General features: G+C 52.5%; 4 protein-coding genes across 10 annotated transcripts; 1 reads left to right on the top strand and 3 right to left on the bottom strand.

Annotated features, from left to right (window-relative positions):
• Window positions 1-19884: 19884 nt before the first annotated feature.
• Window positions 19885-26236, bottom strand: HEXIM2 (HEXIM P-TEFb complex subunit 2). 5 transcript variants are annotated; one of them, XM_005896026.3, is made up of 3 exons: window positions 26149-26236; window positions 24149-24243; window positions 19885-20879 (listed from the first exon to the last, which is right to left on the bottom strand). In XM_005896026.3, the coding sequence occupies exons 2-3, from the start codon at window positions 24218-24220 to the stop codon at window positions 20085-20087; spliced, it is 867 nt and encodes a 288-aa protein (XP_005896088.1). In that variant the 5' UTR covers window positions 24221-24243; window positions 26149-26236; the 3' UTR covers window positions 19885-20084. The 5 variants fall into 5 exon arrangements, with proteins under 5 accessions (XP_005896088.1, XP_070246073.1, XP_070246074.1 ...); XM_070389972.1 differs by lacking the exon at window positions 26149-26236 and adding an exon at window positions 25264-25811 and having other exon boundaries at window positions 24149-24246; XM_070389973.1 differs by lacking the exon at window positions 26149-26236 and adding an exon at window positions 25264-25811.
• A 5788-nt stretch (window positions 26237-32024) lies between these two features.
• On the bottom strand, window positions 32025-34279 carry HEXIM1 (HEXIM P-TEFb complex subunit 1). Its single transcript, XM_005896028.3, has one exon. The coding sequence runs from the start codon at window positions 33562-33564 to the stop codon at window positions 32602-32604; it is 963 nt and encodes a 320-aa protein (XP_005896090.1). The 5' UTR covers window positions 33565-34279; the 3' UTR covers window positions 32025-32601.
• A 3620-nt stretch (window positions 34280-37899) lies between these two features.
• ACBD4 (acyl-CoA binding domain containing 4) lies at window positions 37900-45416 on the bottom strand. Of its 3 annotated transcripts, XM_005896029.3 has the most exons (12): window positions 45247-45416; window positions 44377-44766; window positions 44174-44272; window positions 43872-43991; window positions 43472-43592; window positions 43305-43389; window positions 42913-43033; window positions 42600-42686; window positions 42221-42291; window positions 42044-42119; window positions 41224-41363; window positions 37900-38636 (listed from the first exon to the last, which is right to left on the bottom strand). In XM_005896029.3, the coding sequence occupies exons 4-12, from the start codon at window positions 43957-43959 to the stop codon at window positions 38511-38513; spliced, it is 915 nt and encodes a 304-aa protein (XP_005896091.2). In that variant the 5' UTR covers window positions 43960-43991; window positions 44174-44272; window positions 44377-44766; window positions 45247-45416; the 3' UTR covers window positions 37900-38510. The 3 variants fall into 3 exon arrangements, with proteins under 3 accessions (XP_005896091.2, XP_070246070.1, XP_070246071.1); XM_070389969.1 differs by lacking the exon at window positions 45247-45416 and having other exon boundaries at window positions 37900-38633; window positions 44377-45096; XM_070389970.1 differs by lacking the exons at window positions 42600-42686; window positions 45247-45416 and having other exon boundaries at window positions 44377-45109.
• Window positions 45417-45969: 553 nt separating this feature from the next.
• On the top strand, window positions 45970-66909 carry PLCD3 (phospholipase C delta 3). The gene is made up of 16 exons (XM_070357329.1): window positions 45970-46229; window positions 57950-58111; window positions 58209-58437; window positions 58801-58930; window positions 59765-59993; window positions 60466-60667; window positions 60830-60973; window positions 61589-61625; window positions 61778-61930; window positions 63159-63302; window positions 63436-63586; window positions 64368-64484; window positions 65338-65504; window positions 65647-65782; window positions 65941-66090; window positions 66287-66909. The coding sequence occupies exons 1-16, from the start codon at window positions 46079-46081 to the stop codon at window positions 66370-66372; spliced, it is 2388 nt and encodes a 795-aa protein (XP_070213430.1). The 5' UTR covers window positions 45970-46078; the 3' UTR covers window positions 66373-66909.
• The last annotated feature ends 1587 nt before the right edge of the window (window positions 66910-68496 follow it).

Genomic DNA, 68496 nt, shown 5'->3' with positions numbered 1-68496 from the left:
AGGAGAGACAGAAGACGCGGCTTTGATGTAAGGGTGAAAAAAAGTTCATGTTTGGGGAGCAGGTGATGGGGAGATAATGAATCACAACAAGGACAAAGATGAGGGAAGAGTTACAGATTGGGAGAGAAGAGTTCCGTTTGGGATTCCTGGAATCTGAGGGGCATCCACGAGGCTGGTCCATACAAGGGTGTGGGCCCTGGGCCATTCCTGCCTTCCTACATTGCTGAAGAAGAAAGGGGCTGTAGAAGCCACACACAAGGAGGCGTGGCTTCCCCCAGGGGAGACTCATCTCCGGGTGAGAACTGGGGAGCTGTCTCCACTGGGGTGTGGTGAGGCTAGACAAAGACCAAGCCCTTTGGATTTCCCCGGATGAACCACAGGTGCAAGGCTGACTCCCAGAGCAGCCAGCAGGGCCAACCAGCACTTCATTATTTGTGGATGAGGAGGATGGGCGGAGACTGAGAAAGCAGAGCCTGGGAGGTTTCACAAAGGAGGGCCTGGGAGGAGGTCAAAAGGGTAAGGACTATGAAGACGACTGAGTTGGGCAATCAGGGTGTCCCTGATGACCTTCAAATAGAATAATGCTTTCAACAGATCACTGAACTTCAAGGGCAAGTTTGGCAGCAGGAGGGACAGAAAGGGAGAACAGAGAGTCAAAATCTAAGCCAGCCATCAGCAGACAGAAAACAGACGCATAATTAGTGATGCCATTCTTTTCTAAAAAATAATTTTATTTCTTTATTTTTGGTTGTGTTAGTCGAGGAAAGGAGGGACTACTCTTCGTTGTGGGGCTTAGGATTCTCATTGCGGTGGCTTCTCTTCCTGCAGTTCGTGGCCTCTAGAGCACAGGCTCAGTAATTGCGGTGAATGGGCTTAGTTGCTCCTCTGCATGTGGGATCCTCCTGGACCAAGGATTGAACCCATGTCTTCTGCATTAGGCAGATTCTTTACCACTGAGCCCCCAGGGAAACCTACTGGTCCCATTCTTAACTTGTGTTGAAAATCTGCTTCAACTTTTTACAGATATGGTGTTGTCCATAAGTTGTGTCCAGCTGCTTGTGACCCCATGGACTGTAGCCCGCCAGGCTTCTCTGTCCATAGGATTTCCTAGGCAAGAACACTGGAGTGAGTTGCCATTTCCTTTTCCAAGTGATCTTCCCAACCCAGGGATCGAACCCGCATCTCCTGTGTCGCCTGCATTGGTAGGCAGATTCTTTTACCACTGAGCCACCAAGGAAGCCCTTTTACAGATAATCCATGGGTTAATCCTTGGAGCTTCAGGTGTTCCATGAACTCCTTAAAGTGGAGAATCCCACCTCAAGAACATAAAATATTGCTTATGCGGTATTCCTTCCCAAGTTGTGTAGCCTGAATCTATTCATAAGACCCCAAATGAGGACACTCAATTAAAAGAAAAAAGGGAGTGGAGTCTACTCTGAAAAAATGTCATGAAAGATTAAAAAAAAAAAAAAAGATAAGGAATTGTTCCAGATTAAAGAAGCCTAAGAAACATGACAATTAAATGCAATCTGTGATCTTGGTTTCGATTGTACACTAGAGGGGGGAAAAAATGCTCGAAAAGACCCTATGGAATCAACTGGAAAAACTGAAATATGGATAGTAAATTAGATGAAAGTATTATCAATTTGAAATTTCCCAAAGTTGAAAAGAGTGTTTATGCAAGAGAATGTCCTTGTTCTTAGGAAATACCCACTAAAGTGTGTACAGGTAAATGGGGTAGGAGGGTTGCTACTCTCCATTCAAGGAATAAATAAGTAAATAAATATTAAACATATATTTGACAAAGAATAAGAGAGCAAATGGGACAAAATTTTAACATCTGGTGAATCTGTATAAGGGGTATATGGAGGATCTCTGCATCTTATTGGAACTCTTCTGTAAGCTTATAACTTTTTCCAAATAAAAAGTTTTAGAAAACAAAAGAACTCTACCCAAACCAGAGCCTTGAAGTTATGATCCTTCTTTTTCCCCCTGCGCTGGACTTGGGCTGGCCCAGGGCCGGCCCACAGAGGACCCTCGGCCGGCGTCCTGTGTGTGCAGGGCCGCACTGGGGCGGGGACGGCGACCCGAAGAGACGAGGCCCGCCGCTGGGGGACACGCCTCGGGCCCCGACATTTTCTGACCCGACAGCTGGGGCGCTCGGTTGCCAATCCAGCCAGGAGTGACTCACCCGCTGGGCTCCCAGGGCGGAGGGGGAGCTCCGCCCCGCAGGGAGGGCCCCGGACAGCAGGTGCCGCTGTTGAGCCGGCGCTGGCAGAACCCTTGCAGGGGCTCAGGCGGGACCTGGAGAGGGTCAGCCATGGGGTGTCTTCCAGAACGCAGCCCACTGGGGTCTGTAAGCAGCCTCGCACATCCTTGCTCCTCAAACACCCTTGCGCTTCCCACTCCCGGGCCCTCAGCGTCCCCGCACCCCCTCCCCCACCTTGGATGTCCCAAGGCAACTCCCTTGGATGACGCCTGATGGAGGAGGGGAGGGGATAAGCAGGAAGACGCTTCAGTCCTTGGCCCTGGTATCCGAGTAGCGAATTAATCCTCCCTTTTTCTCTGTTCCATCTCCCACTCCTCCTCCCCTCCCCCTTTCAATCCCCTCCTCTTAGAGCGGCCCCAGGGCTTTCAAAACTGACGCGAGCACCCCTCAGCCCACCCCCAGCTGCCCTGGGCCTTTCTCCAGGAGTTGTTTTTCCTAGACTCCAGCTCCTTCGGCTGGGTCCAGGGATCAGGGAGGGGATGGAGAGGGGGTGACCGGGTGCTGAGGGGGTGGGGAGATGCCAATGAGTTTATTTTTTCCTGTGTGGAAAGGAGTTGCTCTCACAGCCCTTCTGCGTGGAGGAGGTTGGGGTGAGGGTGGGGGCGTCTTTCCCTGCCTGGGAGGTGAAGCTGGCCCTTTACTCCAGCTCTTCCCTGGCCCACCCAGACTCGGGGTGAAAGGGGTTTAGAGAGGCCGTTTGGTCCATCCCTCTGGCTGCGGGAAGGACCACTTAATTTCGTGAAGTTCTCTGTCTCCTGGGGGGATGGGAGGAAAGGAGGGGAATACACACACACTTATAGCTGATTCGGGTTGTTGTACAGCAGAAGCTAACACCACATTGTAAAGCAATTGTCCTCCAATTAAAAATAATAAATAAAATTTTAAATAAATAAATTTGAGCTCTTAAAAAAAAGTTCTCTGAATCCTATGTGTTCACTAAGGCCTTCAACAGCCCTTCACTGAGCACCAGCTCTGTGCGAAGTACAAGGAGCCTTGTCTAATGCCAGCACTTTAAATCCTCACTAGGAAAAGAATCCTAACTAGGACCACTTGAGACCAGCACTATTACTGTAAGTTGGCTTGTCCAGGGATCCACCTCAATCCAGTGGTCCTCTTATTCTTCCTGACACTCTCGGTGATCAGCTTTGGGGTCACCCTTGCACCTCACAAGATGTCTCAGTTACTGTAGTTGTCTTCATGGCCCCCCTCCCCCAAGACACTGGGTTCCAGACCACTTGACTGAAGACAGTGAAACCTGAGGGCCGTGCTCTAGTCCTCACTATGTGGCCTTGAGGAAGTTCCTTCATTTACTTATTTACCTGTTTGTTTATTTGACTGAGCCGGGTCTTAGTCATGGTATGCAGGATCTTTAGTTGAGGTATGTGAACTCTTAGCTGCAGTATGTGGGATCTAGTTCCCTGACCAGGGATCGAACCTGGCACCCCAGCATTAGGAGCACAGAGTCTTAGCCACTGGACCACCAAAGAAAGTGAAAGTGAAAGAGTGAAAGTCACTCAGTCATGTCTGACTCTTTTCGACCCCATGGACTATACAGTCTGGAATTCTCCAGGCCAGAATACTGGAGTGGGTAGCCTTTCCCTTCTCCAGGGGATCTTCCCAACCCAGGAATCGAACCCAGGTCTCCCACATTGCAGATGGATTCTTTACCAACAGAGCCACAAGGGAAGTCCCTCCTTAATTTCTTCAAGTTTAGTTTTCTCACCTGCAAAACAGGGTTAATGGCAGCATACTCCTTATAAGACTGACATGATGTTAAAATAAGATGCATAGAAAATGTTTAGCACAGTAAATTTAGCTTAAAAAAAGGAAGGCCAGCCCCACCAGAAGGGCTAAAATTAAAAGAGCAGACATCAAGCGCTGGCCAAGGATGTGGAGCAAAGGGACTCATACTCACTTGCTAGGGGTGGAAAACCATTTAGCAATTATGCTAATTATATGCATGCAACATGACTCAGCAATTCTGATCTGAGATACATACAGAGGAATGTGTGTGCATGGGCACTAAAAGATTTGTAAAATAGTCTCCAGAGAAACCCTCATCATAATCCACCCAAAACAGGAAACAACCCAAATGTCCAGCAGCATCAGAATGAATTCCTGAATTCATGCATTTTAGGATATTTGTGCAATGTGGAATACTATACAGGAGTGAAAAAGAATTAACACCTGCTCCTCATAGCAACATAGACAAATCTCACAGACATAATGTTGATGGAAAGAAACTGACCACAAAAGAGGTACATACAGCATGTTTATTTTCACAGGACATCCTAAAACAGCTGACTCATCTACGGTAGAGGTCAGAGATGTGCCCTTGGTGATTAGAAGTGAGGCTCAAGGAGTTCTAGGGGGCTGGTTCTGTTCTGTTTCTTTATTGGGTATAGTTGCACAGGTGTGTTGACCTTGTGAGAATTCATTAAGCTGTACACTTATGATTTGTGCACCTGTTTGTATAAATGTTATACTTCAATAAAAAGTGTTGTTGTTGTTTTAGTTGATAAGTTGCGTCTGACTCTTTTGTGACCCCATCAACTGTAGCCGACCAGGCTCCCCTGTCCATGGGATTTCCCAGGCAGGAATACTGGAGTGGGTTGCCATTTCCTTCTCCAGGGGATCTTCCCGACTCAGGGATCAAACCCAAGTCTCCTGCATTGGCAGGCAGATTCTTTCCACTGAGCCACCAGGGAAGCCCCAATAAAAAGTATATACAAAGATAAAAAAGACAAATGAATTGAGCTACTTGCATCACATCAATAAATCTGAACACATTTTTTTTTTGCACGAAGTCCATATTATGAAAAGATCTGGGTTGTATGATTCATAGAAATTGTAAAAGTACCTAAGACTGCAGTTTGTTTAAGCATACATACCCAGGTCACATGGGGCTTCTCAGGTGGCGCTGGTGGTAAAGAACCCACCTGCCAATGCAGGAGACAGAAAAGATTCGGGTTGGATCCCTGGGTTGGGAGGATTCCTGGGGGAGGGAATGGCAACCCACTCCAATATTCTTGCCTGGAGCATCCCAGGGACAGAGGAGCCTGGTGGGCTATAGTCCATAGGGTTGTAAAGAGTCGGACACAACTGAAGCAACTTAGCACACACACACACGCATGCACCCAGGTCACACAAATAACAGACATGCAAGGGGTGATAAACCCAAAATGCAGAATAGAAGTTCCATTGTAGGGGGAGAGACGGGCCTCAGGTATACATAAGGAACTTCAATATTTATTTATTTATCTGGCTGTGCCGGGTCTTAGTTGCAGCATGCAGGATGTTCCATCTTCCTTGCAAGGTGCATGCGGGATCTTTAGTTGAGGCATTTGAACTTCCTAGGCATGTCATGTGGGATCTGGTTCCCTAACCAAGGATCGAACCTGGGCCCCCTGCATTGGGAGCACGGAGTCTTAGCCACTGGATCACCAAGGAAGTCTCTGAAGCTACATGATTCCTATCAGGGGTGTTCATTTTATTATTCTGTAACTTTATACTTTTCTGATTGCCTGGCATATCTAAAAGTACTCCTCAGCATTAAAACACAAAAAGAAAAATGAGAAGAGGAGAAATTTGGTCTTATTTATCTTTGTCTTTCTGGTGCCAATCTAGTGCCTGGCACTCAGCAAATGTTTAGTGAATGAAAGATCTCTTGACCAGGAAAAGCGCTGGAGCCAGAGTTGAATGTCAGGTTTCCCCACACCAAATCCCAAGACCAGGGCACACCAGACACACTGCTTTCCCACCCCCTACCCCAGCCCACCCCCTGCCAATCAGGGGAGGCTGGGAAGGAACAGAAATAACAGAGGCCCCAGCCTCACTCAGCACTCTCTGATCTGAGTTGAATTACAGAATTACTGAATTACCGGGTACAGAGAAGGAACAAAATGACCTCATCAATTGGAACTCTACAAATTGAGAATCTGGTGGCCTAAATTTCTACAAGTCATACTGCCAACGTCGTTTAATAACCTGCTGTTTATCCAAAACCTTTTAAGATGTGTCTACAGGATTGCTCGATTTTTTTTTTTTTTTTTAGATCATGTGTTCTCTCCATGGGACAGAAAAAGGGGGCTTTCTAAGGCAAGGTTTGATAACAGGATTGTGGGACATAGCTGACGAGTGCAAGAGAATAAACAAACAGCCTTCAGCACATGAATTCTTTGTCTGTGAAGAGACGCCACTAATTGCAGATGTGTTTTATCTATTTGTGAGGCTCTGTGTGGGGTGCAGCCTCTGAGAACAGTACTTCTCACCACTCCAAACCCACCGAAGCGTGCCCAGTCCTGAGAGGGGCTTCTAGGAGTGCAAACAAGGGGCTGCCTCTGCCGCCATCAGCAGAGTTTCAGCGGGTGGTTTCACAGAATTTCATCAGCGTGGTTTTTAAGGAAGAGAAATATGTCCTACCTACTCTGGTGGAAGGCTGATTATTCACTCACCTCCACAGTGAACCGTTTTTGAGGAGTTGTGAGTGACACTGGCGATGGCTGGAGCTGGGAGAAGCCTGTCTGGGCATCCATCACATTATCACACAACTGTCTGCACAGCAGAAGTGCACCCCACCCCATGCCCACTGACACGCCTGCCAGCAAGGTGTCTGCTTGGCGGCATGGATGAAGATGGGGGAAGCCAGGCTGTACTTGATGGGGGAAAAAAATGACCATTCTCGAGGACTCTCATTCAGACTAACCTCTTGCCACCAGCATCCTTCACCAAGGTAGACTGCGATCCATTAACCATTACTAATTCACTCATTTGCCAATTTTTTTCTTTGTTTCTAAGAATTTTTTTTTACGTTTTATATATATATATTTTTTAATACTGTTTATTTATATGGCTGTGAAGTATCTTTAGTTCCGGCATGTGGAATCTACGTCCCTGACCTGTGATCAGACTCAAGCCCCCTGCTTTAAGATCATAAAGTCTAAGCCACTGGACCACCAGGAAAGTCCCCCATTTACCAATTTAAATTCAATAGGAAGTTCCCTGGTGGGTTAGCATTATGATTTTGGGCTTTAACTGCTACAGCCCGGGTTCAATCCCTGGTCAGGGAATTGAGATCTCAAAGACCTGTGGCACGGACTAGATAAATACATTTAATAAAATCCCCACTTGCCACTGTGTTAGATGCTGGGGTGACAAAGATGACTAAGAGGGTTGCTACCCTTAGGGTCTCAGAACGAAGCTAACACCTCATTGTGCATGCGTACTTAGTCATGTTCAACTCTGCAACCCGTGGAATGTAGTCTGCCAGGCTCCTCTGTTCATGGGATTCTCCAGGCAAGAATACTCAAGTGGGTTGCCATGCCTACCTCCGGGGGATCCTTCTGACCCAGGGATTGAACTCAAGTCTCCTGTGTCTCCTTGCATTGGTTGGTGGATTCTTTACCATTAAGCCACCAGGGAAGCCCAACATCTCTTTGTGAGTCCATGTAATTAGGGCAGTGCTACAGGGAAATATCACTCCAGTATTCTTGTCTGGAGAATTCCATAGACAGAGGCAGGCTTCAGTTCATAGGGTAGCAAAGAATTGGACATGACTGAGCAACAAACACACATACATACACACACTCAGGGAAATATGGAAGTGAGGTCTCCAGGAGGGCGGGGCTGGCTACTCGTCTACCTCCCCAAGCTCCTTCCTCTAAGCCTTTGCCCTGCTGTTCTCTCTGACAGTGATGCCCTTTCCTACCCCCACCTGACTGCAAACCTCCAATCCCCCTGCAAGATTCAGCTCCAGATGATAAGCCCTAAAAGCAGGTGGGTGGTTCATCTTGGAGGATGCCATCAGGGAGGAAAACCCTGGGGACTGTTTGTAACGTTTTATTTCCTAAGGAGGAAGTTCATTCTATCATCCTATATGCCTTTCTGTGTCTGAAATATTTCATGGGAATGTATTTTCAAAAGAGAGTCAGTTCGAGCTACACTGCCACCTTGATCCCCACCCCCTGCTATGTTTCCTTGTCAAGAATCAAGCTCAAAAATCTCTTACTGCCAGTCAAAAGCAAAGTCATGTTTCTAAAGATGTGTGGAAATGACTGTCATCAGTCTAGGACCCTGGTTCCCTTTAGGGTGTGGAATGCAATTAGGGAACGATTGCTGCTGGGGCTTCAACAATAACAGCAATACTGCTATTTCTTTAACTGGGTGATGAGGTGTTTGTTTTATGTCTAAAATATGATATAATAAATTGAATATTTAAAAAAGCAACTGTATCCAGAGTGAGAGGAACAGAAAGGAAGAAGAAAGGGAGGAGATTTAGAGGCATTCAATTCCCACCAGGGAAGAGGTACTTCCCCGGTGGTCCAGTGGCTAAGACTGCGTTCCCAATGCAGAGTTGGGAACTAGATCCCGCATGCTGTGGGCCTGGCGAAAAAAAAGAGCAGGGCTTCCCTGGTGGTTTAGTGGTGAAGAGTCAGACTGCCAGTGCAGGACAGACAGGTTAGATCCCTGGTCCAGGAAGATCCCACATGCCTTGAAGCAACTAAGCCCAGGCACCACAATCAGTCTGTGCTCCAGAGCCTGGGAGCCACAAATACTGAGCCCACGTGCCCCAACTACTGAAGGCCTTCTGCCCTACAACCGGTGCTCTGCAGCAAGAGAAGCCACCACAATGAGAAGCCCGCACACCTCAACTAGAGAGCAGTCCCCAGTCTCTGCAACTAGAGAAAAGCCCATGCAGCAATGAAGACCCAGCACAGCCAAAAAAATAAAAATAAAAAGAAGAGCAAAGAGGTGATTTGCCCTCTGCTAGGTGTGGAGGGCACATTGAGTTATCAGGTTTGACCTGATAGCAGAGGGTAGAGAAAAAGGCATAAGGCTGTGTCTTCCTGTAGTAAGCCACGTGGTGGTGGCTAAGGGCATGGATGCTGGAAATGGATCATCTGGGTTCAAGTCCTAGTGCAACCTCTTACCAGCCCATGACATTGGGAAACTTCAGTTTTCTCATCCTGAAAAATGCCCGAGGGGATCAAGTGTGTGATGTAGTGTGTGATGCTCGCACTAGTTGGAATCTAGCAAGTGCTGTGTGGTGTAGCATGTGATGCTCAAACTGGTTGGAATCTAGCGCATGCTGGATATTGTTATTACTTGGGTTACCACTGCTTAATCACCCTGAGCAAGTCACTCCAAAACTCAGTTTCCCCATCTGTGAAATGGGAACCTCATCATATCACCCAAATAAACTCATATGAATGAGAGTGCTCTGAACACACCAGTGTGGTTCATCAACAAGAGGTAGTAGTAGATAAGAAGCTATAGGTTGGGACATCCCTCGTGGTCCAGTGGTTGACAGTCCATCTTCCAGGGCAGGGGATGCGGGTTCAATCTCTGGTTGGGGAACTAAGATCTCACATGCTGCAGGGCAGCTAACCCTGTGTGCCACAAACCACAGAGCCCAAGAGCTGTGAAACCCACACACTGCACCTACAGAGAAGCCCACGCACTGTGACAGAGATTCCACGTGCTGCAAATAAGACTTGATGTAGCCAAAAAGTAAATGAATATTTAAAGGGGAAAAAAAGCTATAGGTCAAAATAAAGAACACATGAGAAGGTAAGTGCCGTGAAGGCAGGGGCTGTGTCCATCTAGCTCACTGTGCTATGCCCAATGCCTGGCACGGTGCCCAGCACAGCATAGAAACCCACCATTACGGACTAACTTGAGTCCCGCCAAAAAAAAGACACGCTGAGGGACTTCCTTGGTGGTCCAGTGGTTAAGAATCTGCCTTTCAATGCAAGGGGACACGAGTTCGATCCCTGGTCAGGAGCTAAGATCCCACATGCTGAGGAGCAACGAAGGCCATGCTGGAGACCGAAGAAGATTTTGCATGACATAATGAAGATCACATGTACCACAATAGCCAAAATAAGTAAATATTAAAAAATAAAGTAAAAGGAAGTAAATCTTACAAGAGAGAGAGAGATGCTGAAGTCCTAACCCCTAATATCTCAAAATGTAACCTTATTTGGAAATAGGGCTTTTTTTCTTGGCTGTGGTAGGTCTTCACTGCTGCACGGGCTTTTCTCTAGCTGCAGTGAGCAGGCACCACTCTCCACTTGCGGTGCACGGGCTTCTCACTGCAGTGGCTTCTCTTGTCGGGGAGCATGGGCTCTAGGTGCGCAAGCTTCAGTGGTTGCGTCTCCTGGGGTCTGGAGCACAGGCTCAGTAGTTGTGGTGCTTAGTTGCTCCGTGGCATGTGGGATCTTTCCAGATCAGGGATCAAATCAGTGTTTCCTGCATTGGCAGGCAGATTCTTTACCACTGAGCCACCAGGGAAGTCCGGAAATAGGGTCTTTACAAAGGTAATCAAACTAAAATGAGGTTATCAGAGTGGGTTCTCATCAACAAGACTTATAAAAGGGTGCACTTGGACACTGAGACAGGCACACAGAGGGAAGATGGAGAATTGGACAGACGTACCTACAAGCCATGCGAGCTAAGTTTCCAACTCTTTAAGACTCTATGGACCGCCAGAACCTAAGAAGAGTCAAGAAAGGTTTCTAATCCTACAGATTTCAGAGGGAGCCTGGCCTGCCCATACCTTGATTGCAGACCACCACTAGCCTCCAGAGCTATAAGACATTACAGTCTAGCCACCCAGTTCATGGTACTTTGTTATGGCGGCCCTAGAAGACGAAGGCACCCAGCAAACATCTGTTGGATCAACAAATGGTGCTTCTAGTGAGATAGGACATCTCTTCATCAACAGAGGAGGAGGCATGTGTGCAGACAGGTGATGGGGAAGGTGCCTCTCCTCTTCTGCCGTGGGTGGGGAGGAGCAGTGGAGAGTACAAGAAGCACAGACTCTCCATCTCTGCACAGGAGAAGCCCACCTGGCCCAAATAAACCTCCCTACCCAGCCTCCACATGGCCTCCTCCCCCTCCCTCTGCTCCAGGAAAGCCAGAAAAAAAGAGGGCAGGAGATAATCAATAAGGCACTAAAAAAGGAAGCAAGGAGAGCATTTGATCCTGAAACTCCCTGCAGACTCATACACAACACCTGCTCACAGACAGATATCAGTAGCAGGAGGTCTATGTAACCCCCAGCCCGGAGCTCCCACCCCACCCTGGCCCAGATGGGCAGAAGCATCATCACACACAAACCGCAGGTGGTTGTGTTGCTGTGAATGTGAGGCAATGGTTCTTTGCCAGGTAGAATTTTCAGAATCTGATGGCTGGAGGCCCCTCAGCATACTTTCTGGTCTCACTTTCTGCCTTTCCTCATGAGCCCTGGCACATCCCATGATGGAGGCTGCAAGTCTCTGGAACAGTTTGACCCCACCCACCCCGGCTGATCAGTGGACATTCCTTCTTCTGCCCATCCCCAGGTCTGCCCCTCAAGGCTGCCCCGAACACCCTGATTCACTGTTTGGCGTCTGCAGATTAGAGGTCATGCTATCTTGGAGTCCTCCTAGGCATGTGGGCAGGTGACAAGCACCCACATGCCTAACCAAGATGAGCTGGGCAGAGAGGATATTCAGAGTTCTTAGAACTCTGGTTCTCAGCTCTCTTGCTGAACCTATGCAACCCCCTTGAAAGCCTTAAAAGCTCCAGTGCCTAGGAGTTCCCTGGTGGTCCAGTGGCTAAGATGCTGTGCTTCCACTGCAAGGGACACAGCTTCCATCGCTGATTGGGGAACTAATATCCTGCATGCCACACATCATGGCCAAAATAAAAAAATTAATTAATTTTTAAAAACTTTCCAATGCCTGTGGCTCAGTGGTAAAGAATCTGCCTGCCAATGTAGGAGACTCAGATTCAATCCCTGGGTCAGGAAGCACCCCTGGAAAAGGAAATGGCAACCCATTCCAGTATTCTTGCTTGGGAAATCCCATGGACAGAGGAGACTGGTGGGCTACAGTCCATGGGGTTACAAAGAGTCGGACATGACTTAGGGACTAAATGGTAACAAATGGCTGGGCTGCACCCCAGAGGAACGAAATCAGAAATTCCAGGGGTGGCACCAAGTCGTCGGAACTCTAAATATTTTTCCCAGGTGATTCCAACGGCCGTCAGTTGAGAAGCAATAATTTATTGGACAAAGGAGTTCTGTAAGGAGAGGGAACCTGGGGTCCAGCTGGATGGAAACCAGCAGGGGAGCAATCTTATCAAAAGGCTTCTAGAAAAGAAGAATGGTAGTTGCCAGGGGCAGGGGGAGAAGGGATTATTGTTTAATGGGTAGAGTCTCAGCTTGGGAAGTTGAAAAGGAAAATGTTCTGGAGATGGATGGTGGAGGTGGCTGCATAACAATGCAAATGTACTTAATGCCACTGAACTGTACACTTAAAAATGGTTAAAGACTATAAGAGAGGGTCACAGGTTTAGAAAGATACTTAATTCAGCCTGAAGATAGGATATTAAATTAGGTAATGTCTAGAACTCTCTCACATGCTTGCTTCCTTCCACAATACCTGTATCTGTGCCTATATTTGCATATCTATCTATATCTTTATATACAGATATTCAATACATAAAGATATGCTTTGGGGAGAGGATCCGAACATACTGCTCTTTTAAAAACTATATCATTAATTTCTTTGGCTGCATCGGGTCTTAGTTGCGGCACAAGGAATCTTCCTTGTGGTGCATTAGCCCACGGACTCTAGAGCAGGAGGGATCAGTAGTGTCAGCCTACAGGGAGGATAACCAAGTGTGGCATATGGTATCTTAACTCCTTGACCAGAGGTTGAACCCACGTTCCCTGCATTGGAAGGTGGATTCTTAACCACCGGACCACCAGGGAAGTCCTCAGACATGCTGCTTTTGAATGTACTCTAGAAAAAAATTTAAATCTAAGAATTTCCAATACTTTGGCCACCTGATGCGAAGAGCTGACTCATTAGAAAAGACCCCGATGCTGGGAAAAACTGAAGCCAGGAGGAGATGGGGATGACAGAGGATGAGATGGTTGAATGGCATCACTGACTCAATGGACATGAGTTTGAGCAAGCTCCAGGAGATGGTGAAGGAGAGGCAAGCGTGGCGTGCTGCAGTCCATGGGGTCACAAAGAGTCAGACAAGACTGAGTGACTGAACAACAACAAAGAAAATCCAGGAATCTTCATTGAAAGAAGGGTAAGGAGAGAGAATAGAGCTATCAGATAGTAAAGATATTAAGTAGCAATCAGATTTTTTTTTAACATGACTGGTTTATCAACAAGTGAATTAGTGGAAGAGAAAATTCACACATGCATTTGTAAAGGTATTTGATGACAAAGAATTTCGAATTGTGATGAAAAGAATTTTTCAATAGTGTGAAGATGTGGGGAATTCATCTGGTGGGAGAGGAGGGAGTTAAAAATAAGGCCTCCAGCATCTGAAACCTGGGGTGGGAGTGGGGAGAGACAACTGAGGAGGGGAAGCTGAGGGGGCCCTGGGAATGGGGTGAGTCCACAAACACAGCTGATGTGGCTTACAAGTGAGGACAGTTGGACTAGGGGCCCAGAGGGAAAGATCTGTTTATCAAAGGCCCCAAGAGGGAAATGGTTGAGGCTGGGACAGAGAAGCGGAGGAAGGGAGGTCTAGCGAGGGAGGACGGAGGGGCCAACAGTAAGAAAAGAAGGCAGCCAGCCGAGCACCCACCGGGTTTGGTTCTGGGCATGGCTGTGAGAGAGCTTTCAGCTTCCCCGTGTCCTCACTCAATGATAAAGGAGCCTGATGGCTGACTGGGCCTCTGTGGGCCTAAGGAGCACCCCACAGAGGGCGCTTGAAGGATCAAGAGACAGGACAGGGACTTCTCTGGTGGTCCAGTGGTTAAGACTCCAGGCTCCCAATGCAGGGGGCCCAGGGTTCAGTCCCTGGTCAACCAACTAGATCCTCTGTGCCAATAAGGATCCCGCAGGCTGCCACTGGGACCCAGTGCAGCCAAATGTTTAAAAAAAAAAAAAGAGAGAGAGACAGACAGAACAGATAAAATGCCCCAAACGATGGGCTGTGGCCGAGTCCAGCCCTGGACACCTTCACAGTGTCTCCTCACAGCTTTGTCTCCTTGGGAACTTCCTCTTCGAGCCACTGGACTCGGTTAGGGACAGAGCAGGGGAGGGGGCCCTACCTGGTCATCCTGAGGAAGGAGACAGCAGGCATCCAGAGGGCTGATCTGGGTGTTTCCATCTTGGAAGGGTTCCTGGGGTGGGGGGGAATCTCTCTGGCAGGTGGTCTCTGGAATGTCCAGGCCCACAGGCAGCCAGGACACAGCGGCCAACTGGGGAACCAGCTGCTCAGTCTGGCCCCTGCCAGGCCAGCCCTGTGCAGTCCCTTCGCTCCCCTAGACCCACAAGCTCCTTTCTCTTTGAGGGGGCAGGGATGGAGGTTCAACCAGGGAGAAATAGGTGAACTGAGCCCTGTGGAAGGCAACAATCATATCTCCCTCATTCGGGGAGACAGGAACGAGGCTTCTCACACCCACCTGTCTTAAAGACTTGGGGTCCAGGCAACCCCTTGGTCCTGACAGGAGCTGTCATCCTAGGGAGGCCAGTGGAGGACAAAGATGAGGCAAGTGGGGAGAGAGGAACTCCCAAGAACCACCTTGGCTTATGTGGTTTAGTGGCTAAGTCTAGCAGGCTGCCGTCTATGGGGTCGAACAGAGTCGGACACGACTGAAGCGACTTAGCAGCAGCAGCAGCAGCATGTCTGACTCTTGGTGATACCATGGATTGTAGCCTGCCAGGCTCCTCTGTCCATGGGATTTCCCAGGCAAGAATACTGGAGTAGGTTGCCATTTCCTCCTCCAGGGGATCTTTCCCACCCAGGGACCGAATCAGGGTCTCCTGCATTGCAGGTGGATTTTTTTTTACCAAGAATTTACCAAGAATCACCTTGGACTGGAGCTATTCACTTCAGGATTACACAGTGTTCCAGAATGTAGTAAAATTTGTAGCTGCTTCCATTTGAGAGCACCGCCCACACAGCTGGCATTTCGCTAAGCCCTTAACTTACTTTATCTCTTTGAAGACAGGAGGACACTGTGGTCAAGAGTTCCAGAACACAATCAGACTGAACCGGCTGCCACTCCAGTGCAGCAGGAGTTATGTGGCCTTGGGCAAGTTTCTCAACCTCTCAGAGCTGAAGTTTCCTCATCTCATGCCTCTGACCCCAAACTGCGGTATTACACCGTCCCCTGGGGCCATCTTCACTGCCTGGGCCTGGCAGGAAGGAGCCAAGAGGATCAAAGAGGAATATTTTTCAGGTCAGGCTCCACAATCCCAGACAGAAGCCTCCAGACAAGGGTATGATCTGAAGGCTGAGGATACTAGACTGGCCTGAAGTCCCCCAGGCCGGTGAACAGGGGAGGGGAGGCCCCTGAATTAGGAGCAGAACTGGGATCTATCACAGACCTCGGGGGGTTTCCCAGGTGGCTCAGTGGTAAAGAATCTGCCTGCCAATGCAGGACACAAGGCGATGTGGGTTCAGTCCCTGGTTCAGGACGATCCCCTGGAGGAGGAAATGGCAACCCACGCCAGTATTCTTGCCTGGATTTTCCAGGGACAGAGGAGCCTGGCGGGCTGCAGTCCATGGGGTCACAAAGAGTCGGACATGACTGAGCATGCACACACAGGCCTCGAGACTCCTGGCCCAGTGCTCCCTCGACCATAGGCCCTCAGAGAATCCGCTTTTGACGTACAGACCCCAGGCGACTAGGTTTTTCCTCTTTTCTCTACCCCAGAATACCCAGAATAAGTAAATCCATAGAGTCAGAAGGCAGATAGGTGGTTGCCCGGGCTGGAGAATGGCGGGAATGGGTATGGGGCTTCCTTTGGGGCTGATGATGTTTGGAACTATTGTAGATGGAGCTGACAGTTGTATACATTGGGAAGGTACTAAGTGCCACTGAATTGTTCTCTTTAAAATGGTTGATTCTATGTTAGGTGAATTTCACCTCAATTAAAAATAAGGGTGTCTGGGCTTCCCTGGTGGTCCAGTGGTTGAGAATCCATCTGCCAATGCAGGGGAAACGGGTTTGACCCCTGCTCGGGGAAGATTCCACATGCCCAGGGGCAACTAAGCCCGTGCACCACAACTGTCGAGCCCATACACCTAGTGCCCACACTCTGCAACAAGAGAAGCCACCACAGTGAGAAGTCTACGCACCACAACTGGCAAGTAGCCCCATTCGCTGCAACTAACAAAAGCCCTCGAGACACATCGAAGACCCGTTGCAACTAAAATAAAATAATTAATTTTTTAAAAAGGGTGCCTGGGGAATTCAGCAGTGGTCCAGTGGTTAGGACTCTGCACTTTCACTGCTAAGGGTGCGCGTTCGATCCCTGGTCAGGGGACTAAGATCCCGCAAGCCACTAAGGCGCAGGCAATAAATAAATACAATAAATTTAAAAACCATAAGGGTTGCTACAGGTAAGAGATTACAGGAAGAGCAGGCAAGTGTCAAGGCAGGAAGGTGAAGGAGGGCCTGAGCTGTGAGGGAGGGAGAAGGATGTTGGAGAGTTACAGAAACAGGGACATTGGCGGGGTGGTGGTGGGGGAGGCTTTCCTAGGCTGCCAGGGAGGTGGTCTGGAGAATGTAGTTGGTTGAGGAAGCAGAGCTGGATCCTGTAAACTTGGGAGCCACTGCCCTTTAGAGGACGGAGGGAGAACCAGAAGAGGGAGTCGGGCAGGCGCTTTGAGTGTTTGCTTCCTCTCAGACTTTAGACTGGAAGCTCCTGGGGGTGGGGGCAGGGACCTCATCTTCGCTGTTTTTAATTTTCTGAGCAGAACGTCATCAAGGTAGGCAATTCCTTTAGAAACCCTGACACCAATGGAATGAAATCAAACACGTTAAGCAACAGGAAGATCACCCACCGCCCACCCACACCCTCACGGGGGAAGTGAGGCTGGCACTGGGCTGAGTGCGGGAGCCACCTCCGAGCAGCAGGGGGGCTCCCGAGACTTCCCAGGGCCAAGAGGCTACCCCTCACCCCTTGCAGGCCCCAGAGCCCTCAGAGGGCAGCACCCACCGAGGGTCTGGGATGGGGGAAGGGGCTGGCTGAGCACCTTGGGCTCCTTTGTCAGACCCAGGAAGGAGAGTGGGGGCAGCTACAGGAAGCAGGGGGGTGAGGAGCTCCCTCCGGAATCTATCCCCCCACTTCCCTCCCCTCCAGCTTTGCACAGCTCCTGCACATGCTCAGTGTGCCCTTGAATTGGGTTGGCTGGGGGAGGGCATTGACTGGCACCCCCACTTAAAGGGCCAGTGCCATCCTTGCCTGTGCCCAATGGGGCAATGGGGCAATGGGACCTGGCCACCCTCTTCACTCACACTGAACAACTTCATCTTGACCCCCATTCCCCTTTCCTGGCAAGCTCCTCCTGCCCTGTCACCTCTTATTCCCTGACCCCACCGCAGGTAGGGACTGTCCATTGGACACAAGGGTGTCCACCTTAGGTGGGGAAGAGAGAAGGATCCCAGACTAGGGGTATGCAGTCTCTCCTGGGAACTATCTGCCCCTCTGGGCCTCCATCCCCCAACCCAGGAGACAGAGAAGGTCCTGGAAAGCAAATGAGCTGGAGGGAATGAGGCCCTGGGCATCTGCTCTGGAAAGGCCTGGAGAGGAGAGAGAGTGTCCAGGCCCAGCTTGCCCAGCAAACAGGGTGATGGGGGCTGTAACCTGGAGCTTCCTCACCGAAGTGGGCTCCTGGGAGAGGGAAAAGCAGGGAGGCAAAAAGAAACCACAGCACAGAGCTGGCTCCGCCCAGTGCTGAGGGTTAGGGGCACTGAGGTCAGGACCCGATGGGGGTAGGGAGCGATACTGACTCTTCACCGATCCTTCTCAGCCCCTCCTGACACTCTCCCAGCTCACACCCTTCTCTTTTTTTTTCTGTTTTCTTGCCCAATCCTGGGCCCCACTAGCCTTGGAAAAATTACCCCACCTCGGTGTGACCCTGACCCAGAGCCCTTCAACCATTGTGTATGTGTGTGTTGGCATTATGGCAGCTTTTCGGTCTCCAGGCTCCTCAGCTCCTTGGCCGAGAAAGGCCAAAATCTTCACCTGTCCCCTCCCCCATGTGCAACTCCTGCCTGCTCAGGGACACACCCCCAGCACCCTCTCCCTCGACACTGCTCCCACACCCCTCCCCCTACACTCTCAAGTCCTCTGGAATCTTCTCTCCCCTCCTAGTTACTTTTACACACACACACTCACACACACAGAGGCCTCCCGGTGGGTAAACAACTCTGTCCTGGCCCTGGCCCTCCCCTTTCCCTCTGGCTCCATGCTGAGGAATGCAGCCGCTGGGAGGCTGCCTGCGCCCTGCCCAGGGGCCTTCAGGCCCTTGGCTAGCACCCCCCAGGGGAAGGCCAGCCTAGGACCAGCTTTCCTGGAACCCAAAGCGGCTTCCTCTCTGAGCCTAGGGCTTTCCGTCTGCAAAGTGGAAACGATCATTCCCCCAGCCTTTTCCTGACAGAGCTGTCTGGGCTCAGAGGGGAGAGGGCTAAGACTCAGCCAGGGCTGGGGTTGGGGGAGACCCCAAAGATGGGAGATTCTGCCCTCATAAAAACCCATCCCTTCCTAGAATCTGTTCTGGCCTTGCTTCTGGTAGAAGACGCTGGTGAGGCCTGGGTGTGGCAGGGTAGAAATGAAAGTTATCCTGGCAACACAAGGGGTTTGTCAACATTTCCATCCCAGCAGCTCCTAGGCCTGAGCCCTTCTCTCCCTCAACGTGGCCTGTCAAGATGAGTTTTCCTGAAACGGAGGTTAGGCTGGGCCAGCCAGGCTTCCACCACTCCCTGAGCACGGTGGCAGAGCCAACACACGCTGGTTGACTAACTTCCCCTCCACCACCGCAGCCTGACACTCTGCAGCCACAAGAACAAGAGACAAGATGCCTGGGGAAGGGTGGGTCTGAGTGTGAGGGGGCGTGTGAACTCGATTCAGAGCCCATACTGCTGGTGTGTTGGTGGCATATCCGGGCTGACTCAGCTCTCCATTAGACAGACAGGTGAGGGGCTCACCTCCGAGGGAATTAACCACACAGGTGATTAAGCTAAAGGAGCAGGGATGCACAGGTGCACAGCAGGCCTCCAGCTCTTCTAAGGATCAATCCCCTGTCCCACCAGCCTTGGGGTTATTTTCCATCAGGAGAAAATCTCCCTTGAGCGTTTACACGTAAAGTGCCCTTCTCGGAGGTCAGAGGTCAAACCTGACAACTCACCTCCTGCTGAGAGACTGGAGGGGGGGCGTTTAGGGAGACTGTTAAGGACAAGGAGACACAAGGTCCCCAGACCTTGTCTAGCCCAGCCCTCTACACTGTGGAGAGAATAGGGAAAACACAGGGAGCCTGGGAATAAACCCTGAAGAAACCCCTGGCCTTGAGCCCAGGCCTTTCTCCTCCAGGGAAACTCCCAGTTCCTCAAGGCAATCTGGCATCTTAAGTCTGGCTCTGGCTGAACCTGGTGGTTCCCTCCCTCCTCTGCCTTCCCCTCTCTAAAACCTTCAGAGCAGTTGATGGCTCCTGGATACATGGAGCAGATTTCAGGCAACCAAGACACGGAGAAGCCCCCAGGGCAGGGGTCTCCCAGGCTTGAGGCAGCCCCAGGCCTCTCTGGGAAGAATGGGCTTTGATTCTTTCTCACAGCAGCCCTAGTGAAACCAATGCTAGTCACTCCCATGTGATTTCACCAAAATCATTTAATTCCTTTGTGAAAAGTAACATGACATCCAAGAACAAATTGTGGACATGACAAGGTAGAAGCCTGAGCCTGTATTGGCTGTTCTCAGGGAGAGCAGGGAGACTGAGACCTGTCTCCTTAAGACTCAGCTGGCCTGAGGGTACACTCCTTGAGTCAGCCTGGCTGGGGCAGGGGGCACCCCTAGCTGCCCGGCTGCCCACCACGGCGGCCACCTTCTCGGTTCCACATCTCATTCTCCTGCCGAAGTCGCTGGTTCTCCGTCCGGAGCCTCTCTACCTCGGCAGCCAGTTCCTCCACTTGGTAACAGGGGCGCCAGTTGGTGCATCCCCGCAGCTGCCGCAGCCTCCTCATCTCCTCCTCAGCTTGGGACAGCCGCCTCTCCAGATCCAGGTAGTCTCGCACCAGTTCCTCCTTGCTGCGGCCCTGCAGGCTCTCGGTGTGATACCGCTCGTAGGCCTCGGAGAAATCCTTCTGCTGGAACTCCCCACGAGCACGGCCCTGCCCGTCACTGTCCCCGGCCTCACTCTCCCCGCTGGAGCCTGGGTGGGAGGCCCCCTGGGGCACATCCAGGTTGGGCTCCTCGGGGTCTCGGTCGTTCATCAGGAACTGGGTGGTGTTGTAGGGTGCTACAGGCTGGCCTTTGGCGAACATCTCCTCTCGGACCCGGGAGGCCCGCTGGCTCTGCCTCTCGTCCCGCTGTTGCTTTTCAGCCCAGCTGAGCTCCAAGTAGGGCCGCCAGTGCCTCTTGCGCTTTGAGGGCCGCCGGCGGTGTTTCTTCCGGGCCAGCATGGCCTCTGCGGAACAAGCCCCTAGGCTCTGGGTGCGGGGACTCCTACCATTCCAGCCCAGGCCACCGCCAGCCCCAGGACCGTCTTCCTCCTCTGAGTGGCTCTCCATCCGAGGGGTCAGGGGCTGGGAACCTCCAGGGTCATGAGGCTCAGGGGATGTTCGGGGGCTCCCACAAGTGCCAGAGATCTGAAGAGAGAGGACAAAGGAGGAAGGATCACAGACGGCCTCTCCCCAGTGGTGGAATCCTTCTCTGTTCACCCAGCCTGAATCCAACCTGCACACCTTCTACAACCATCTGTCAGTTTATGGGCTTACCTGTCTACTGTCTGTCCTCTAACCCTCCCCCAAGCAAACCCATGCTTGGGTTTGGGGAGACCCAGAATCTTGCCTGCATATCTCACTCTGTAATGTCAATACCTGCAACAGTATCTGGCATAGAGTAAACATTCAATAAATACTCTGAAACAGGATGGAAAGTTGCTCATGATGTATTTGCTTGATCAGAAGCCCAAACAGCACTTGCTCTTCCCTCTTTAGAAAGCTTCTCTTACATGGATGGGCCCAGAAATTATTATACTGAGTGAAGTAAGTTAGAGAAATATCATGACACCCCTTAAATGTGCAATCTAGAAAGAAATGATACTAGTGAACTCACCTAGAAAACAGAAACAGACTCACAGACTTAGAAAAAGAAATTTTGGTTGCTGTGGGAAGGATAGTAGGGAGGGATAGTTAGGAGTTTGGAAGGGACATGTATACACAGCTATATTTAAAATGGACAACCAATAAGGACCTACTGTCCAGCACACAGAATTCTGCTCAATGTTATGTGGCAGCTTGGATGCTAGGGGAATTTGGGGGAGAATGGATACATGGATACGAATGCCTTGTGTGTGCTTAGTCGCTCAGTTATGCCCAACTCTCTGCCACCCCATGGACTGTAGCCCGCCAGACTCCTCTGTCCATAGGAGTTTTCAGGCAAGAATACTACAGTGGGTTGCCATTTCTTTCTCCAGATTTTCCCGATCCAAGGATCGAACCCATGCCTCCTGTGTCTCCTGCACTGCAGGTGGGTTCTTTACCACTGAAGTCCAGGTGACGCAAGTGGTTAAAAAAAAATCTGCCTGCCAATGCAGGAGGCATAAGAGACGTAGGTTCTATCCCTGGGTCAGGAAGATCCTCTGGAGGAGGGCATGGTCACCCAATCTAGTATTCTTGCCTGAAAAATCCCATGGATGGAGGAGCCACAGCATCACAAACAGTTGAAGACAACGGAAGTGACTTAGCACAGCATACACACACGTATCGCCGAGTCCCTTTGCTATTCACCCGAAACTATCACAATAGTTAATCAGCTATATTCCAAAACAAAATAAAAAAATTTTTTTAAGAAGAAAATGAAAACTTACCTTTCAGGCAAAGCTAGTTTCCTGGCAAATGCCCTGTACTATCCCACAGAACCCCCTTTTAGAAAGGCCCCAAGCTTAGCGCTTTGCTTAATCTCTGCTGTCACTGTCTTGAACTTCTTAGGAATTTTGAATTAGAAGCCCCACAATCTATGTGGCCAATCCCGCTTCCAGCTATCTGCATAGCTGATTCTTTTTCGTCCCTTAAGGTTTAGTTCCAATGTTAGCTCTTCAGAGGCCCTCCCTGACCATCCTATCTATGTGGCCCCCTCCTCCCCTTCCTAGTGATTCCCTGATATGTGACAGTTAGTGTCCCACTTAGCATTAGCACATTACTATTTACCATCTTTCTCTCCCCTAGAAGAATGGGTCCTGTCTGTTTGGTTCATCACTGTGTCGCTATGCATGGCTCAAGGTGAGTGTTCAATAAATACATATTTAATGACATAAGCCCAGAAGGGGGGGGGACCCAAAAGATATCAGAACACGAGACTCTCTTTTCTGTCACTCCAGGGTGAACGGAGTGTATTTATTCCAGGCAGAAGTTGGAGGGCCAGGAAAGCACTAGGGAGAGGAAGGGCCAATCTCCAGTCTGTAGCCCAGAGAATTCTAGAACTTATCTAAGAGGTGGAAAGGATTCTGTCAAGAGTGTGTGTGTTCATGGCATCTGTTTATCTCTGTCGTGGTGAGGGTGGGAGTACTGAGTGCGGGGGGAGGGGAATGAATTGCTAGAAGTTTGTGGTTTGGGGAATTCTAATAATAACTACTAGCATTAGAACAGTGTTTTATAATGTTTAACACATTATACGTTGTGTTCAGGGATATCTGAGCATGGGTCTATTCAAGCATAGGGTTTGTCCTGGGAGGTGGACACGGTCCTATAAGAGCTGGAGGAGTGTTAACATGCATTTGGGAGACCCCAAAGTCCTCTTCATAATTTGGGATGGGGTATTTTGGGGGTGTGTGTGTATGTTGTTGGTTGTGTTGTATTATTACTTTACCTGCAGAGAGAGTATCAATGACAGGCTGTGTCTCCACCAGTGTCTTGGGCCAACTGAGAGCTTCTGCTCCATCCAGGAAGAGGCAAGGCCACTGGGAAGTCTGAGCTGCGGGGCTTACTTGCGTGTGCACAGTCATCCACCCATTCCCAGCCCTTAGCAAATGTCCTGCAGGAGCTTACCCCCACCCAAGCCAGCCCTGCCCTCAGCCCCACATGCCGCCTCCCTCCTAAAGGCCTGTCCCTCTACCACCATTACCACTACTGCAGGTAAGCTGTGTGATCTGGATGACTCATTTGCCCTCTCTGAACCTGACATGCCATGTACTCCAAGTTAAATAAATCCAGAAAATATACTGGAGGTAGCTAGGTATGGAGGGTCAGAGGGTAAGCATTCCCTCCTTACCTATAGGTAGCTGAGGACTAGGGGAAAAGAATGGGCAAGGTGGGGGCGGTGAGACAGCACACAGGTTGGGAGGCTTTGGGCTCCTGCTGTTGATCAGAAGGTGATGTTCTCTGAGGGCCTGATACAATCTGACTCTCCCCTCTCTCCTGGGTGATTTTCTACCCCCGAAACCCAACCTAAATTACAAACCAATGGCTCAAACTCTTCTCCCTGCTTCAGACTTGGTTCTCAGCCTAGACAAAAATGCAAGGCAGGGTTCTGTTGTTTAAGGCCCTAAGCTTAAATCCTAGGTCTTCTGCTTGCTGGCTGCATGATTCTAGAAAAGGCACTTCAGGGGACTTCCCTCACAGTTCATGCTTCCACTGCAGGAGGTGGGGGTTTGATCCCTGGATTCCTGGTAGGGGAACTAAGATAGGAAAAGGCTGCCTGGCCCGGGCAAGAGGAGGGGAGGTGTGGAAGTAGGTAAGCATTGACAGAAAAGCATTTTTTGAGATAGCATCTGGCATGTTTCTCAGTGCACAGTAGGGACTCATTTAAAAAATACTGGTTTCCCAAATCCACCACCACATCTGAGACAAGAAGCCACAATCCCAGTTGGCAGGATCCACCTTCAGGGCACTAAGGTGGTTGGGAGAATGGGGCTTACCTTGGCCTCCTCCAGGGCAGCTGGTGGTGGTTGGTTTGGAGAAGCCACCTTCTTCTGTTCCCAATCTTTCATCAGAGGCCTTTAACTAGTGACACCTGCTTTAAATAACACAAACTTAAGTCCAGAAGGAGAATTTTCAGGAGGATTCTGGCTGCCCAGCAAATTTTTACCAAGGCAGCGGCAACCATTTGTAGCATCAGACCTACATACCCTCATTTTCAAATAAAGGGCAGGAAGGCTGCCTCCACCCTGGTTTTCACACCTCCAAGCAGGGAGGGGGTCAAATGGGGATCAGGGAACCATCTTTCTAGCCCTGTTCCTCAGGTCCCAGGCCAGGGCTTACATCTTATTCTTCTGAAAGTCACCGAGGCCAAAGCAAGCAGCTAGGCAGCTACAGAGGAGAACCAAAGACGGGGAAAAGACAGCCTGGGGAGGCAAATATACAGCAATGATCTGGAGAGGCAGGGAGTGGAGTGGGTCAGTGGCTCTGACAAGCCTGAGGAGGAGTCCTTTCCCCACTGCCTCCAGAGGCCCCCATCTTGACTGCAACCCCCCACCTCCATTCCGCGCTGGGCTCCAGAAGTCAACGCCCCAAGAGACACGACTGAGACCTGGGCCCAGCCTGGGACTGAGGCCCTTTCATCTACAGGGTTTGGCCGGCTTCCCTCCTCCTTCTCAATGGCAAACAGAAGAAAGGGGCAGTGATGTCTTCGCGCTATAGACAGCTGGGAGGGAAAGCCAACTGGGATAAGGATGGATTCCTTGGAAAGGGGGAAATGATCCGGAAAGGAGATTTTGCAAAGGCAGAACTGACCTATTTGCTGTCAGGGGCTATGCACAGGACTACGTCTGTGTGTCTTTCTGTGCGACCGCCTGTCTGTGCAATTCCAACGCCTCAGCCCTACCCACTACTGCAGCTCTGGTGAAGCCGCTCAGGCACTGAGCTTGGGGGGAGGAGGGGAGGAGGGGAGGAGGCCCTTCCCGGGGGCCCCCTCCCCCCACGGCCCCGCCCGGCAGCGCGGTCCCTGCTGGGGGTTGTAGTTCTTCTACCTGGGGAAGCAGGATCAAGAGCCTGTCACGTCAACAAGCACACAGAAAACTCAAAACCCATCTACCCTTTCGCGAGCGGCATCCCGCGCTCATCGATGTCTCCTTTGATTGGTCCATTCACCTGTCAATATTCTTCCGTTCGTCAACGATTAGCTGTGCGGAAGCACAATCAGACCCGCCTTCCCTACCTCAATTAAAGAGTTCATTGATGGCGTTAATCTTTACTGGGCAGAAAATAGATCCGGCTGAAGGGGGAGGGGCTTGGGCGCGGAGGTATCCTCGGCCCTAGAGGCAGGCGACGAGAAGGATCGGTGGCCGCCGCCGCCATTTTGGGCTGGGAGGAGGCAGCGGAGGGACTCGCTGCGCAGTGAGAGCACCCCATGGGGGGTGGTCCGGGCGCGGGGAGAGGCCGGGCCGAGTGGGCTGCCTGAAGTGGCGGCGCCGGGAGACGGCGGGGAGTGGGACCGGGGGCCGAGGGGGTGCAGGTTTGAGTCTCTCCGGCCGGGCCCGGTCCTCAAACCGTCCCGGCAGCCCCGCAACCTCGCCTCTCACAGAGGGCGGGGTTCTTGGGTAATTACCCCAAATTTCCCGAGACCCCAACTGGGGAGAGACCGGGTGAAACGACTGCCCTTTGCTCCTACCACGGGGGCTCTGATCCTGAGGCCGAACTCCGCTAAGTTCTTTCCCCCACCCCCATGCGGCCTGGGTATGGCGGCGAGGCCCGGCGGAGCGGGACCCCCACTTCGATGGGCATGGTGGGGGTGACGCCACATTCCAAAGACTGGCGCCGCGGGGGCGGGTGGAGGTTGCAGCTCCGGCCGCGCGTCCCTTTGGCGTGGCAGTCAGCTGGAGGCTCCAAGTCCGGAGAGCCAGGCGCACCCATCATCTCCCTCCATGCACCAAGGCCACCCCGCGGCCAGGGCTGTGAAAAGGAACAGCCTTCCTCCTACTGTAGCAACCACTAATTGTCCCCAGGGACCAGCTAGTTCGCGGCACGTGCAAATCTCTGAGCGCTCTTGCCCTTGAGATTCCTTCTGTCCAGCCCCGATTCTCAGAACGACCTGACCTCGCACGTCGTCAGCCGCTTTGGGAAACTCCAAAAGTGTGCTGTTCTCTTGAAAGTTTACACCAAAGCGGGGTGGGGTTTTGCCCTTTGCAAAGTTGGGACACAAAGTAACTTGGGAGTCGCCACTGTTCTGGGAATAAAAGTGGAGTGGCCCATTTCGGTTGCTTCAGGAACATCTGTTTGCATTTTGAAATCTGAGCCATAACTTTTACCAAAACCTTTGGAGAAAAGGCCGCCCTCCTAAAGGAAAAAAAGAACTAATTCCAATGTAATCTTTATAAGACTACAGATTCTTTCCAATTTAAAGAACTTTTCTCCCACAAAGGAAGCAAAATGGGGGAGTATTTTGCCACTAATGCATTGTTAGTGGGGAGCCTCCGTTTTGAAATTCCAAGTAATTGAAAGTCACTTCTGTGGATCCCAGATGACCCCCAAAATAGAAATTGCAGTTTTGAGCTACTTCATATGTGTGGTGTTTGAGGGAGTAGGGGAAACCTGCTTTGAAAAAAAAATAAAACAACCTTTTATTACAGTTGTAGCAGCAGCTTAAGGATTGAAGATTGATGTGAAATTTTTTTCTTGAATTGCAGATGAAACAATTTTGTTTCTTACTGCTTGAAATCTAAATTCAGAAAGATTCATAGTTCAGGGGTTGCTTAATGTTGCTAAAAAGTCAGGGAAAATTATGCCCAGGTAAAGTAGAGATAGTGACTGGGTAGTGAACTTTTATCTTTGAGAGTATCTTGTGGTGCAGCTCATGGCTGATCATGGTCAAATCGTTCCTAAGTATTTGGCCTTCATAGCAAAGTTTTTTCAGAGCTGAAGTCCTGTTTCTCCTATTAGTAATTTTTTAAGTTGTAAGAGTGACAACTCCAGAGCTTTAATTATGTTCTGTTTGTCCCTGGGATGTTCTTAGAGAAAGTCTTAGAATTGGATTGCCAAAACATAACGATCACCTTGGATACATTATTAATCTAAAATATGAGCCACTTATCCTAAATAAAGATTTAGTACACTTGATTCATGCTGTAGGTTGACTTGGCCTACCTCATATTCACTTTACACTCTTCAGATCAAGAGAAGATACCAGTTTGGAAAAGCTGACACTTAAGTTGGTAGGAGTTAAACAGTTCTAGCTGAAAGGGGCTTTAAAGCTTATCTTTGTGGTTCAGTTGTCAAGAATGTAATGATGGGGGATCTCAGACTTGTGATTCATCCTCCATTGTGAAGTAATCTAGTTAAACATTTGGAAGCTACTAAGGAGAGTACTCTGCCAGTTGCAGAAATTTTACTCATAAAGGGGAAAGCTTATTGTCTTTTGAGGATGACCCATATGCTTTTCCATTCCTCGATAAGAAAAGTTGGGAATAAAATCAGTTTGTTAATGGTCCCTTGGTTACCTACTGAACGAAACACAGGACTGGAAGTTAGGAACTCCAAGTTCTATTTCTGTGTGTGCTACCACAGACTTGGTTCACTTGGCCAGGAGCCAAGCCCTGAAGATGAGGCCAAACTGGTCATTTTGTTGCTGAGTCTATTGTTTGTCTAATGTTCAACCAGATCTTCAACTTCCTTCTCAGCTCTCCTGTTTGAGATGAGTTGCTTTGTGGTTTATGACAAATTCGACAAACTTTATATGCCTCAGTTTCTTAATTTGAAGTTGATATCAATGCAGCCTCCGTCATAAATACCTTGAATAACTACTCTAGTGGCTGTGTAAACATTTACTTGTTATAACTTAGTTATTTGGGAACCTTAGAACTTCTGCTTCAAAGGTTATTTGGAGCATTTGGGAGGCCTGCTTTCCCAAAGTGTGGCCTTGGTTGCCATGTTCCATCCAAGTAGTTTGAGCAAGGGTCAGTCTCTCAGGGTACCAAGCAGTTGTAACCTCAAGTCCTGAACGGCTTACATTCACCTAATGGCCAGCTCCTGGGGCTATTGGCTGTGTGTAACAGGATTCATTGACAGGAGTGATTCTTTGCAGCAGCCCTATTCAGGATGAAAATTCTTACTCCTGAACTATTTGATTTCCACATTTTTAAATTTTGTGTTTAGTCCTCATCATCCTCTTCTCTCTCTTGTCTCTTTTTAAGTTAAAATGTTTGCTGTTTTAAATACACTTTTAGTAAGCCCTAGAGAGGAAGGCAGAACTGACTTCTTCGACATTTCCTTCCGTCTTCTGGTTTGGTCTTCTGCCTTTGCCTGAATGTTGTCCTGGAGTTATCCAGGTATGCAGAAGTGTGTGCTAAAAGCAGACTTCAGAACTTCAAATTAATCTTCTCTGACACTCTGGAGGCTAGGACAAGTTCTACTGAGTAGCTTAAAAGAGCAGTAATGCTATCGTTTTCTCAAATTGTTGTGTATGGAACACTCTAGAGCTCTCACGTTTTCCTTCAGGAATATCATCTTTGCTCACTGTTGACCCAGAGTTGTTTTTTAACACTTCACAGTCGGTGGATGTATCAAATAGAATGTGTCTTCAGATGAGAGTTTACAATACTCTTCAAGTTTTCGTTCTTTTTGGAAAATGATAAGCCAACTATAACTGTTCTTGGTGCTGTGTCGAGGGAAAGAATCACACTAGCTATTTCAGAAGACTTACCAGCCATTTCTGGTAGCACCTCAACCATTTGAAAGAATTTCGAGGTGTGTAAAAATTTGTTAGTAAACTACTTGGATTATCCCTGCTGTTACCAGTGTTATATCATTTGTCATAATTGAATTGCCTCTCAGTAAAGCCCAGGAAAAACTTTATTTAGGAGGATTTGCAAGAGCTATGTTATTTATCTGCCTTTGTTTTTTCAACAAGAAATGAAATGATGCTGTAAGCTTTCCAACATTCAAAGACAACTGGGAGGAATTGGCAAAATATTGAATCTTTGCTTTCTAGACCATATATTTTGTCTTACAGATCCCACTCTTCCGGGCCTGAATTTGACATTTTCTTTTAGAAATTACTTTTCATTTCTAGCAACAGCCCTTTACACTTTACATGAGAAAAGATAGTAAAGTGGAATTTTATTACAATCTTGCTTGAGAAATGGGGGAAATAATTCTTGAAAACCAACAAACTCAGGTGTACCTAGGTACAAATATAGTACTCTTACTTTCGCCAGCTTTTCCATCACAGTTATATTTGTTTCTAGCTGTTGGTGTAAGTGGCCAGGGGACACCTATAATACATTACCAAATATTTGGCAGAACATTGGTTTTCTGAAGTAGACTATTTAGTTGTGGATTTTGCTTATTTCTGTAGATTTCTTTGATTTCTCTTTTGAATTCACCAGGATAAAGTATATTTATTTGCATTTCCCCAAGCAAAGGAGTTTTATTTTACTCTGAACAAAGTGAAAGTTAAAATACTGATCAAGTGGGCAATTGCTCTGGTCTTAAAAAGAACCAGTGATAATATCAATGATACCTTACTCTTGTATAGACTGTTTTCATGCTGTCTCTAATCCTTGCAGCAGTTATGTAATGTAGGCACAGCCCCATTTTGCTGATGAAGAATGAGGCTCTGAGAGTGTTAAGGCTTACACTGCTAGTATATATCAAAGGTAGAACTAGGAGCCTGGTGTTTTGACTCTTTAGTCTGGTCTAATTTTGTGTTTCCTCTCTTTAGAAAAAAACCTTGTCTATTTTTCTGAACTAAACCAATCTGAAACTCCCTGGCTTTCCCACTCAAGCAGAAATCAGGGCTCTATCTCCTGAGGGCCACTTTAGGTTATAGGCTAGCCCAAGAAAAGTTTTCCTTAGCTCAAAGGAGGATTAAGCTGCCCAGCCAGCTGTCTCCAAAGTTTGGGAAGTGCTTTGCCCTTGCTGGATACCCAGACCTCAGTAAAAGAGAACTACTGAAATTGCTAATGTGTAAGCATGATCTTTTGAACAGCTTATTTAAATTGTTTAGCAGAAATGGCTTTAGTGAATGGCTAGAGTGGACTTGAGGATCATTTGTCATGATCCTGGTAGTATAGGGAATTCGGAGTCTTCCCTCTGGCCCGGCAGCAGTATGCTAGTCAAGTGTTTCACCTAGAAAGTGTTGATAGAAAATTGAAATTTTGCAGAAACCTCATCATGCTAAGAACATTTTAAATGCAATAAATACCATAAAATGCAAGTGCCTTTGAAAGCAAAATTCAGAGTTGCCTATCTCAAGGTAAATCAAAGTAAATTATGACAATTACTTTAAATTTGTATAATTTGAGACTGGATTGAATGTATCTCCTAAAACATAACACTTTTTTTTTTCCCTGATGATCAGTGCACTACAAGTCTTTCTAAGACTAATAGGAAAACAAGATCTTTATACTTAAACCTATCTTATTAAGAGGAGGTTCTGAAATCAAGAGGCCATCGCTGCTGCATCCCATGTATGCAGTCAGAATGAGGCTCCTGCTTGTGCAGTGTAAAGCCAGAGGGCAGTGTTGCTGCTGTTCCAAGCAGCCGTTTCTGGGACTCCTGTATGACGTCATGGCAGAAGGAAAATTAAAAACACGAAAACTATTTCAAAATAGACTTTTAATGTAGTTTTTAGGCCAAAGGAAAAGCTGATCATACATTGTCTCCAGTGGACCATCTGCCAGAATAGGGCCACCTCAATCCAGCTTTGAAGGCCCTGAGTCAGTCTTAACCGCCATGATTTCCCTTGATTCATGGATTTGTGTATGCTTCTCACACATCATAAGGCACATTTCACTCTTGAAGTTCCCACCACCTCCACTATTTCATTTAGCTGCAAAAGCAAGCTTCCCAGTGGGAGTCTCCGCCCCCCACCCCTGCTCCCCCAAGGGTTCTTAATCTTCAAGGAGTTTGAGAATTTCATGATTCTCTAGAACCCTCTCTCCAGAAGTACCTACACATAATACAAGCCTACATACAATTCCATGGGGCTCACAGATTCGAAGGCCCCCTATGTTTCTGAGGAACCAGGTGAAAGAAGCCTTGTGCTAGTGATTTGAGCAATGCATTTGGTCTAGGGAAACGCAGAGGGCAGGTAAAGATGGGCTGGGTAACCATGATAACAGGAGGGAACAGTCAGTTTCAATTTTGACTTGGGGGCAGAAACGAATTCCCAGGGCCTCCTGCACTTTGAAGAGCAGAACTACTTAAGGACTAAGCAGCTATCAGCAGTTTAGAAGACTGAGAATAGGGGCTGTATAGGGATGGTGCAGGGCTCCCACTTGGCCCCCCCCCAAGGACTTAATTTAGCTCAAGCAGAAGCTTTACATTTTATTTGCAGTGAGGGGGCATTTCTAGTTTTAGTTTGAGTCTCATGGAAAGGTGGACAGCTCCTATTCCTTTTCTTGATATAGGGAGCACTTAAGTATTGGGCATTTAGAGTTAAGTCCTTGGACTGCTCCAAATGGTCATTTCCTCTATAAATATAATATTCCCTAGCTCTGAATATTTTAACATAAAGAGCTGCCTCACAACTGTTTATTCAACCATTGCTTGCACTAAGAAAGCAAGACAAGTGCCTTTCCCAGGCATCCAAGGACTCCTTCCAGCCTTACGGGAGGAGGGGGAAATTACTAAAAACCCACTTGTAGGAGTGAAATGAGGCTGTCAGTTGTCCAACCTGACAAATGGCCAAATTAGGTTTACATTTTTGTTAATAGACTTTTGAATGGCTATTGAGAAGCAGAATTAAATTTTAAGCTGCTGATCATAGTTACTTCCTACTCCCCAAACACCCAACACTGGTTTATTTCTCCAGCATCAAGAAAGAAAATGAAGGCACTAGAAAACAACACACTTAAGTATTGAAGATAATTAAATCTTTATATTTTGCTGGAACTATATATTGTAGCACACTAAAACCCATTCAAGGGAAAACGGGGCAAACTGAATAAGGTTTGTTTTTGAAAATGGACAAATTAAATGCTTCCTTTACCCCTCCCCCCAATGCAATCACATAAATCAGTATTTGAATTAGCTCTAGAAATCACACAAACTATGTTACATTTACAAATATTTATTATAACTAGAATGAATTTAATGGTTCTCAGATTTGGCCACCTTATAGCTCCATTTAAGGAGATTCTTAACAGAAAACTGCATTATAACCTGGTCAAGTTACTTACACATTAAAAAAGAAAAAAACTCCTAAAAAGGAAAACAAGGAAAGCAACCCTTCAGTTTCACATAATTAAAGAACAGGAGAAAGCACACAAGCTACATCATAGCTAAATTGACCGAACCAACCAAAGCCAGGGGGGATTTCTTTTCTGATTATGTGTCATAAAAAGGTCCACTGTCTTATATACACATGTATATAATGTTACATTCCATCACTGTAAAAAGTCCCCTTTGCCCCCTCCCCCGGAAAAGTTTCAGTCTAGTCTCCAAAGTTGGACAGCGGCGCTCGCTCCTGCTGCCGGTGCAGTTCGTTCTCCGTCAGCAGCTGGAGGTTTTCCGCGCGCAGCCGGTCCAGCTCCAGCTCCAGCTCCCGCACACGCGCGTCGTCGCCGTCCAGCCGCTGGCTTTCCAGCCGCAGCCGATTATTCTCGTCCTCCATACGCGAGAGGCACTTCTCCAGCTCTAGGTACTCTTTGATGAGCTCCTGCTTGCTCATGTTCTGCAGGCTCTCCGCGTGGTACCGCTCATAGGTCTCCGAGAAGTCCCGCTGCAGAAACTCGCTGCCGTCTCCTCCCATCCCGTCGCTGCCCCCATCCTCCTCGCCCGCTTCTTCCATAAAGTCCTCATCGCTGGTGTCGTCGGATTTGGCAGCGGCCCGTTTGGGATAGAGGCCGGTTTTAAGATCCGGCTCCTCCTGGTCGTGGTCATCCATGAGGAACTGCGTGGTGTTATAGGGAGCAACTGGCTGGCCCTTGGCGAACATCTCGGCTCGAATCCTCGAAGCTCGCAGGCTCTGTTTCTCATCGAACTTTTTCTTCTCCTCCCAGGTCAGCGTATAGTACGGTTTCCAAAGCCGCTTCTTCTTGGAGGGGCGTCTCCTATGTTTTTTCTTGCCCACCTGTCTCTGCTGCGGGGGAGCTCCGCCAGCGGACAAGTCGTCCCCATTCTGGCCCTTCTCACCCGCTTCCGGACAGCTGGATTCTGGGCAGACCTGGGTCTTAAGGGGAGACGGCTGGGGTTCCAGGCTCCCTTCCCCCCCGTGCCCTGGAGAGCCACCCGACTTGGGGGACGCTCTCGATTGCCACCTACTGTCTTCCTCCGGCACCCGCTCCTCCGCGCCTGGGGGGCGATCAGGGTTCCGTTCTTCATGGACAGCAACAGCACCTGTACAGTTGCTAGTTTGAGGCTGGTGCTGAAACTCTGACAAGAGTGGCTCGGCCATTGCTAATAGAATCTTCTTCTCGAAGTTTGAAGAATGTTGGCTGTAAGTCCTTAAGGAAAAAAAGGTTTGCTTTTCTCTGCAAAAATGTCCAACACAGTCCTCTTCGGTCTGTAATTCCTGCAGTGATGCCTTTAGCCAGTCCTTCTGTCAGCAAACTCCAATTGCAATTTGGGGGCGCTCAAGTCAATAAAGGGTTAAGCGCCCAGAGCGCGGCTAGATAGCGGGTCCAAGGGGGTGCAGCAGCAGGAACAGTACGTAATGTGCAGAGGGGGTGGGCTTCAAGCCTTCCCGCAGACCGCCCCCGCGATCGAGAAGTTGGTGGGCAAAAAGATTAGGTTAAATCCAATGGGTTAAACCCAGCCCCGAAGGGGTTAAAACTACCCGATGACGCTGACTCCAAGGGGCCGGATCCACAAAGGGTTAAATCCCCTGCCGCAGAGCCCACAGGGGGTTAAAGTCCCAAAGCCACCTCCTCCCACTTCCACGGGTGTCGCTCCAAGCCGAGCTCCCCGTTCCCTAGGCCCGGCCGGAGCCTCAGCCGAGGACAGACAAACTCATCTCCCCTTTGGCTCGATGCTCTCTGCTCAGCTCAGTTCTCCTCCGCCTCCTCCTCTTTTTCCTCCCTCCCTTCTCCCCCTTCCGACAGCTCCTCTTCCGCCTCCTCCCCCAACTTCCCCTCCCAACCTGCCTCTCCACCTGCCAACTTCCAACTGCTGCCTCCCAACCCTCTGCGCCCCTTTTATATAGAAGCCGGTCCGCCCCGCCCATGCGCATGCGTGACTGAGTCCCCATCGCAGGAAGATGGGAGTCGTAGTTCCCATCTTTCAGGCCCGCCGTCCTCGCGCGCCGTGCGACGTAGCCAATCCCAGGACGCGTAGGGGGCGTTTTCCGGGCCGCCTCCTTCCATCGCTTATCCCTCGCTAGAGAAACGTGAGAGCCCATTGGTCAAAAGGCACACGTCTCGCCGAGGAAGGAAGGCCAATCGCAGAGAAGATGGGGCGGGTTCTGGACCATACCATTCTGCTTCAGGAATACAAGAAGATTCGATGGCCTGTGAGGGCCTGCACAGAATATTTTTATGAAAAGGTGCGTCTTAAAGGTTATTATCCTATTCTTTTCTCAGCGGAAAGGTTCTGAAGATCACAAACATTTGTTAACTTAAGCGAGAATGGTTTACCCCTAAAAAGTAGTCCCTAAAGTGTAAACGAGTATTTAATTCTGTAAATAGAGATGTTGATCCATGGCTATTAATTCTCGATTCTTAAGATTACAAGAATGGCTTCAAGGTGTTGATTAGTGACTGGGATTGACGTTTGCGGAAGGATATTGCGAACACTTTTTTTTTTGTTTAAAAAAAAAGCGCATGAAGAGGTAAACAAATGAAGAATAAAAAGTGCCGCCTTAAAGGGACAGTGTGACTGCCTTACGGCAGCAACCTCTGACTAGGCCTCGGAAGATGAGAAAGCAGGTTCGAGTCCCGGGTGACGTCCACTCCCGGACTACGCTGGGACCCTTAGCGGAAAGTGGCGGAGTCCCAGGCCCAGCGTAGTTTTTCACGGCCGCCCCCGCCCAGGGGCCAGTGCAAAATGGTGGGCCGTGGCTGATTTCTCTCGTCGGCGCCGGAAAGTGCTGGGTGTGCGCCCTGGGATCCCCCGAGACCCCGGGATGTAAGGCCTCGCTTCCCTTCTCCCTTACCGGGCCTCAGCTTCTATCGAAGAAAATGGCCTCCTGGGGCCCTCTTGGTCTGTGCAGTTGGGAATCGACCATGAAATTTTCCTGAGCCTGGATGGGAGTCCAGGGCAGCGGATGAGCCTCTTTGTTGGGGGAGGGGTTTGAAATTAATCCTGAGTTGAAATAATCAACCCTGGCTACTCGAGAGAGAAGTCACAGACTGGAAAGAATCACCCACTGAGGCTCTTCCTCGTCAGTGGACGCTGGGCAACACCGGCAGGGAGGCAAGAGCCAGAGGCTTCCCTGAGGAGGAAACCTTGCCCAGAAATGGGGGCAGAGGGATTCTGGCCCAGAACTGTGGGACAGATTCATGGGGGACGGGGAGGGGGTAGGGCGGCGCGCTACATAACTCTCCTTGTGAAAATTCTCCAGATTCCAGGCTTCCGCCCAAAGGACAGGGGCTGAGGGCCAGGAGTAGCCGAAACCCTCCACTCAAATCACTTAGGTCTACAATCTTTCATGCTGCAGTCCATGGGGTCGCAGAGTCGGACACTACTGAGCGACCGAACTGAACTGAAAATCTTACTGTAATCTCAGTTTTTCCCATTTGCCACACACCGTGACTCCTGTTTCTTCATCAACAGCCCTGTCTTATATTCCAGCCGCTTTCCACCGCACAGCGTTCCTTTGCACACAGAACCATTTGCTCCTCCACAGCCCAGTGAGTTAGGCAGGGTAGGGATTCTTGTCTCCATTTTAGAGATAAGGAATCTCTGAAGCTCAGAAATTAAGTGACTTGTCCAAGGTCACATGACAATTAAGTGACACTTTCGGCTAAAGCGAAGGTCTCTGTGACTCCGTGCTGTTTTTCTATCACAAACACAAAAGTCCCTTTTTTTGTAAGAACTCTGGATTTAGTTCCTTTCCATCTGCAACACTTTCAGCCAACTTCTGGCCCTCTTTTTCTTTCCTTTTTTTTTTTTTTTTTTGCCTCACCTGGAGGCATGTGGGATCTTAGTTCCCCCACTAAGGAAAGAACCCGGCTCCCTACAATGGAAACAGTCTTAACCGATGGACCGTCAGGTTAATCTCACATTGGATAAGAAGGCACAATGGTGAGTAAAATTTCATCCGTGCTACTCAAGGACTGTGTAGAGAGGCCATCAAACCTACGGTAAGCCAAAATGGCAGATGATGAAAATCCTGATAGGAGCTTGTGAGCCAGCTTGCTTAGGAGTTAAGAATTGTGGACATGTTTCATGGAGGAGGTGACTTCGTGGCTGTCTAAAACACGAAGCATTTTCAGGCAGAGTGGCATGAGCAGGACATTTATGACGAGTAGGCGTCTTGTCCCAAGACAGGACTTGTCTGGGGATTCAGGAGTGGTTTTGTGGGGAAGTGGTCATGGGCATGCCCAGAGGGAGAGGCAAGCAAGAGTGACCCTGAGGCACATCCAGATGTTTTGAGATGGAACATCCTAGCCTGTCTTCCCTGAGAACTCAGGTCTTTCTGAAAACCTGCCCCTCTCGTGTGCTGCTTCATCAGTCATGCAAGAAGCTTCGCAGGAGCAAGAGCTTCTCCTCAACAGTGGGAGTTCCCTGAGGAAAAGTTTTTGGAGAGAACTCGACTGGGAGTCAGAGACCTCAAAACTGTTACATTTTCAGACTCCAAAGGACTCCTGGGTACCCTCAGTTGGGATTTGGAAGGTACAACTGAGCCCAGCCTCAGTCTATTGGTTTCAGCTGTATGGGCTCATTTGTTCTACTAGGGGAGGAGTGGTCAAACTGACAGGTTGTGGAATTCCAGAATTCTATGAAACAAGAGGCCACGCACCTTGATATTAGGTAGGCATTTTGTCATTAATGTCCTGGTCATCAATCCCCAGGACTGCCTTATGGTGAAAAGGTCTTCATCGCTATTTCACAAACAAGGCAACCTAGGATCAGAGCAGAGTCCTGCCCAAGTCACACTGCGAGTATGCCCAAGTGGTGGCGCTGGCTTCCGCTTACATCCCCAGCACCAGTTTGGCCCCTCTTCCTTTGCCCTCCAGTTGTTCATCCCTAACACAGGGATTAACTCAAAATTTCGTAGCCCCAGCAGCCAGCGGCTCCTAGAGGTCTCTGCTCAGTTTGGCACTGGACCCACCCCGACGGGAGCCGCGGGGACGACGCTCCCGCCGTCCTTGGCTTTCCAGAAAGTTCCCTGGGAAAGCCCGAGCGCAGAGGTCACAAGGCGAGAGCAGCTGAGGAGGGGGAAGCGGGCAGTGGGCACTTCCGGGGCCCAGATCGCGGCCCCCGACCCTACGCCGGGCGCGCGGAGCAGGGAGTAGCCGCCCTTCCCTTCGGGCGGGAACGGAGCCTGGGCCCGAGCCCGCCGTACTCCTCTCCTCCCGCCGCCCCTGGCTCGCAGCTTTCCCCCCCACAGTCCCCACCCACGACGGGGCAGGGGGCGGGGCCCCGCCCAGGGCGCCCCCAGCAGCCGCTCCGCCTCTCCTGCAGACCAGGGGCTGTTCCCTCCACTAGCCTGGGGAGGGGGAAATGCTCCCTCTGGAACGCCGACCGCTGGCGTCTTGGGGCCGTCCACGGCAGCGGGGAAGGGGTCACAGAAGGGACCTGAACCTCCCGCGTCCCGGACGCGCTTTCCGCCTCACTCCGTGGCAGCCCAGACGGCAGAAGATGAAGGTTTTATTTGGTGAAACTCTTTTCTAAGTGCATCTTTAGTGAGGACGTCCTGAGTATTTCTGCGGGTAGGGCGGCCAGCCAAAAGGAGCTGACTGCCCTCCCCCGGGGCCAGCTCTCCGCCTTTCCCCAACTCGGTCGAGCCTCCTGGCCTCCCTCCCACAGCCCGCCAGCCAATCACTCTTCCAGGGCCCGGCCGAAGTCCCAACTTGCCCAAGAGCTGAGCCTCCTCGGGGAGGCTGGCTTGGGAGAGGAGTCACGTGACTCAGAGGGTGAGGAGGGCAGAGGCTGAGACCCGGTAGCTCCGCCCCTGGATCACCCGCCCACCCCGAACTGGGGACTTGCTCCATTAGGGCAGTCTCCCCAGGGAGCCTGAGGTGGTCGAGGGGGAAAGGAGGGACAGTCCCTGTGGAGCTGCAGGAAGAGTAGGGTCCTATCTGGCCCCCACACGAGGAGAGGGGTATCAAGGCGAACGCTATTTGGGGACGGGAAGCCGGGGGCGGTTAATGCTGTTCCCCTAACCCCTAGGAAGGCTCAGGGCACTGCAGAACACAGGGTTCATAGCCTCCTGTTGGCTGCAGACTCCTCCACCGAGAGTCACCTCTTCTGGGTCCGAAACTGTCGGAAGAGCCACTGGACGATGAAGGGCCACAGGAGGAAGAAGATCAGTGTGGGGCCGGAAAGCCTGAGGGGCCGAGGCCTGGCACTGGGTGGGGGCATCTGCTGCCAAGAGGAGAGAGTCAGGCGCCAGCCCAGGCCTCAGCTCAGGCTAGGCCCTCCTTAGGCACCTGCTTCCAGAACTCAAGTGGGAGCTGCTACTTCCCTTTCCCCAGTCTGAAGATTGGGACTCCTGGTTTGTCCCTGAAACACTGAGCCCCAACTCCCTCCCCTATCTTCCTCCCACAGCAATTCAAGGTGCCAAAAAGAGTGGAGGAACTGGCTCCAACGTCGTCTCCTCTGGGCCACAAAGCCTGATATGGCCTGAAGACCCCATATTGTAAAGGATGTGCCACATTTCCAATGAAGACCCAGGGTGTTCAGATTTTAGTTTCTAAATCCCATTATCTGTTGAAAGGAAGCAAGGCTCCTTGGAGAAGTGGCAGATTTCAGGTCTGGAGCAGGGAAGGTGGAATTGAATGTGGGATGTCTTATACCAAGAAGTGAGGAAGCTGTTAAGGATTAATGAGATCATGTTACAAGAACCTAGGACCCAGCTAGAAAGGGAGGGTCTTACCAAAGTTGTGACAGTCTGGGCATCAAAAAGAACGATATGATTGCAGTTGACTGAAATACTGAGTCTTTAAAGTCCATAAATTCATAGAAGAGTAAGTTGGAAATTTATCACCACTGAGGTGGCTTTTAAATCAACTCCTTACTTTAAAAATAGATAAGTAAAGAGAAAGAATTAAGCACATATTCTACCCTTCCATAAGGCACCATATTTCAGGGAAATCCTAGATGGTCAGGGAAACTCTACAGAAAAATGCCAGCTAATAAATGTTAAAGGAATCATAGAAAAGTCCACATTTTTGCAACCATTAACTAAATTATGGATCCAAGCAAGGATTATCTATCATTTGTCAAAAGCTGTGTATCAAATGGGGCTGATGGGGAACTGGGACATTCCCTGGCTCCAACTGGTGGAATCAGACTATCACCCCTTCATCCCTGCTGTGATCCTCACTAGGGATATTCATGGTAGGACATCCAGTTATGTGTCTTGATGTGAAGAAAGAATATCACCTCTGATGTAATCGGGTCATGTCATCTAGCCACAGGGCTGTCATGAGACTCCAGAAGTGGTACAGTCTACAGGACTACTGACCAGTCTCATCACCAAGTCACTAGCAAGGAAGAGGGACTGGTCTAGACTAACAGAGTCTTAAGGACAGAGGCTCCTGGCCTGGACAGACAGGGAAGCTGGAAAAGACGATTGGAATCTGGACTGTATTTGACTGTTGGCTCAGACAGTAAAGCGTCTACCTACAATGCAGGAGATCTGGGTTTGATCCCTGGGTCGGGAACATCCCCTGGAGAAGGAAATGGCAACCCACTCCAGTATTCTTGCCTGGAAAATCCCATGGATGGAGGAGCCTGGTAGGGTACAGTCCATGGGGTCGCAAAGAGTCGGACACGACTGAGTGACTTCACTTTGTGTTTTTGGTGATATGAAGGAATTGTGGTGTGCAATAAAATGTTTTTGCTAGGTAGTAGAGTGTTCTTATTTTCAGAGATTCAAGTCCAGGTATCTCAGCGTGGAAATATTCAGCATATAAAATTAGTAAAAGGTAAATAAAAAATATTAGTAAAACCTTGGCGAGGCGGGGGGAGTGTTGAAATGTTAGCCACTGTGGATCTGAGGAAATTCCTACCAATTCCTCTGTGCCAAGGGGACAAAGGGTCACCTGAGTGATTCCTTCATATCCAGGACTTCAGCTGTCCCCTGTCCCCACAGCTCCAGGCTTCACAAGAACCGACTCATTCAGAGTTAACGGTGGATACCAGCTTTGGAGGGAGATACAAGTGGGACCACTCCCAGCTCCATCACTTAATAATAATGCTAATAGTAACAATGAGCCCCATTCAGAAGCACCTACATGCATTATCTCACCTAATCCTCACAGCAGCTCTGTGGGGTTCTTCCAGGCTGTGTGAGTTCCTTCCAGGCCCTGAGGTAAGTTATTCAACCTCTCAGAGCTTTAGTTTCCTCATTTGTAAAAGGGGAATGAAAAGAAAACCTATTTCATTGCTGTTTGTGTGTGTGTGTGTGGATAAAATGAGGTAATGTAGGTAATATGTTTGGCACACTGCCGGGGCTCCGGAAATGGCTGCTCTTATTTATTTTGCAGAAGCAGAGGTGTCAGGGGCAAGCAGATCTAGAAGTCGGGAGGAGGAGTGAGGGGTGCAAGGGCTGAATGTGAGGGGAGGGGAGGGGAAGACAGTAAGTCTGGGAACAGAAGAAGTCCTGACAGAGGGCCAATAGGGACCCCCTCCCAGCCCCAGTGCAAAGAGCAGACAGGTTCTGGCCCCTCCAACTGTTGGAATTCCCTCTGTCCTCGGTTTCCCTTCTGGCACGGGGTGGGGTTAAAAGCAGGAAAGGTGGGCTTCTCCCACTCTCCCTTCCAGGTAGGAAGCACTTTAGACCCCCTGACTTCCTGGCCTGACCCATAAGCCACACCATTCTCTGGAGAAGGCAGAAGTGTGGGCAGGTAGAGACGGGGGGACAAAGAAGTGGCTGGCTGAGGAGTGCAGCACAGAGACCCTCAAAATTCTGCCCCAATCTTGCCCTGGACCTTCGGAAGGGGCTCACCTGCTCAGGGGGCATAGGCATGCTCTCCAGGCTCTGCAGCCTCCCCTGGACGTCCCGCATACTCTCCTGCAGCGCGCGGACTGTCCCCACCAGCCACGAGTCCAATTCCTGGGGCCCCAGCAGGGGGCCTTCCAATCTCCCTGCAGAGCACAGACACACAGGAAAGGGGACGCAGGAAGCAACTCAGCTCGGGGCAGGGCCAGGGAGGAGTCAGTAGAATGCCATCCCTTGTGCCCAGTGTGAGTCTATAAAGTCCATGCATGCAGCTAATGGACTGCCAGGGGTTCGAACCCCAGCACTACCACTTAGCTCTGTGGCTCTGGGCAAGTCAGTAACTTCTCTAAGCCTCGTTTGTCATCTGAAAATCATGTCCTCTCCCTCACAGGGCTGCTTGCTCTGAGGAATAAAGGAGATAATATTTATGAAAGTGCCTCTTACAGGACATGGGACATTGGAAGTTAGGAAGAGATAAGGGAGAACTCAACTCGTCGTCCTTGGAGAGTCCCAAATGGGAGACCCCGAGAGAAAGGATGACTCCCAAAGCCACGCAGCTGTAGATGAGAGAACTGGTCTAGGAGTTCTACCCCAGCTGCCCTGACTTAGTGCCAGCAAAGGGCACAGGCTCCTGGTGGCCCTTGGAGAGGAGGCCAGGCAGGGACTTTGCTCCTCCAGGCCAGTGTCTGGCTTTTGGCAACCCTTCCTGGGCAGAGGCTGCTCTCTCTAGTGCCCAGTGCTGGACTTTCTCCTCTGCCCATGAAGGCAGCCAGGGGAAGGCCCCAGGCACTGGAACCATGGGGCAAAGGGTCGGATAGGGGCTCACCTTTCTCTGCAGGAGGCTCGGGGCTGTTTCTGGTGTCATTTTCTCCTCCCAGGGCGCCCCTTTGCTCTTCCCCAACCTGCAGAGAAGAGTCACAAAGTCCACGGAGGGGAGGGTGGTGGTGGGAGCAGCCAGGGCCCAGTGGGATGGGGAAAGGGAGGGGATGGGAGTGGGTCTCACCAGCTCAGGCTCCAGCTGCTCCACAGAATCACAGAAAACTTCAGAGTCCTGGTCCCTGGGTGGCTGGGATTCTGAGGAGGAGGGAAGTCGGGGCAAGTGGCAGGAGGGAAGCCATGGAAGGAGGGGAAGGGTGTGCACCTGGGCAGAGGCACCTGTTTAGGGGACCCTCAAGATGCTACCATAAGAGGCACAGATGGGTCCCTGAGAGGAAAGGGATCCCAGAACCTGCCCCTGGCCTTTGGGAGCACAGGGGGTCTCAGTGTCTGTGGGCATGAGGTGTGACAGGCACAGCGCAGCATCTAGCCTGCTCCCCTCCATGCTGCCTGGAGGTCCTCCCACCTCTGGCCTGGCCGTCTGCCCCTCCCCCCCAGACACTGACCTAGACTTGGGGGTGCTGGTTCCTTAGGGAGGCAGGGAGGCTCTGGGGCAGCCTCAGCATCTCCATTCAGTACCTGCTCTTTCCAACCTGCAGAGACACAGCACCCAGAGGTGGGGCTGGGAAGAGATCAGGCCCCTGCTCCCCATCCTCATCTAGCCAGGGATTCTGTCTGAGACCCACCCCATCGGGGCACTAGCTGGGGTCCTTACAGGAACATTTCTAGAGCCCTCTGCCTCCAGGCTTCCCTCCAATTGAGCAGCCCCCTAAGACAGTTCCATCAGCCTTAGTGGAGCTCCCAGCCTGGGGGCCTGACCTGTGACCCTTCTCAGGAATGTCTCCGGGGGCCTCGGCATGTCAGGGATCACCTGGTACAGGGGCTCGAAGTAACCAAACATGTCCTCTGCCACCTCGCCCAGGGGCACTGTGTTGATCACCTGTGCGGGAGGGGGTCTAATGGGGAAAGGCTGGCCCTTCCCACCACTGCCCTCCTACCCCCTTGAGCTGGGCCGCCTCCGCCCTGCTGCTGCCATCATATCCCTCCACCTTGTGCCCAGTCAGGACCCAGAGTCAGGCAGGGGCAGGGGGACAACTTGAAGGTGGAATTCCCATAGGTGTATCAACGTGCAGGAAACGTGATGGGCAAAGTGGGGCGGGTCACCTGGCTGAGACCTTGGGCACAGGGAGGAGCCTGCAGCCTCTCCCTACCTTCTGTGCCACCAGCTTCATCTCGGTAATGTAGGCGGACATGGCCTCCTCCCTGCTCATCTGGCCCAGGCTGTTCCAGGCTTCCCTGGGGGTGGGGTGGGGGGCGGAGGGCTGTGAAAGGCTGATTGACAGCTGAGGCTTGTTTGCCCAGCTGATGGGAAGCTCACCATTTGTAACGTCCGATAGGGTCCCAGAACCCAGGCTGGGGGATGAGGCAGGGCCCCATGGTAGCCTGCTTGTAGTAGCTGTAGAACCGCAGCATCTCTTCGTAGGAGGGGCGGTAAGAGCCTGGGCAAAAGTTGAGAAGTGGAGGGGGACAGTATCACTCCCAGCTCCAGGAGGATAGAGGCGGGAGGAGAACCACCCTTGGCGGGGTGGTGAAGGGTCTCTCTTGGTGGGGGCAGAGATGGTGAAGGGTCTCACTCAAGATAGACAGGGTAGGTGGCAGAGGGGAACCCCAGGACAACACATTTAGGGACTTGTCTGCAAAAGCTGCCAGGATCAGGGTCTCCTGGGAGGCAGACCCTGGTCATCTGAACCCCCAAATGAGGGTCCCCGTGCCCTCACCGTTCTTAGGCAAGTTCTGAATGACGCTGACTGCGGCCTGGAACTGTTTCTGACAGTCTGGTTCTGGACTTTCATTTTCGATACCCATCTCCAGCCCTGGGACCCTATTTATGGGCGATTCTGCAAGAACAAAGCTGTGGGTGAACAGTTTTCAGGTTCCTCCACCACCCACCCCCCTCCCTGGCACATGCCTCTGTAAGCCACTGGTCCACTTTCCAGAGGGGCAAACCAAGCTCTTTAGAGGCCTGAGTGAGATGACCCGGGAGGTCAGAAGCTAAGACTGAGGAGACTCCTTTTCCTACCCCAAGGCAGCGTGGGTGTGACCAGGGTGACTGAGAGGGCCTCCGTGTGTGGGCCAGGTGGCAAGGGTCGCGGTGTCTCTAGATGCACATCTTCGACTCCTAGACAGGTGAACCGGCAAGCCGAGAGGAGTCAGGGCGGGGCGAGCAGTCTCCCACCCCAGCCTCCCACACCCCGGCTCAGCCTCTCGGCGCCCAGCACTCACCCTCAGGGCCCACTGCCCGGACACCTAGGTTCCCTCTTGTCACTAGTCGGAGGCTTCCTACCGACCTCCGGGCCGGGATGGGGACGCGAGGCAAGAGGGAAAACTTACGCCAATCAGAGAACCCGTTTCAAATTTCTTTTATACCACAACCACTCAGCGCGGCCCTTTCAAGATTATGCAAATAGTTTAGTGGTGCCTCTCCAGATCAGGCGGGGCGAATCCGCGGGTTGGCTCCCCAGTCCTGAACGGCCAGAGGCAGGAGAAAGCGCCCCCTGGTGGACGTCGTGAAATGACGCTGTCTCTTGCTCCCCCTGGTGGAAACTGCGTAGTCAGCTGAACCCAGGCCGCGCAGATTCGAGCCACTCTATTCAGCCCTTCACTTACCAGACCCTGGGGATAAAACGGGAATCAGCTCTTGAGATCAAGGGTTCTGCAGATGGGATATGGGAGCAGAGTTTTGGAAGGCTTAAGAGTAAGCCAGGAGAAGAACGAGGAAGGTCATTCCTGGAGGAAGGAATTGCAAGATCAAAAGTACAGAGGAGAAGACTAGATATTCATAAGGAATATCCAGAGAGGATATTCTTGGAGACGCAAGCCAGTAAGGACGCAATCTCCAGGTCAGGGCTACCTGAAAATGGAGTAAAGCAGTAGGTGGCAAATCTAAGTCCTGATAAACTGTTTTATCTTTGGGATGCCATGCTCCCGGCCGCCGCCGAGTGGCGGTGTGCACCCAGCTCTCCGCCCCCCACCCAGGGCAACTTGCTGAAGAGGCAGATCACATTACACCCCTTGCGCACAAATACGCTGGTGGTTTCTTATGTAGTAAGTGCACGCATGACACGGTCACCAGAACCCGTAGTCGACGCTAACCCACATGTCGATGTCAAGGACATCCACGCGACGTGCGGTGGCTGTCCCGGGACGATCAAACGCCCAGTGCGGGGTGTCGACCGACCCAAGCGTCCATTCCCAGGTTCTGCCGGGGACTCATCCCCGGAAGAACCAGTCAGCTTCGAGTCTTCTACCCCTCGGGGCGGCAACTGGCCGGGCGCGGAGAGGGTTAATCCTATGACGTCATAGCCAGAGCCTTCTTCCTTCCCTACCTTCAGTCAGTTCCCGCCCCGCCTTAACCCTCCCGTTCGGGCTTCCCTGCCTCCCAGTTCAGCTCCTAGGCCCGGGACTAGCCGGCCGGCGGACCCGATCCCCTCTGAGACCTCGGTCAGGACGGGGAGGGGGAGGTGAAAGGGATCCTGAGTCCGCACTGAGCCCAGGTCCGGGGAAAGGAGAGGGTGTCTTCGCGAGACAGCAGCCCTCTCCCTCTCCGAAGCCTCCCCCAGCACCAAGGGGGCTCCGCATAGGGCCGGGATCACAGGACCGCTCGGAGAACAGGGAGAAGGACTCAGGAGCAGAGGGCGAACGCGGAGACTCGTGGGCGCGGGCCAGGCCGCAGCCCCACTTGTGCTCCAGTGCCCAGCTCCCTGCCGAGGGTCACCGCCCCCCTCGCCGCCGCCTCGCACCGCCCCCGCGCCGTCCTCGGCCCCGCCCTCTAGCTCCAGGTCCGTCCTTCCTTGACCCTCGTCCCTCCCTTTCTCCCTCCTCCCGACACCTCCTCCTCCAGACTAGCTCCCGGCGCCGCTAAGTTTCTCCGCTCCGCACCGCGCGCGCTGACCCCGGGCCCGGGCCTGGCCCCGGCCACCCGACCATGCTGTGCGGTAGCTGGAGGAGCCGCCGGCGGCAGCCCGAGGAGCCCCTGGTCCCAGCCCAGGTCGCAACGCCCGTAGGGCTCGCGTCCCCGCCCGCATCCCAGGAAGGCAACATCAAGAGGCCCGGGCTGCGGGCGCTGAAGAAGATGGGTCAGTGAGCGGCCAGGGTGGCTCCGGGTGGGCGCGCGGACGCGCCTCGGGGGCGAATCTTGGGAAGATCGGGGTGTTCCGACGAGCCCTTCGTGGGTTTCCCAGTAGGGATGTGGGGAGTTTGGCGAGGGATGGAAGGCCAGCGCCGTTCCAGAGTGGGGCGGGGTGGAGTGTCACACCTGGGGTCACCCGAGGTCCCGGGTCTGAGCGAGGCTTCCAGGACGACTTCTGGGAGTATGGTGTGGGAGTTTGGACGAGGGCTGCGGACTGGAGTCCGAGAAGGTTGGAAGAGTAGAAAGGGAGAGACAGGCTTAGGATGCCCGTCACCCCCTCCCGGACACCCTGTGCCTTCTAGGGTCTTCCAGCGCTCGGGGCATCCTAGATTCTTGGGCCCCTTAGGGCATGAGAGTTATAGAAGAGGCTGTCATCTTGTGCCGACCTTCCAACCTTACAGTCCCCACTGGGATTAGAGCAGCCGCACAGCACTGGAAGGACTGGTCTAACTGGTGAGAACACTGACCTTTGGGTCAGAAAGCCAAAGTTGCCTTCTTAGATTTGAGGGAAGTCATGGGGGAACGGAATGCAATTGTGGTTTATCAAGCATCTCCTGGATGTAGGCCAGCACTGGGTGGTTAGGGATGTGGTGCCCATCAATCTTCTTCACCTTCCTGAGAGGTAGGTGGTATAATCCCCATTTCACAGACGAGGAAGAGAAAGTAAGGAATTTGCCCATGACCGTAGAGCTAGTAGAGGGCAAAGGTTGGCGTGTACCCCCACACTGCCCCTGGCAGCCTCTCAGAATCTGGGCAAAGTGGGACTGAGTGGGGGTTGAGGGCTTGAATGAGGGGGCATGTGTGTGAAAGTAATGTTTTAGTATTTATTTTTATTTATTATTTATTTGGCAGCACCAAGCCTTAATTTGTGGCACACATGTGAAATCTTTAGTTGTGACACGTGGGATCTAGTTCTCTGACCAGAGATCAAACCCTGGCCCCTGCATTGAGGCCAGAGTCTTACAGAGTCTTACCACTGGACCACCACGGACGTCCCTGTGAGAGTATTTTATACACTGTAAAGTACTGTAAAACTGAAGTGGTGCTGGAGAACTGTGGTCAGTAGAATAGTTAATGATGGAGAGGCTAGAGGTGGGACTGAGGGAATAGAAGGACAGGGTTGCCTGAAGACCTGTGTGAATCTTGGGATAAAATGCAGAGGTCTCTCTTGCCAGTCTTACCTTCTCTTACAGCCACAGGGCGTGTAAGATCTAGTTCCCAGATCAGGAGTTGAACCCATGCCCCCGGCACTGGAAGTGCAGAGTCTTAACCACTGGACCACCAGGGCAGTCCTCCTGGTCTTACTTTCTCTGTCCTCCATTGTTTTTGTTCTTATTTCTGCCTCCTTTCATTTGACCTGAATTTGTTGAGCGCTGTGTTCTGATCACTGTGACTGGCACTCTCCTTATAAACACAGAAGACATGCTCTCTGCCCTATGTTTCATCAATCACACATGCGTTCAACCAACATTTATTGAGTGCCTATAGTATGCTCTCGGAGAAGGCGATGGCACCCCACTCCAGTACTCTTGCCTGGAAAATCCCATGGACGGAGGAGCCTGGTAGGCTGCAGTCTGTGGGGTCACGAAGAGTCAGACACGACTGAGCGACTTCACTTTCACTTTTCACTTTCACACATTGGAGAAGGAAATGGCAACCCACTCTAGTGTTCTTGCCTAGAGAATCCCAGGGACGGGGGAGCCTGGTGGGCTGCCATCTGTGGGGTCGCACAGAGTCGGACATGACTGAAGCAACTTAGCAGCAGCAGCAGCATAGTATGCTCTGCCCTAGGGGTTCAGCAACAAACAAGACAGACACGGCCCCGGCCCTTAGTGAGCTGAAGCGCCAGCAAGGGTGTCAGACAATGAAACCAAGAAACAAGGCTCTGAAGGATAGAGCAAGAGGCTGGGGAGCCCTGACTGCACCCCGGAACTGGAGGGAGACTGGAGTGAGGCCAAAGGGGAGACGCAGGGAGAGGCTGGATCCTCGAGGCCCCGGAGGGTGTCAGGAGCTCAGGAAAGGTCTTAGACAAGAGGAGAGCAGGAACTGTGTAGGTAAGGGTGGGTTGGATGAACACAGAGGTAAAACAGGGAGCCCCACTGGAGGGAGGCTGGGGGGTCAGTTGGGCAAAGTTGTTGGGGGGAGGCTCAAATGTGAGCTGTGGAACCAGAATGGATTCCAGGACTACAGGGAGGTGGACTGAGCTGGACTCTGCTGTCGGCGGGATCTGGGAGATGTCTCTAATGGGGGGCGGTGTCCTCCTCTGGTTTACAGGGCAGTGGTGGAGAGAACGATGCCTATGGGGAGCTGAGGTGCTGCGGAGACAGCAAAGGGCTGGCGTTAGGCCAGAGAAGCAGCCCTGGGAGTCAGCCACCCTCGAGGGTTACGTTTGCCATGGGAGGGTTGAGGTGACAATCCTGCCCACCTGCCTGTCTCCTCATTCCGCACCCATTTGCCAAGCCCCATGGCTCAGATCATGAGGAGTCTGCTTACAATGCGGGAGACCCAGGTTCAATACCTGGGTTGGGAAGATCCCCTGGAGAAGGAAATGGCAACCCACTCCAGTATTCTGACCTGGTAAATTCCATGGATGGAGGAGCCTGGCAGGCTACAGACCATGAGGTCGCAAAGAGTTGGACACGACTGAGTGACTTCACATCAGGGTGCCAGGGTGTTGTGCCAGGGCTGGGGCTTCAGAGATGGAGAATACCTAGCCCTGGGGGAGAGGACAGTCTAGGAAACACTTATAGACAAGTAATTGGTGCTAAGCCCAAAACTCAGTGCCCTGTGGCTGAGTAAGGCTGCACGGGAGTTTTGGGCATCCTGTGACAGTGACACTGTTGGGAACTATGTGGGTGTCAGAATGTCACCTGGGCACCCTCCCTCCCCTTGGCTGCTGCACCATCCTGTTGAGTGACTGCCTTCTGCGAGGAATGTCGACTCCATGGGGAATGCCCCTTCTCCAGGCCTCACTGAGTCCAGGAACAGGGTGGAGGCGAAACCCAGGTGTCCTGGGGCCCGTCTGCTCAGGCCCACAAGGCCAAGGCCTATGTCTACCACCCACGTAGCTTTCGATGCGACCCCTGTGGCTGCTGCCTCTCCCAGAATGATCCTCAGGGTCACGCCTGGTCACTGCCTTTGCCACACCCCTTGGTGGTGGTTGAGTCGCTTAGTTGTGTCCAACTCTTGTGACACCATGGACTGTAGCCCATCAGGAGCCTCTGCCCATGGAATTTCCAAGGGCAGGAATATTGGAATGGTTTGCCATTTTCTTCTCCAGGGGATCTTCATGACCCAGGGATAAAACCTGGGTCTCCTGCATCGTAGGCGGTCTCTTGACTGCAGTAGATTCTGTATCAACTGACCACCAGGGAAGCCCCACCCCTTAGTCCAACAGAACAGATTTTCTTTCAAATCAAGTCAAGAGGCCAGGGCAGGGAGTGGCTCAGAGTCAAAGGCTCAGAGGGGCTCAAGGAAAAGAAAGGGCTTGGAGGGCCATACTGGGGGAAACTAAGATGAAGGGGGAGGGAGGCAGCCCCCATATTGAGTGGGAGTCATTTGTGGAGCACAGGGTCCAGCCTGCTCCAGCCCCCTGCCCCTGGGCTGGGCTGCTGGCCCAACCTGTTCCTAGGAAGCCAGGGAAGAGTTGAGCCGAAGAGGAGCCAGGAACACAGTGCAGTGCTGAGCACACAGCAGCCTCGATCCTATTTAATCCTCTCCATCCCCGGGGAAGGTGCTGAGCTGTCCCCATGTGACAGATGAGAGGCTCAAGATGGAGGGGGAGAAGTCACCCACCCAAGGCCATATGGCTAAGAGGCAGCAGTGCCTGTCTGCTGCCAAAGCCATCATTGAATGATGGCTCTTTATTGCCTGGGTTCCTCTGGTGGCTCAGATGATAAAGAATCTACTTGCAATACAGGAGACCCAGGTTTGATCCCTGGGTTGGGAAGATCCCCTGGAGAAGGAATTCAGGGAATTCTTTCCTGGAAATTCCATAGACAGAGGAGCCTGGTGGGCTACAGTCCATGGGGTCACAAAGAGTCAGACACAACTGAGCGACTAACACATAGATAGGCATACAATTAACACCTTTGTCAATTACCACCCTTGTAACACTGTGCTAGTGCTTTTCACGTACTAGCTCATTTAATGTCAGAACCGTATGAAGTAGGTGGAACGATTAGCTTCATCTTATTTTAAAATGTTCATTTATTTGCACCAGGTCTCAGTTGTGGATGCAGGATCTTTAGTTGTGCCGTGAGATCTCTTAGTTTTGCCATGTGGGGTCTAGTTCCCTGACCAGGAATCGAACCTGCACCCCCTGCATTGGAAGCACAAAGTCTTAGCCACTGGACCACTGGGGAAATCCCTAACCTCATTTTTCAAGTGAGGAATCTGAGATTTAGAGAAGTTCAGTAACTTGGCCCAGGATTCAGAGCTCAGAAGTGTTTATAGCTAAGACAGGATTTGAGGATTTGAACCCAGGAAGTTGGCCCAGAGTCCAAGCTCTTAACACAATGAATGGATGAGTGACTTAAGCCTGGTGGGGAGGGACCTGCTACACCCCTCCCCCATATTGGCTCTGCCAACCTCCAGGGGGTGTCCTCATAGGGCTGCCCCCCAAAATACAGGATGCCCAGTTAAATACACTTTGCAGATAAACCACACATAATTTGGGACATACTGATACTAAATTATTATTTGTTGTTATCTGAAACCCCCATTTAACTGGGCATACTGAGTTTTGCCTGGCAGCCCTACCACTCCAGAGTCCCAGTCGCTCCACCCCAATGCCTAATCCCCCAGAGCAGAGCACTGAGTGGGCAGAAGCTGCTCGCTTCCCTCTCCAGTCTGCACACACCACCAAATGCCACAGGGCAAGCGTGCTCTCCCCCCAGTCTGCCCAGAACAGGTCCTGCAGGGTGAGTGGGGCTCCCAGGGGGGAGGTTGGCACCTGGTGGGGGGTCTTCCGAGAAGCCCCTGGTCCAGGCAGATGCCTGGCCTGGGTGGTGGGAAGGGCTGGGGTGTGCCAGGCAGGGCCGAGGGCTGGCTCTTTCCTGCACTGTGGCCTCCTCACCTCTTCTCCTTGTTCAGCTCTGGGGAGCCCCTGTCTACCATCTCAGCCCCCAAACAGCCTTCACCCTGGTCTGGCCCTGCCGAGAAAGGTGATGCCACCTTCGTGGCACTGTGTCTGCCTGGAGGAGGGGAGCGCCGCCACCCTGCCCTGACTTTGTTGACGTTTCAGGGAACATTATGGATTCTGGCGCTGAGCCCCACTGAGTTCTAGCCTTGGGTGTGGTAGCCAGCCTGGGTGAGGGGGACTCGCTTGGTACCCAAGGTGTGGGGCTGCCTGCTGGCTAGGGGATTCGGGTGGGAAGGTGTTTGAGACCGCTCACTGTTGGCTCTCTACTCCCAGAGCCTCATGGCCTCAGTACCAGGAAAAGCTGCTCTCCTCCCTGCTCCTGTTGGCATGAAGCTGACACTGTCTGTCGCTCTTGCCTGCATGTCTCACATTCCTGCTGGAGTCCCGTGTGCCCTTCCTGAGTGTGTACTGGTACGCGCGCGCATGCGCACACGTGCACACACGCACTGCCTAGTTTCCATACCAAGCGAATCACCTTCCTCCCACCCACCAACCGCCCCCCCGACAGACACACAGGTGCACACACCATATATGCACACACCACCCTACACACACCTTCAGTCCTTACACACCCTGGCCTCTGCATATACACCCGTGACCACACAGCACCTCCCACCCCTGCCCCCTACACAGTCCTTACATCCGCCCCTGCCTTAGGCCACCCACACTGTTCGGCATACATGGCTCGTCCACTCTGAACATCAGTGGCCCATCTATGAGAAGGGTGGAATTTTTTTTTTTTAACGTTAAACAAAATGTATTTGGGTTTTTTTTTTTTTTTAAGTATTTGTTTTTGGCTGCGCTGGGTCTTCGTTGCTGTGCGAGGGCTTTCTCTAGATGCGACAAGAAAGGGCTACTCTCTAGTTGCGGTGCGCTGGCTTCTCACTGCGGTGTCGTCTCTTGTTTCAGAGCACGGGTTCTAGGGCGTGTGGGCTCAGTAGTCGCAGCTCCTGGGCTCCAGACCACAGGCTCAGTAGTTTCGTGGCACAGGGGCTTGGTTGCTCCGCTGCATGTGGGATCTTACCAGATCAGGGATTGAACTTGTGTCTCCTGCATTGGCAGGTGGATTCTTTTCCACTGAGCCACCAGGGAAGTCCAGAAAGGTGGGATTTAAGGGACAGAGATGAACTTGGCCTCCCACAGCCTCTTCCAACTCTGTTGCCCAGGCAGATTCCTGCCCCACCCCCAGCCTTGGCCACAGAACCCCTCTGGCCCCCGGACCATACACAGCCTGAACTGCCCAGGCCGAAGGTGGTCGCTGGGAAACTGTGGGGCTGCCTGTTTCCCACCACCTTCCGGTCCCTCTCTGGGGGCAGAGGTGAGCCTTCAGCTCAGGGAAGGTGTTTGGGCCCGAGCTGATGACAGTGGGCCGAGCGGGAGACAGAACCAGCTGGAGGCCGTGAGACTCAGGAGCAGGGATGGAGCAAACTACCCATCTTCCTTCCCAGGCGCTGCCTCAGTTTCCTTCTTTATCATTTATTTCAAGCTCCCTGTGGACGGGCCCCAGGTGGATTAGGGTTCAGCCCCATAGAGCCCTTTGGGTGAGCTCCCTCCCCAATTCTCAACACACTCCAGCTTCACCACTTATTGACCCTGCAACCCTGAACAAATTCATTAGCTGCCTCTTTAACAGCTTTATTGAGAATTAATTCACCCATTTAAAGTGTATGGTGGTTTCTGGCGTGCATGCTCAGTCGCTTCAGTCGTGTCTGACTCTTTGCGATCCCATGGACTATAGCCCGCCAGGCTCCTCTGTCCATGGGGTTCTCCAGACAAGAAAATTTGAGTGGGTTTCCATGTCCTCCTCCAGGGGATCTTCTCTACCCAAGGACTAAACCTGCATCTCCTGCATTGCAGGTGGATTCTTTACGCACTGAGCCACCTGGGAAGCCCCTCCTGGCATATTACATTGTTATTATCATTATTTTTGGCTGTGCCATGATGGCATGTGAGATCTTAGTTTCCCCACTAGGTATCGAACTCGTGCCCCCTGCATTGGGAGCATGGAATTCTAACCACTGGACCACCAGGGAAGTCCCTTTATTTCCAAAAATCATTCTAAAATATATATAACATAAAATTGGCCATGTAAACCATTTTGAAGCAGATAATTGAGTGGCATTAATGACATTGACAATGTTGTGCTATTTCCAAAACTTTCCCATCACCCTAAATAGAAGCTCTGTAACCATTGGGCCATAATTCCCTGTTTGTCCCTTTCCAAAATCCCTGGTAACCTCTAATTTACTTTCTGTCTCTGAATTTTTTAAATTGAGGAATAATGATATAAAATGTTTCTATGGATTTGACTGTTCTAGGTACCTCATGTAAATGGAATCAGATGTTTGTCCTTCTGGGTCTGGCTTATTTCACTTAGCATAATGTTGTCAAAGTTCATCCATGTCGTACTTTGCAGAGATCAGACGTCACTCTTTATACGGCTGAATAGTATCCCACCGAATGATTAGACTGCATTTCCCTTATCTGTTTATCTGCTGATAGACGCTTGGGTTGTTTCCACCTTTTGGCTACTGATTGTCCTCGTTTTTACTACTATTATTTCATAATTGTTCCCCAACCTGCTCGGTCGAGGTGGCCATGGTGCTGGCCCAGCCCCACTCCAGAAATGGATAGATAGGCAGAAATGGATAGATAAAGAACCCACGGAAACCGCAGGAGGTAGGCTCTTAGTGAACCTGCTCCAAGTGAGTAGGAATGAGGTCCAGGAAACATCTGTGGGTTTGGATCTGGCAGGACTAAAAAGATGTTTACTGGGCAGCTAGGCAGAGGGCCAGGCCCCTCACAGCATCACTGCCTGGAGCTTGGACCCTCCTCCTGACCTCACCCCCTTACCTCTGCCCCCCTTGTCTGACACCCCATACCTCTCACTATCCCAGGGTTCAGAAGCTCAAGCAATGGAGAAATAGAGACAGCCATCCAGGTGCTCAGCACCCGGCCCAGCCTGGCACTTCACCCTCATTCTGTGAAGCCTTTCCACTGGCAGTGTGGGCGGAGGACAGTGTGGTTCAAGGGGCAGTGTGATCTGGGGGCCCTTGCTGGTAGGGCGGGCAGAATGGAATGTCACCCCTTCCCAAACAGGCTCTTGGGGAGCTGGGGTGAGAGCCAGGAGCAGGGCCCCCATCAGCGTGGGAATCTGTCCCCCTGGGGGGCTGGTCAGGAGCTCAGGCTGCCTTTCTCCATGTCCTGTTTGCAGAAAACTCTGGACAAAACAGGCCCTCGGTGATGGTGACTCACCTCCATTTCCGGCCTTAGTCATTCACCAGCTCCCCTCCTCCCCGCCCCCCAACTCTGGGCTTGGCATCACAGGGCTGGCCGGGTCAGGGGAGGTGGCTCCAGCTACAGAGCTTAGTTGTCATGGAAACGAGAAGTCCCCTTTCCCACAGCTGAGAAGGTCGAGAAGGGGTGGCCTCAGCCTCGGTGGCACTGCAGGGCTCCCTGATTTCCCTGCCCCCCACCCTCAGGAAGAGAGCATGCAGAGGTTGCCCAGATATGAGGATAGGGGGCTGAGGGTCTGGTGAGTCTCTTGGCCTGGCACACGCCATGTTCTAGCTCTTTGTGTGGAAACAGGAGGGTTCCACCTCCCCTTCCTGGCTAGGTGGCACTGAGTGGCCATTGACCCTTCTAGAAAGCCACAGTCCTGAGGACAATGGGCCTCTCTTCTGTCCTTTATTTTAAAGGGAGACCCCTTGGAGCCATTAGGGTCACAGATTGGCCCCAAGGGGGACCATAGCCTCTTTTATTTATTTATTTTTTATATATTTATTCAGCTGCATGAGGTCTTAGTGATGGCATGGGGGAATATTGTTGCATCCTGCTGATCTCTCCTGGCCACACACAGACTCTCTAGTTGCAGCACAAGGGCTTCAAAGTTTCCCTTAGCTGTTCTGGAGTGCACAGGCTCCACAGCATGTGGGATCTTAGTTCCCCCACCAGGGATCGAACCTGAGCCCCCTGCATTGCAAGGCAGATTCTTAGCCACTGGACCACCAGGGAAGTCCCCATAACCTCTCAAGGATGGCAGGTTTCTCCTCCTGCCTCTGAGTCCATGATTCTCGATCATAGTCTCTCTCAAAGTCACAAGGTAGATTCTTTTTTTCCCCCGGCTGCCTTGGGTCTTTGTTGCTGTGTATGGACTGTCTCTCGTTGCTGCAAGTAAGGGCTACTCTTCATTGCGGTTAGTGGGCTTCACGTTGCGGAGGCTTCTCTTGTTGTAGAGCAGGGGCTCTAGGGTGCAGGAGCTTCAGTGGTTGCAGCACCTGGGCTCAGTAGTTGAGCGTGCGGGCTTAGTTGCCCCGCAGCATGTGGAGTCTTCCCAGACCAGGGCTCGAACTTGTGTCCCCTGCATTGGCAATGGATTCTTAACCACTGGACCAGGAGGAAAGTCCCACAAGGTAGGACAGATACCCAATATACGGATATCCAATCCCCAACCTGCACCTGTTGAACGAGAATCTCTGGGTCATGGGTTTCGCAATCTCTCCAGGTGATTCTGATGCACAGCCAGGGTTGAGAAACCCTCATCCACAAGGCTGCTGCTCGGAAGTCGGGGCAGATGGCTCAGGGCTGGGACTAGAATGCACTTAGTCCCCCAGCTGTCTCTCCATCTGCCTCACCTTTCAGAAAACACTGACTGCAAGCCTGGCTCTGGGACAAGCCCTGGGGTGAGGACATCCCAGTGCTTCAGTTTATTAAAAATCCACTGAAATTACAATTTAGGTGGGGTGATTTAATTAAAGTAAAAAGTGTCATTGGTAGTCAGGGAAGGGGAACTCCCATTTGAGGATAGATCAGGGAAAGCTTCCTAGAGGAGTGGTATCTGAGCTGGTCCTTGAAGGACTCTGATATGAAGAAAAGATGGAGAAAGATCCTACAAAGGCTCCCAGAGTCAGGGAGAGGCAGTCACAGGGATTTAGACCTGATTCCTCAGGTCAGAGTTTGCATCAGACAAGCAGGGTCCTTGAGGGATGGGGCACAAAGCCTAAAGCCAAGCCCAGTGCTGGGAGCTTGTTAAAATAAAAGGAGGAAGAGAAGCCCACTGTCCTGTTTCCTTTGGCACACACAGTGGTGTTTGGGGATTTTTATTTCAATTTGATTTAATTGCCAACACTGAAAAATTTGGAGGCATCACATACAAATTCAGATTCCAGTTCTCTGGAATCTCTGGGCCCACATCCACCCCTGGCTGGCCCCGTCCTTTCCAAAGGGCGTGGACCCTACAGTTTGACTGGTTCCCACCCATTCTATAGTCCCCTGGCTCACAAACTTTTATTTTTGACCCCTGCTGAGACACATCCAAGCAAAGGGTGTGGCCCCACGGAGCAGGCAGCAGCTTGACTGAATTTTGGATTTTGCAGCAGCTACTATTGTGGTCGCCACTTTGTGAATGGAGAACTGGAGGCTTAGAGCAGTCACAGGGTAGTGCCACCATGGCCATGACAGAAGTGACAGAGCTGGGATTTGACCCCCGAATCCCGCTCTGTCCTATGTCTCCAGGCCCAGGGTGGTTGCAGGGAGGGGTAAAGAGGATAGAAGGAGCAGAGGGCTCAGTGTGCTGGCCAAGGGTGAAGATGCTGGAGCCTGACCTCCAGGGTTTAAAGCCTGTTTCCACCACTCCCAGCCATGGAATTCTGGCAAGTTCCCGAAGCATCTCTGCACTTGTTTTCCTGTGTGTTAATACATGAGTGGGGTCTGGCATGTAGTAGGTGACTTACAAGCATTTTGTCGTATTAAGGAAGAGGGACGCTGTGACTGGAGAGCACATGGGGTTGTGACAGTGTCTGGACAAGGGGGATACCTAGTGTCACGGAGATCATGCTTTCTGCGGGCCTCACCAGGGCATCTGGAGGTCAGCCTCAGGCTGGCCAAAGCAGGGCTGGGCCTGGCCTGCTTGGTCTGAGACCCTGGAGCCAGAATGACCTCCTTGTCCTTGAGAAAGCAGAGGTGAAGAGCTTGGGTTGCAATAAGAAAGATTTAGGTTGGATAGTGAGACTACCCTCTTGATGATGGTCGGATGGAATGAGTCTGAGCAAATTCCAGGAGATGGTGAAGGACAGGAAAGCCTTGCATATGCTGCAGTCCATGGGGTCGCAAAGAGTCGGACACAATTGAGCAACTGAACAAAAACAACCCTCTTGATGGTCAGAGTTTTGTCTCAAGGGAAAAGGCTCTTGATGGCAGATTCTAGGCTTGAAGCCTGGAGGGCAGTGACAGAAAAGGTGACCTTTAACAGGCCAGAGCCCCAGGCAGTGTCTTGAGCAATAGCTCTGTTCTGAGGCCTCCAGGGGAGGCTTGGGAGGAGGGCCAGCCTGTTGCTGGCACCCCTTCCAGGGGGCCCTGGGTGGGATACACCGAGCACAGGCCTTGGGGCCAAAAAGCCTAGAGCCACAGCCAGTTCAGTGACCCGTTACCTGGAGAGGAAGAGCTGCCTGGGGAAGCCCGCCTGCTTCTCCCTGCTGGGGAGGGGGTTAGAATTCCAGGGTGCCCATGGCCTCCCGTCCCCACAGGCCTGTCGGAGGATGAGGATGTGCGGGCCATGCTGCGGGGCTCCCGCTTCTGCAAGATCCGCTCGCCGACGTGGCAGAAGGAACGGCTGTACCGGTTGCAGGAGGATGGCCTGAGCGTGTGGTTCCAGCGGCGCATCCCGCGTGCGCCTTCGCAGCACATCTGTGAGTGGGGCCGGGGAGGGCATGGGCGGCCTGGGGACAGTGGCGGCCTGGCCTCGTCGCCCTGACCCGGCCGCGCGCGGTCCGTTCCTCTCCGCAGTCTTCGTCCAGCACATCGAGGCCATCCGCGAGGGCCACCAGTCCGAGGGCCTGCGGCACTTCGGGGGCGCCTTTGAGCCGGCACGCTGCCTCACCATCGCTTTCAAGGGGCGCCGCAAGAACTTGGACCTGGTGGCGCCCACGGCCGAGGAGGCGCAGCGCTGGGTGCGTGGTCTGGCCAAGCTGCGCGCGCGCCTCGATGCCATGAGCCAACGCGAGCGCCTTGACCAATATCCTCCCGGGGAGTGTGGCAGGCGGGCATGGAGGGGCCAGCCCCATGCCAGGAGGACTCCCAGCCCCAGGAGAGGCGTGGCTCCACTCTTAGGGGCCCTGAGATTTGAGACTGAGCCCTTGTCTTCAGAACTGAGGGTGGCGGCCAGGCGTCCCTAGGGAGCCTGGGTCCCACAAAGGATGCGCTCCTACGGAACTCAGGAAGTTCACAGGCTGAGAGGAACGCACAGTTCCCAAACTGGGAGCCCCCAGGCGGGAGGGGATGAGTGTGTGTGTAGTCAGGGGAGATTGCTTATCTGTCAATTACCTGTCAGCTGGGGGCGGGGCCCAGCCTCTTGCGGGTATTTCCTGAGCACCCACACCTGGATCCACTCCTATCTGCACCGGGCAGACTCCAACCAGGACAGTAAGATGAGCTTCAAGGAAATCAAGAACCTGCTCCGCATGGTCAACTTGGACATGAACGACATGTACGCCTACGGCCTCTTCAAGGTGGGCACCTGCCACCACTCTGACCTCTGCCTCCCCCAGCCATGGGAGTCCTCGGTTCCCTTCCCCCGCCCCAGGCTTTTGTGGAGAGTCGCCTCTTTCTGCAGAAAGGCTGCATCTGGGCCTTACTCTACCCTTTCACCCAGGGAAGCCACGGAGCCAGGTTGGGAGCCTGGGCCCAGAGCTCCTTCCTCACCCTCAGGCAGAGCCCAGGTAGCGAGGACCTCAGGCTCATGGGCACACGCGTGAGCACACCCCCTCCACTGTGGCATCTGGCACCTCCACACGTGACCATGTACACCCTACGTGTGGGAGGGGCCCACAGGGGTGGGCTCTGCATCCATGGCCCAGTTGGAGCACGCGGACTGTGTGACCCTGAGGGACAGGAGGGCCACGGCACCTGGACTCCTGGACGGACAGCGCCACGTGGACTGCACCATGTACATTCTCAGCGGTGTGTTGCTCGTTGACCTTGGTGTGAATGTGTGAGAACAGTACCGCATACACACCAGAGCGGGGTTCCGGCACAGAGGCCCAGCCCTGCCTGAAGCTCACAGTTTTTTCTCCCCTATCTTGTTTCTTGGGGTAGGCAGAGGGATAAGCCCTGAACCCAAGAGACCGTCTTTAGAAACCCAGCCCTGCGATTTAACAGCTGCGTGAGTCTGAGTGAGACCTGCGGCCTTGCCAGCTCTCAGTTTTTCCACCTGTGAAATGGGAGACGTCACCTCCTGTCCCAGCCGTGGTGGATGATGGGGGTGTGTACAGAGCATGGGTGTGAGAGCACCCGGCTCACCCAGGGTGTCGTCCTCCTCTGAGCCTCTCCCTCCTGCCCTCTAGGAGTGTGACCGCTCCAAAAATGAGCGGCTGGAGGGGCCAGAGATCGAGGAATTTCTGCGGCGGCTGCTGAAACGCCCTGAGTTGGAGGAGGTCTTCCATCGGTACTCAGGAGAGGACCGCGTGCTGAGCGCCTCTGAGCTGCTGGAGTTCCTGGAGGACCAGGGCGAGCACAAGGCCACACTGGCCCACGCCCAGCAGCTCATCCACACCTATGAGCTCAACGAGACAGGTGAAGAAGGGTCTGACAGATGGGGCTGGGGCCAACGCAGCTCGGGGCTTGGCGTCTGACAGGTCTGGGTGCCCAGCTAAGTGGGCTCTGCTGTTCCTGACTGTGGGCGCCATCTTGGGCAGCTCACCTCACTTCTTTGGGACTCAGCCGCCGTCTCTGTAAATTGGCATAGTAATGTATCTTCCTCACAGGGTTGGGTTGAAATTAAATGGCATAACTCGGGAGTCCCCTGGTGGTAGTGGTTAAGATTCTGGGGTTTCACTGCTGTGGGACCCGGGTTCAATCCCTGGTCAGGAAACTGAGATCCCAGAAGCTGTGTAGTGTGGCCAAAAAAAAAAAGGCATAACTTATGTAGAGTCTAGTCAGTAGACAAGTGCTCATTATTACTAAGTTGAGTGAGCTTTGAGATTTTGGGGTCCAGACACAGGAGTCCCTGGATAGCCTGATGCTCTCTTCTGCCCATTTTCTGCAGCCAAGCAGCATGAGCTGATGACACTGGATGGCTTCATGATGTACCTGCTGTCCCCTGAGGGAGCTGCCCTGGACCTGGCCCACACACGCGTGTTCCAGGACATGGACCAGCCCCTCGCCCACTACTTCATCTCCTCCTCACACAACACCTACCTGACTGACTCTCAGATCGGGGGACCCAGCAGTACTGAGGCCTACGTCAGGTACCACAATGTGGGGATGGTGGAGCTGAACAGGTCTGGGAGCCGGTTTGGGGGTGATGAGGGGCTTAACTCCCACCGTGGGCTTCCTGGGGCCCAGGAGGCCTGCCCCTTGCCCTGCTCTGTGCTATCCACAAGATACTTTGTCCATCCGTCTGTCTGCAGGGCCTTTGCCCAGGGATGCCGCTGTGTGGAGCTGGACTGCTGGGAGGGGCCAGGAGGTGAGCCGGTCATCTATCACGGCCACACCCTCACCTCCAAGATCCTCTTCCGAGACGTGATCCAGGCAGTGCGAGAGCACGCTTCACGGTGAGCCCCGGGACCCGCACACTCAGCCCCAGAGCCTTGCTGGCAACCCCAGCTGATCTCTGTCCTTCCAAAAGAACCACCTGGGACTTCCCTGGCAGTCTAGTGGTTAGGACTCCACACTTCCACTTCAAGGGGCATGAGTTCAATTCCTGGCCGGGGAACTAAGATCCTGCATGCTGTGCAGTGTGGCCAAGACAAAAAACAAAAGAAACCCCTGCCCAGAGACTCACTTTCACCAAGTGCTGCTGGGACAGCTGGCCAGTGGGGTGGAATAAAGCTGGACAAGGGGCTCCCTTCTCCCACCCTTAAGTTTAGTAATTGTATGAAAATCATAAAATTTCCAGAAGAAAACCATGTGGGTAGGGAAGGACATGTTAATCATGACTCACAAAGAGGAAATCATAAAACAGAAGCTCAACGTTGCACCTGCATAAAATTGCCACATGTGTCAAGGTATAGGAATCTTTCCATCAACAAATAATGGGCTGGGACGAAAAGTGTGTAACCTAAATGGCATGGTCAGTGTCATTAACATTGAGAGCATTTATTAAAAGAAACATTCCTGCAGCCCCTCTCAGCTCCCCAGACAGCCCACCCCCTTCCCCGGGGCCCCAGATCTGACCTCTGTCCCTCTATGGACACACTGATCCCGGTATGTCCCACATCCACCCTCTCAGTCTCCCCCAGAGTGGGTTTTCCAGACATCTGCCTGCCTATCCTGAAGGGGGTCGGGGGCTGGGTGTAGCAGGGGTCCTGGTGGGGGAGGGGCTAGTGTCTCTGAGCTGCTGCCCCTCCCCCTCACAGGTGTCCCCGTACCCCGTCATCCTATCCCTTGAGAACCACTGCGGGCTGGAGCAGCAGGCTGCCATGGCCCGCCACCTGCACACCATCCTGGGGGACATGCTGGTGACACAGACACTGGACTCCCAGAATCCTGAGGAGCTGCCATCCCCAGAGGTAAGGCTCTCAGACCCCCAGCCTGGGTGGGCGGAGGGTCTGGCTCCAAGGTCGACCATCCACCTTTGTTCAGGACCCCTCTCCTCTGTCTTAACCTTCTGTTTTTTTTTTTTTTTTTGGCCACCTTTTGTGGCATATGGGTTCTTAGTTCCCAGACCAGGGGTTGAACCCACGCCCCCTGCAGTGGAAGTGCGGAGTCTTAACCACTGGACCGCCAGGAAAGTCCTTTCTGCCTTAACCTCCTGTGTCACCGTTCATCTGACATCTGCACCCTGTGGTCTTGTCACTTGCCTACCTTCCATTTTGACTAGACGCCTCCCACCCTTGTTCCTGGCATGCAAGGCCCTCCATGACCTGGCCTGACCTCCCCACCCTGCCTCCTGCCCACAGAGTCCCTGAGGGCTTGGCCGTTCCCTTGTTTGACACTGTCTTCTCCACCTGGAGCTCCCATGCTCGCCAGGTGCCACCTGCTTAGAGTCTAGCTCAGTAAAGGGCCTCTTCCTGTGGCCTTAGCAACTTCCTCAGCGCTCTGGCCAGAAGTGGTCCATCTTCCTCTCTCCCAAACCCCAGAGCATTTTATCTGCCTCTTCAGGACACATCCTTTTAGGGTTCCTGGAGAAAACTCTCCTCCTACTCCCAATCCCAAATTACACAGGGAATCTGGGTTCACCTTTGTGTGTGATTTGACTTTATTAGTATGAAAAAAAACATACATATGGTAAAAGAAAAAAGAGAGCATACACAATGAAAAATGGATTTTCCTCCACTCCTGCTCCCCTTGTCGTATTTCTGAAGACGTGATCACCTTCAATGGTGTCTTGTATATTCTTCCAGAATTTTCCATGCGTCTATATACCTATATACCTGTGGACAGTGATCTTCTCTTTCAAGTCGTAGACAAAAAAGATCCTGTGAACACATGTTCTACCTGCACTTCTTTCGTGAGATCTTTTTTGAAGAGAAGGCCTTCTCTTTCAACCCTGAGCTGCCTCATTCATTTTATTGTCTGGCTTGCAGTACTCTGAGGCTTAGAGGCACCTCATTAGCCAGTCCCCTGTGGATAGTCCCATAGGCTGTTTCCCTCATAGGTTTTTTCCTGTTAGGAACATCACTCATGTGTGTCTCTTTCCCTGCTCACCACCCCAAGCCAGCCCCTCACACAGTGGTGTCTGAATGATGGACTGACACAGGGGCAAGGGAGCTTCATTCTTCCATGCTGGATCTACAGAGGCTGAAAGGCCGGGTCTTGGTGAAGGGGAAGAAGCTGCCAGACACTAGGAGTGAGAACGGTCGCATCCTATCAGAGCGGGAGGAGGAGGATGAAGAGGAAGATGAAGAGGAGGAATTGGGGGCCATAGAGCAGAGGCGGCGGGTGAGTGTGCCAGCCCGGGCTGGGCAGGCACTGTGGAGCTTGGGGACAGGTGGCCGAGAGAAGGGAGGTGGGACGACCAGGGGGCTGGAGCTGGTGGGTGGGGGGCAGACCCCCACTGAGGCTTGTCTCCCAGGCCAAGCAGATCTCCCCGGAGCTGTCGGCCCTGGCCGTGTACTGCTGTGCCACCCGCCTGCAGACCCTGCGCCCGCCCCCGGTCCCACCCCAGCCCTGCCAGGTCAGCTCCCTCAGCGAGCGCAAGGCCAAGAAGCTCATCCGAGAGGCAGGTGGGAGCCAGGATGTGGGGCATCTGAGGCAGGAGGGAGGTGGGGACCGGCGGACCCCGGGTGGGTGGGAGATGCTGACGTTGGTCTGGAAAGGAGAGTGAAAGGGCTTTGGGGGCAGTGAAGAGAGGGGCTTAGGGAATGAGTGCCCGGCACCGGGCCAGGTATGCATGCAAGAAGAGGGCACTGGGACAAGGGAGACTGCTGTCTGCCTTCACGGGCTCACAGCCTAATCCGGGGCCAGACATAGACGGATAACTGCGGTGCGGGGGGATCCACTGGGTCTGACAGAGGCTGGGGGAGTCCTGCAGCAGGGGGAGGAAGCAGCCAGATGAAGAGGGGGAGGGGACTTCCAGACTGGAGAAGCAGGTTGTCCCCAGGCCTGGAGGTATGACATACACGGAAGGGTTCCTGGAACCCAAGGTGGGGCTGGAGGAGTGTTTGTGGATTGAGCAACAAAAGATTGCAGCCTGGGGCCAGGGGCTCCACCCATGGAGTCAGGAATGTGGGGACTCTGGGTGGGGGGTGGGATGCAGTGCCAGGCTGTGGGAGGGGGTCCCTGTGCCCCTCTGGACTTCAGGAGCCTCCTCATGAGGACCCCCTGCCCCCTCATCAGAGAGAATGAGGAAAGGGGGCAGCGGGAGCTGACGATGGGAATTCTGCCCGTTCCCAGCTGGTCTCTGGAGGTGGCAGGGGGGCGGGGAAGGTGGCTGACAGGCTCTGGCAGCCAGTGAGCGAGTGATACCCCAGTGGCCACCACAGTCCCACCCCACCTCTCCCCCAGGGAACAGCTTCGTCAGGCACAATGCCCGCCACCTGACCCGTGTCTACCCGCTGGGGCTGCGGATGAACTCGGCCAACTACAGCCCCCAGGAGATGTGGAACTCGGGCTGTCAGCTGGGTGAGTGGGGACAGCAGAAGAGGGGGTGGGCAGGGGCCACTTTTGGGGGTGTGGCTCTGGGAGCCATGGAGGCCCCAGTGGTGATGGGGCAACACAGCTTTCCAGAAGTCAGAAACATGAGTCTCAGTCATAACAATTATTAAAAGACTTGTCAACAGGTGGGGAAACACAAATCAGGGTTGTTGGTTCTTGGCAGTGTAAAATCTCAATTTTTTTATGAAGGTAGAAATTAAAAGGGCTTCCCAGGTGGCGTAGTGGTAAAGGAGCCGCCTGCCAGTGCAGAGACACAAGAGACCCAGTTTCCATCCCTGCGTTGGGAAGATCCCCCCGGAAAAGGAAATGGCAACCCATTACAGTCTTCTTGCCTAGAGAATCCCATGGACAGAGGAACCTGGAAGGCTGCCATCCATAGGGTCGTAAAGAGTTGGACACAGCTGAGAACAGAAAAAAACTTCCACTCCCTTGTGCCCCTAACATAAACACACACACACACACACACAGAGGCAGTCCCCACTAAGTCCACACTGACGAGAGGGGGCTCTGGAGGACACTGAGCATCGCCAAAGGAGAGGAGTGTGCCCCTTGGGGAAGCTAGGGAAACCTCTCTCTGGCCTTGAGGGATTTCAGCCATGAAGTACAGGTGGTAGTGGGGCTGGGTCCCTCGCTGCCATGATGCCCCCAAGCCATGGTTGGGGTGGGATGGTACTCCCACCCAGGCAGGGGGACCCTCTCTGGAGAGAACCAAGTCCTCTCCACACCAAGTCTATCTGTGGGGAGGGCAGTGAGCCCCTGAGACTGAGCAGTGAGGAGAGGGCCACTAAGAGGCCCTGCCTTGCCTCTGCTGTGTCCACAGTGGCACTGAACTTCCAGACACCGGGTTACGAGATGGACCTCAATGCTGGGCGCTTCCTCGTCAACGGGCAGTGTGGCTACATCCTGAAACCCGTCCGACTGCGGTCGCCCAACACAACCTTTGACCCTGAGTGTCCTGGGCCCCCCAGAACGACTCTCACCATCCAGGTCAGAGGCCTGGGCCGTGCCCTGCCCGGGGTCCCCTCTGCGGGGGTGGCACCAGCCCGAGGACAACGGAGGCCTGGGGAGGGCCCGGGAGGGTGGTGTGAGCGCCTCGGGCCGGGCTGCAGCCCCCCTTCTCCCCGCACAGGTGCTGACGGCACAGCAGCTGCCCAAGCTGAACACCGAGAAGCCCAATTCCATTGTGGACCCGCTGGTGCGCATTGAGATCCACGGGGTGCCCGCGGACTGTGCTCGCAAGAAGACCAACTATGTGCTCAACAACGGTGCGTGGGGGCCCTGCTGGCGGGGGGCGGGGGTGGGGCGGGGGTGGGCGGAGTAGAGGGCGGTGGGGGACGGAGTAGAGGGCGGGCCGCAGAGAGCGGAGGGAGGTGCTGGGCGGGGCTGGCCCTGCGGGCTCTTGACTGCCAGGCCTGCGCCCTAGGCTTCAACCCCCGCTGGGGGCAGACCCTGCAGTTCCAGTTGCGGGTTCCGGAGCTGGCGTTGGTCCGGTTCGTGGTAGAGGATTATGACGCCACCTCCCCCAATGACTTCGTGGGCCAGTTCACGCTGCCTCTCAGCAGTCTGAAGCAAGGTTGGTGGGGGTTGGTGGGGTAGAAAGGGATGGGGGGTCCCGGCCTCCAAGACCCTGTTCACTGGGGCCACCCATTTCCTCCGAGAGCCTGCCCTGAGCCAGGCCACCCTGGGAGTGGGATGCGGTCTGCACCCTACATGCCTGGCCATGCGGGGCAGTGGACAGAGAAGCTGACGCAGGGCTACCCTCCCCGCAGGGTACCGCCACATCCACCTGCTTTCCAAGGACGGGGCCTCACTGTCACCGGCCACTCTCTTTGTCCACATCTGCATCCGGAGCTGAGCCACCCTGGGTTCTGCAGGTGCCAGTCTGTGTCCCACGCCCTCCGGAGTGGAGGGCGTGATGGAGGACCAGCCCCTCCATCCTCCCGCTGAGCCTGCCAGGCTCTGGTCTCAACTGGGTGCTGGGGGCTGCCTGCACCCCTCCTGAAGAACGGGAAGTTGCTCCTTGCTCTGGGCTGTGAGATGGCCTCAGCCCACCTGGTCGTCATGGCTTATGAAGAGCCAGGCCTGGTGCTGCCAGGAGACTTAGGGAGCGGGACTTGTGAGCCCTCGACCACTCTCTGCTCCCCAGAGGGGCCATCCCAGCCTCCTTCCCACGAGGAGTCCAGCCACCACCCCCCGCTCCCTCCCCTGGCATTAGCCACCCGCTAAGGCCCTCCTTCCCTCTCCAGCTCTTGAACCTGAGCTCCCTTCCCCTGTTAAATCAAGGAGGGAGAGGGAGGCTCAGCTCTGGGGAGACCTGGGAATCGGTTTCTAACTTGTGTCTTAGAAGAGCCCTGGAGAGGTCAGTAGAACAAAATAAAGCAAGTTTATTTTACCACTGCCACCCGCTAAGTACCGCTGAGGCCACAACCACAGGCCTCGGGGAGGGCCGGGGCAGAGAGAATGTCCCTTGGGCCTCTTCCCACCTCTGGGTCATTTGTCTAAGAAGGACAGGGCGCTGGAGGGGCTGCCACAGCTCAAAATAGCCCTGACCTTTCTTGGCTCAGAGCTGCTGCCAGCATCACAAGACTGTGAGGACAGCGGTTCACAAGGCCACCCCCCGAGAAACACACCGGGGATCTGGAATGGTGAGGGGGGCTTCTGCCAGGGTGCAAGTGTAGCTTTAAAGGGGGTGGTGACAGGACTCTGAAGGACTTCAGAAAGAGTCCCCCCTTTCCAGGCTCAGCTGGGTTCAAGGCCCCTGTCTCTTCAGTAGACGAATCCCAGAGACCTGGGACTCTCCTTCCACCAGCCAAGCAGCCTTTTTTGGACAAAGGCTTGGGAAGCAGGGGGCTGCTCAGGTGCCTCTAGAGATGCTGGGAGAGCGTGCCCAGACCGCAGATGACAGAATCTGGAGGAAATCCATCAGAGAGTGACTTTCTGGGATTAAGCGTGGAGCCCTGGCATCTGGGGTTCCTTGAAGCAGCAAGACCAACACTGAACAAGCACAGAGCTTGGTGCCCATTTCCCGGAGGGTGGCCTGGGGCTGGGCTGCCGCTGGAAGCTGCCCCATAGAACCCAGGGCTGGGCTGTCTCCACCTTCCTGCCATCCCAGGACCTGATGCAGAAAGTGATGGCCTCACCCTGCTCTGTTTACACTGAGGAGGGCATTTGGTTCTGATGAATCTGTGCATCTGAAAGAAGAGAACTAGACTCAAGCGGCCCAGATGCCCACCCCCCATCCAGGAACCATGAAGGAACGGGCCAGGTAGTCTGGATGCACAGTCTCAGGGCTGTCAGAAGAGCCGGGCGGCCACCCTGCAGCCCCACAGAGGGGGCAGGTGAGGCCCCAGGTCCAGTGTGAGGGTATGGAGAGCAACTAAGCGTTGTCCTGCCCCCACAGGGCCAGGTCTGGTCGGGGTCTGGGCCGGGGGTCCTGTGTCAGGTGAACCCTGGCCACCAGACTGAGGCCCCAATCCTGCCTCTCATCTCTGGTTTGATGCAGCAAGAGGGTTTCTGGCTAGAAGAGCCCCAAAGCTGGGAAGAATCTTTAAGGCAACAAAGTCGACAGGAACTGATTATGGGAGGTGAAGGCAAAGAAGAAACACAGCTGGTAATTCTGAAGACCGCTGGGTGGAGACCACCCGCAGGGCTATGTTTTTTTTTTCCCCCCAGCCCTGAAAGCCTGGAGTGAGCTGCTCCTGGGTGGGGAGAGACCTAAACTAGGTCTGGAAGGGTCAGGGAAAAGGCTTCAGGGATGATCCCAGGGGCAGGACCTCTCAGGCTGCTGCTCAGGGCCCAGGTTCCCTGGAAAGGGACTTGGAGGCACCAGCCGTGGAGGGGTACATGGATGAAAAGGTCCACAGGAACAGAACAGGGGTTGGGGTGGGGAGGAGTTCAGACATGGTTCCTCAAGACCCTTCCTGGGAAATTTTCTGGGTTCAGTGGGACCTAACAGCTTGCATTGTTAAGCACCCCTGGA

Source organism: Bos mutus, chromosome 19 (genome assembly GCF_027580195.1).
Source record: "Bos mutus isolate GX-2022 chromosome 19, NWIPB_WYAK_1.1, whole genome shotgun sequence".
NCBI classification, from domain to species: Eukaryota; Metazoa; Chordata; class Mammalia; order Artiodactyla; family Bovidae; genus Bos; species Bos mutus.
Note: the sequence above shows the minus strand (reverse complement) of the source record. Positions and strands in the feature narration are given on the sequence as shown.

Coding starts and splice junctions, on each gene's coding strand:
- HEXIM2 (XM_005896026.3), bottom strand. CDS start 24,220: ATGAAAGATTGGGAACAGAAGAAGGTGGCTTCTCCAAACCAACCACCA. Junction 20,880..24,148: donor CTGCCCTGGAGGAGGCCAAG/GTAAGCCCCATT, acceptor CTCTCTCTTCAG/ATCTCTGGCACTTGTGGGAG.
- HEXIM1 (XM_005896028.3), bottom strand. CDS start 33,564: ATGGCCGAGCCACTCTTGTCAGAGTTTCAGCACCAGCCTCAAACTAGC.
- ACBD4 (XM_005896029.3), bottom strand. CDS start 43,959: ATGGGTATCGAAAATGAAAGTCCAGAACCAGACTGTCAGAAACAGTTC. Junction 43,390..43,471: donor CCTATCGGACGTTACAAATG/GTGAGCTTCCCA, acceptor CCCCACCCCCAG/GGAAGCCTGGAACAGCCTGG. Junction 42,292..42,599: donor ACCAGCACCCCCAAGTCTAG/GTCAGTGTCTGG, acceptor CCTCCTCCTCAG/AATCCCAGCCACCCAGGGAC.
- PLCD3 (XM_070357329.1), top strand. CDS start 46,079: ATGCTGTGCGGTAGCTGGAGGAGCCGCCGGCGGCAGCCCGAGGAGCCC. Junction 63,587..64,367: donor GAAGCTCATCCGAGAGGCAG/GTGGGAGCCAGG, acceptor CCTCTCCCCCAG/GGAACAGCTTCGTCAGGCAC. Junction 65,505..65,646: donor GAACGACTCTCACCATCCAG/GTCAGAGGCCTG, acceptor CTCCCCGCACAG/GTGCTGACGGCACAGCAGCT.